This window comes from Diorhabda carinulata, chromosome 9, assembly GCF_026250575.1.
Source record: "Diorhabda carinulata isolate Delta chromosome 9, icDioCari1.1, whole genome shotgun sequence".
NCBI classification, from domain to species: Eukaryota; Metazoa; Arthropoda; class Insecta; order Coleoptera; family Chrysomelidae; genus Diorhabda; species Diorhabda carinulata.
In genome coordinates this window covers 13,678,881-13,750,969 of record NC_079468.1, presented here as the reverse complement: position 1 = coordinate 13,750,969, position 72,089 = coordinate 13,678,881, and positions in this window count along the sequence as shown.

Below are 72,089 nucleotides of genomic sequence, written 5' to 3'. Positions count from 1 at the left end.
GATCGTGATGATAAGTATTGGAGTCAGATTTGAAGATTCTATCTGGTTTTTCTTGGAAATACTACCTATGAAATATACATGATAAAAATATAGAATTGCTGTAAGTTGGTCACCGAAACCATGATATAGTCACTTACTTGTTTCCATAGTAGGTAGATTCCCTGGCTTCTAGCTCCAGTTGGTTTGGCTTCCAAACAAAGGGTTATTTTGAAATAAATATGTTATGTTGCTGTGTTAGGTTGCGATTGAATGATCATGTCGCGCGTGTAGAGTTGCCTCAATTATTTAAAAATCATTTGACCCGTTTAAGATTATCTAATTTCAGTTATTTTATCTGCGTATCGGTCAATGGTTATAATATAATCTTCTTTGTAACACGTGTGATGAATATTAATGGTACAATTCAACAAAACATTCAATTTCTCGAGAAATGATAAGTATGCAAATAATGAAAAATAGCGAAATATAAAAATCGTGAACAATGTTATATTTGTTGATATGTGGCAGTCGCAGTTATTATATTTATAACCCGATTTTCTTGCCATCAATGAACAGGAGTAGTAAAAATTATATTTCGAAAGGAGGTTTTTAAGTATCCGCAACTGTTGTATAGGAGTTCCACGCGTGAGTAAGTTACGTATATAGCACATAAAGACGTTGTCAAGCGACAATAAAGTTAGAAGAAATCATGAAGTTTCTTTTGACAATCGACTTAGACGGAAATTGTGTCCTGAAGCGTGAGAAGTTGGGAAGTAAAAGTTCCATTGAGATATACATATATATGAGCTATATACACACAAACCAATAATAATAATCTACTTGAAACCTTAATATTAAATCAATATGATTTTCAGTTAGATCCAAGACACGTTTATATTAGAAAAATGCCGTATTTTGAATTATGAGTTATGAGTGAAGAAACTTTTGTTAGTTCTAGAAATTCAATGAAAAGGTATTTCGTGTGTTAGATATTCTAATGTTCTTCATCTAATCCATTAATTTTTTTTTCAATGGTGCGGTAGTTTCATACACACACTGTATCCCACTTACTTAATTTATTTGTATACTCCCCACTAAGATTTATTAATAAACACTCGTTAAATTTTTAACATATCAATTTTTTTAAGTTCACCGTTTACTTATGAATTCCGATGTGTTCGGGATAACATCAAATTATTCAATAGCTTACTCGTATATGAAAAACGGATTTCTCAATAATTCGGTTCTAGAATGTAAGAAATCAAAACAGCCTCCCTAGAAATTGATTTTACAATGAACGGTCATAACATATTATAAATGAGGTTATAAAACAAAAGGTTTGCCGCTTTACTTCTTGGAAAATTGTACCCGGCGCGTCCAACAAATGTCAGATTTTATTGGAAGAATCGAACCTACTTCACGATCCATGTCGTGAACGTGATCGTAACAATAAGTATTGGTATTTGGTAAAAAAATGAAAAAAAAAGATTAAAGCGAAAGTTAGGCTTGATGAGGATCAATCGAACATTGCCTCATGAAAATGAACCGTCTAGAAGTGTTTTGATAAATTTAAACGAGGCGGAATTAACACCTACAACGTTGCACGTAGTGGAGGCCCTGAAGAAGCGGTCACCACAAAATTATTTCGGGTAACTGTGAATCTGCGAAATTGAAAGAACGTTTTGGACATATCGTGAATGAATTCTGGGTATATAAAATCTCTATTCGCGAGCTCACAAACCACCAATCACAACGATAAAATGATAATTCTGAACAGTTTTTGATAGTGTTCAATCTTGTTACACCCAAGTTTTTTTTGCGTTGATATGATACAGTGGATGAAACTTTACTGCTCTATCACTTCACAACGAAGTCCAATTGTCAGTTATCCGAGTAGAATACACGACAGATAGATGAACTGACTGAAAAATGATGAAAGACGGATAAGTCAGCTGGCTGGATGACATCACATTTCGGTATGCATATGGTATAAAATTCATCGTATAAATTGAAAAGAAGCAAAACATAAATAAATAATAAATATTATCTCTGTTATTTCTTACCGTTAGTAGCGTATTGGAGGACAAAATCAGGAAAAACTGTGTAGCATTTAAGTTGGATGAATTGTGCTGTGAAGTAAAGTTGTACGATACAAGAAAAATTTTATGACCGCTATAATTGTTGCATCGACCTCAAAAATCGCCATATTAAATAATAAAATCAAACAAGTTGACAGAATTCGAGAGCTAACTGATCATTGTTCCATTATATTATTGAATTATACTATTGAAATAATGCATTATTAATTAGAAAATAATTCATTTCTACATTTAGTAAACGACACTTCAGCATCTCAATAATTTTCGATATTTTCCATTCAAAGATGACAATTACATTATTCGTGAGTATAGGTTTTATAAGTAAGTATATCATAAGATATGGAATATTTATTTTAATAGGATAGTTCTTAAAACACTGCACCTATGTATTGAATTAAAACGTATTGCAGAATTTAAGTATTCTCCGAATTATTTCGAAGAAATCCAATTTAATCTGTGACTTAAACTGCAGTTTCCAATTTCCCAATCCGGTTAGTGTGACGGAAAAAGAGCTTATTGAATTTCGAAATACGTATCAGGTGTTGTGTATGCTAGCCTTTACACCGAGGAGAAATGTCTCTAAGGACATTACTTCATGCAATACATTACGCACCTAACTTCCTTGAACGTCTTGTATATAAAATGGAACTCACCTCTACTAGGGGGGCATGAAGGCATTTGATATTTCATTATCATTCAAAATTATATATATAGTGACCGTGGACACTATTACTTTTATCTCTATTTTGATTATTTCATTTTTTGTTCTCAGCTTCTCATTTCCTCTGTAAAATTCCAACGAGTAGGCAAATTCAGGCAACGAACTCAATCAAAAAATAAAGGGGTGATTCATTGCGTAGAGTAGAGACCACGGGATCGGATCACTTCTTAACAATGATTGAGTTACCAACCTATCTCAACCCCGCTCTTGATAATACCTTTTAAAGTGGGAGCCGAAAGATCTAGAATTTTACAAATTCCATAATGGTTCAACCTGTGAACTATAACAATAATGAATATCACTCATAATAATTGATAACGATTTCTATGGTAACTAGAATTTAGGCTTTATATTTCTATCGAGCTCGAATTTGAATATTGAATTCATAAATCTGATGTTCTCTAGAACACATTTCAGAATTTAACACACCGTAATAATTAACTAATTGATGTAAGTAATTTTTATTATTGTAATATTTCCATACATATTTTCATATTGTAATTGACCATAATTTCAGTCTGAAGTCTGCCAATCTCCAAAGGAGATGTCAAGATCCCTAATGGATCTCCATTGCAAAGAGAGAATTGTAACCACTGACTAGTTTCGACGTTCCTGGGTCTTATCAGAGCAGCAACCTGTCGTTGGTCGCTCTGTGCTACTTTTAGTAGCCAATCAATTAAAACATCTTTGAACAATTTCGTTCTTATTGGTTCCTGTTTGAGCTTTTTTATGATCACATCATTTCTTATCCTATCCCGTTGTTCCTGCTATTTTCCTTGGTTGTTTCATGCTGATAGTATTCTTCTAGGGGTCTTTTTTTCTCATTACTTAGGTTTCACTTCCATATATAAACCTCGGTACTGTTATCAAGTTTTATACTTCCTTTTTCCACTTCTATATTTTTTCTGAAAATCCTTTGTTAAAAGCATAGGATATCCGTCGGATATTTGGTTGGCTTTTCTCACTTTGCTTGCTATCTCTAGATATTACCGTGTTCTGAAACAATGACTCCCAATTATTCAAATGTCACTCTATCTATCCTTTGTCGTTATATTATGAAATCTGTCCCATCTGGTCTTTTCTGATTTACTGTCATCCTTTTCCATTTCTTGATATTCACTTCCATTCTCAGATTTTTTATTGTCATTATCCATATGTCTACTTTTCTCTCAATTTTCTTAAATATATCTACTACTAATATAGACTGATCCGTCTATTTTCACCGGTTTTATGTTTCTGTAGCCAATTATTGAATCCAGTTTATAGATGTTATATTCTATTGTTTTCATCATCCCATCTCTGACGAATATAAATAAAAGATGGCTAAGACCATCTTCCCCTTTACCTCCATCCCCATCATAAACTTTTTCGATCTTTTTCCCTCTCACGTTTCCATATAATCCTTTTGTTATCTATATTATTTTTTCCAAATATTTCTATTTTTCTTATATTATCTCATACCATGTTTCTATCTATTGAGTCGAATGTGGTCTGTGAATGAATGAATGTGATATGTAACTGCTAACTAACAAACGCTGCCCCAAACATGAATTAACATCAAAAAATCACCCCAGCCTGAGCCTTGCAGAGCATAATTTGTTCTATGTAACGACCATCTCTAACACAGAACCAAATCCCACCAAAAATTTTTGCTTGTTACCCATAAAATACCAATAATATAATTTATCTTGAATTGAAAGCTAGATACGAGTTCCAACTCAACAAAATAACAGATGTAATAGTATGTGGAAAAGGGTTGTTTGGAGAAATGGCTTAGTAGAGCGGATTTTATTATCAGGTTAAGGTTTTAAATGGACAACAATCTTCTACAATTATCGAATCTGGAGAATGGAAATCTGGAGATACGAAAACTCAATCAAATTGGAAAATTTGTGAGTAACAAATTTGAATATAATAATATGATTTATTAAAAAGTTGTCAATAAATTGTGATCTATCAGCATGAACCAGTTCCACCCTAAATAAAGTAAGCAAAATAATATGAAATTAGAAAAAATTATTTCAATGGCTGGAACTTGATACAAATGAGGATGATTCAACTTATTCGACTAATTCAACTAAACTCAAATTTAGAGATAGATGAATAAAAACAAATATTTATAATTGAATATGGTTTTATTGTATTTCAAAATATTCTCTATTGAGATCAATGCACTTTTATATGCGTTTGAACGGATTGTCGAGAATTTGCTCCATTTCGATTGAGGTACCTCCAAAACATGTGATTTGTACGAACAAATCAACCGCTTCTTTAGGTGTTGCAAAACGTTGACCTCGCAATTTATTTATGATCGGCGAAAACAAGAAGAAATCATTAAGCGCCAAAGAATACGGTGGATGACCTATCAAATCGATGTTTTGACTGTTCAAAAAGGTTTTTGATTGAACTGATTTGTGAGAGCTCGCATTGTCGTGGTGGAGAATGATCCGTCTTCTGCGATTGGATTTCTACTGGTGTACAAGAATTGATTAATCTACGTTGCAATAATAGAACGGTGGCCACCTTTTCCTTCAAAGTGCTTGGTGCGCGAACAACTTTTGTTGGATTTCGCATATATCCAAGATTCATCGGCTGTCACAATCTTGTAACAAAGTTTTAGCACCGAATTTCTCAGCATTTTTCTCCACCAGTCGACACGAGCTTTTTTTGAGCGATTATCAAATTTTGCGATATCCAACGACAACAAATATTTTTGACAGCATAATGTTTATGCAATATTGATTGTATGCAAGTAGAACTACTGCCAAGAATGAAACAAACTCGTGGTTTGAAACATGACGATCTTGCGATATCAGTTTAAGCACAGCATCGATGTTTTCTGTCATAACAGCCGATTTTAGACGAGCTTCAAATTAATCCTGTAGCGAAGTGAGATCACGATTGAATTCGGAAAACTAGCGAAACATGGTGGCTCGAGATGGTGCTTTATCACCCAAAGGCGAATCGGGTTGATCAGCACACTACTGTTGGGTTAATTCACGTTGAATGTCGAATAAGATATTCGCACAAAAATGTTCCATTTTTTGACAAAGAGGAATGTTTCGAGTATCAGTGAACAACTTATATGACTTCACGTTCTGAGTACATACATATATCATAACTTATTCACCAGCCCACGTAGCATATGACTCTTAACAAAAAGCTTAGTTGTTCCATATTCAAAGGGAATTCAAAATCACATTACTTAATGATATTTGCACATTGTGTCGTAAAACTTTTATTACCAATTGCAAAATTTTAATGACTAATTGACTAAACTCAAAACAAAATATATTCATACATTCTCTCCCCCGTGATACGGTTACAAACCTATATACATCAACCAATATTGGAAAAGTAACTAGACAATAAGAATAAATTGAAAAAAAAGTGTAGGAATGCATTGATCCGTGTTGGATACGAACTGGCAAGAAAACACGAAATAAGACAAATAATTTACAAGGACATGATCCCTAGAGACCTACTGGGCCATATACCGAGAAATTGATATGGTACACAATATATATATATATGGAACAATATAGGGTTGAAGTAAGAATCGGTATTCAAATTCCCTATATTATTGTACCATTGTATCCATTGTACTTGGACTTTTATTTATAGGAGATTATAACCAAGCAGATTTTTTCTAAATGATAATAGCAAGCTTCATGAAAGGATAGTTCACTATATGAGGAACTACTAATAGTGTAATGTTCTTATTTATTTAAATAGTTTTTAAACTGTGGGATGAATTTTTATACACAGTATATCTTACTTACGTGATTTATTTGTAGGGCAATTTATTCACTAAACTATTCTCTAACACTCATACTAGACTATCTACCAATACTTAACACACTCATTTAATTGAATACATCGTTTGGATTCTTTTTCATTATTCCGATGGGTTCACGGAAAAAAATAAAAAAGCTTTCTCAGAAATTTCTGACTGAATGTTTAAATGTGCAACTGGACGTATAACTGCACACTCCGGTCTTATGGAAATAATAGGCCACCGTCTTCATTAGGTACTGATAATGAGATGTGAAGCTACAAATTATTACGTGGACACTGGTATCCTGAAAGATCACCTTTACTATGTTCTTGATGAATCGCGAATCCAACTGCTTACTTGCTATTGTAGTCATAACCAGTTTCTTTACGTTGGATTTCAGTGCATTGTCTCGGTGGCTTCAATTACATATTTGAACAGGACTGGCTTCACAGTCTATATCAGTGGGTGAGTTCGATATTCTGTGTAACCGGGACTGGATGTTTAAATCGACAACTTCGCTCATTTCTCCACTTTCTGATCTTGAAAAAATAAGAGGGTGCCATCTTTATTGGGTGCAGATGACGTGGGGTATAGCTGAAATCCAATTAGTTGCTTCCTATTTTAGTTATAGTGAGTTTGTTCACGTTGGATTTCAGTACATGTTTCGGTAGCTTTGAAGCATATCCTTCACATCGCGGTAGATGGATTGATCTATATATTCCTAATTGTAAGAAGTTGGAAGACGTACTGCGAATTGTGCTTGGGTCTCAGCGTTTTGTCGGGGGTGGAATTAAAATTGAAGTTTTTTCAATTACCCAAATTTCTTTTGGCAGACGATTGCCAGTCCTTCTAAGTTTTTTATATTGGCAGATATATTGTGTGCCAGTCAATAATCTGCCAAAAGGATAAACAAATGTTGTTACTGCTCTGTAGTGACTTGCTATCTGGCTTTTAACCTGTAGAGTAGTGTGGGCATACTTTGTCCTCTTCTTCAAAACTGCTCTCATGACGTGCCTCTCAATTGAATCACATAATATTTTTCCTCTAGATCCTCTTCGGGTGGACACAGCCAAACTCTAGAATATTATTAATAGCAAATCGATAAGCCATTGAATATAGGAATAAATACTCGTCCATTCAAGTGGCTTGAAACTACTTTGGACAAGTATCTTTCAATGGTTCTGTTCATTCTCGTGACCATTCCATTCGATTGCGGATGTAATCTAGGTCTTCTCCATTTCCAAATTGTCACAGATTTCCTGGAACACAAGGTTTTAGAAATTTCTCCTTTGATCACTGTCGATGGCACACCTTATCGACAGATAAATACTTTTCAGCAGTTGTGGCCTCCTGATTCGGAATCGCAGTAATTTTAACCGACCACCGAATGAAATTATCAACTAAGACTGGAATGTATTTACCATCTGATGACAGAGTGGTCAGGAATTCAAACATTATACTGTTTCATGGACGATTTTCTCTTGCGATGTGGTCCATTACTGATACCACAAATCGTGTATTTTTTACTCTAGTCTTTCACCTCGTCGAAACGTGTCACCTAATAAAATCTCTCACGGATTCGCCGAACGGCTTTCTCCACCCCCAGATGACTGTCGTTTAACTTCTCCACTATTTGACCAGTCTTGTTCTCAGAATAAATAACTAATTTCTTTTTTAGGAATCATTATCGATGTTAAAGATATTTTTAACAGTCATTATTCCAGGGAGTCTCACTGAGTCAAATATTCCTGTGAGTGTGGGTGAAACTTTTCACATTTCTTGCCAAGTAAGTCGCAGATTTTCGTCCATCCTTTGCCGAATAATCTTTAGGTGACAATTATACTTCTGATCTTTTCTGATTTTGGAAGGTAACCATTCTTTGTAACTTCGTAAATTCCGTGCAATTGCTAGTATCAAATCACTGATTTTCTCGCTACATTCCTGTAATATAAAGTTGAAATTAGAAGCTGTTGCTTCAATTATTCTAAAATCATTCGTTTTTTTTCCGAGATTCGATTTTATAAATAAATATCTCTTAGATATGCATTGTGCACTCGAATTGTCTTCTCCTCCAACCACTGAATTTGGAGAAAGAAATGAAATGCCAAGAAACCATTACAATGTATACTCTTACTTATTTAATCATTCATTAAAAACAAGAAACTAGATCTGGTTAGGTTAGGTTAACATGTTAACGTAGGCTGTTATGTTATATTTTGTATTTTAACTTTCTGTTCACTCCTATTGAAGGAGTAAAATTTTGTGAGAAAACTTGATAATCTCCTGAACAAGGCTCCTGATGAGAAATATCTTGTAGTAAGTCTCAAAATAATTCAATGGATTTATCATTGAGTCTACTTTTTACTATCACCTTTCTCGCTGTTATTTTGTGTGGTCCAATATACCACTTTTTTTTTAAACTTCTCTCCGTATACTCATTTGTGTTAACCAATTAAAGTCCAGCGTTACCATAGAAACACCTAAGTATTTTCGCTGTATAGTCTCATTTTACGGTATATTTTCGAAATAGCGATCGTTTCCTATAGAAAGAATTAAGAGAAGCGAACAAAAGAAAACCATATAGTCTAGACCAGACATAAAGCTATTACGAGCATGGTCTACCTGAGAGTTTTTGTTAGTTCAAAGAAATTCCATAAAGCCAAACTCTGTGCAAGCATTTTATTTTGAAGATATTGTGACCGTTAGTCGTTAGGTTGAGAACATAGATATAAAAGATATTCGGTATGCTAGAGTTACAAAATATGTGGCGGCAGAGTCCGTTACTATTTGGTAACGCTAGGCACTTAGATTACCTATTTTTTTGATAATATACATAATCGCATAAAATCGCATTTTTTACAGTACTTCCAACCACATTGGAATAAGTTTTCAACGCTTTTATTCGAATCATGCTATTTAACATAAATTTTTCTCAATAAATTTGGAAAGTAAAAATTAGAAAAAAAAACGAAAAATATGTTGTTTTATGTTTTCAAGACATTTTTTTGAAGTAAACTATGAAATATTGTAAAAGTTATTATATATTATTTTAGGTTGAAGTTTAACTGCGAATAACTTTTAACCCAGTAGACTTAGCGAAAAATTATTTCAGACCTTTTTTGTGAGCCGTTTAATTTTATACATAATTATCTATTCCTTTTCACTATACAATAATTCGTTGAAATACAAAAGAAACTCCTATGTAATTTAAATTGGAAATCAAAAATCACGACAGTACCTCTCAATATTGATATTAAGGGCTCAAACTTAATTTTTTTCTCATCCTGAACGATATTTTTGTAGTAGTTGAAAAAAAAAGAGTTATTGTTTTCTCCTAATAAATAAATCTTCCTTTTAAGTGAATATGAGATAGCTACAGTGAGAGTCATGATATATAATGGAACCTCTTAATTCCCGCCCAGCAGACGATTGAAACAAGGAGATTCAATATCTCCGAAACTCTTCACAGCAATATTGGGAGAAATATTCCGTAAATTAGAATGGGACATCAAAGATCTGAGAATATATGGAGAATACCTTAACCGTCTAAAATTCGCTGATGAAATCGTCCTGATTACCAATAACTCCGAGAAGCTACACGAACAAATTGATGAATTCAACACAGTTAGAAAATGAGTAGGCCTAAAAATGAACACACCTAAAACCAAGGTAATGTACAATGAGTTAGTAGTTAAATAGAACAAACCAATAAATAATACTACACTGGCAATTATAGAACAATACATATACCTGTGTTAACTAATACACAGCTCCGGATCGCTACTACCAGAAATTAATCGAAAAATAAAATTGAAAAAGAGTGTATATGGGAGAAAAACAATCAATGTTCAAATCTAGGATGCCACTTTATCTAAAGAAGAGAGTATTTGACCAATGTATATGGTATGACATACGGAGGCTAGACTTAGACACTCAAAACAGAAATTACCAAGAAACTACAAGTTCCTCAAATATCAATGGAACGCAACATGCTAGGTATGAAAGAAATGGAAACTAGAAAATAGAACAGCTTGGGCCTGACAACGATAGATATTATTGAGCTAAAATTGAATACATTAACATGTAAGGGAGGCCGCTACGTGAAAAATTGTAGGAATGATAATATATATATGAACAACCGGATACAGGCATCCTAACCAACACATATTGAGAAGACGAAGATGGAGCTGGTTTTGTGGAAAACGTTTTAGGTGTTCAACTTCGAGCACCAGTTGAAATTTAAGTTTCGAAGAGCATTAGAATGGAAGAAATTGTTGTAAAAGATAAACCACAGATTCTGGTCCTATCATCACAAAAAAACTACTAATAAGTAAATATTCGCAGTCGAGTTAAATAATTTTCTATAAGATGCAAACGACCTTGAAACAAGTCACAGAACGTCTCTTTTAGGTGACAAGAAAATAATATGACTTCTCCTATGGAAATACTGCCATTTTCTGCCAGTTGAAGATGAAGTTTTATATATGCTAATTCAGTCATCGGAATATGCGTTATTTAAAAATTGTCTCTACCCAAAATTTCATAGACATACTTATTCTTAGTAGGTACTTTCAACGATATATCATAAATGAACTTGTTATCAACTTTCTGCGCAGGGATCGTTTACAAAAATGTCATCATTAAAAACCATATTTATCAAACTAAATTTAGAAATTGTGTCCACTATTGGACAAAATGAGAAATTTTTCAGTTCTCAATTTAGATCCAACCTGAATATTGGAAAACATAATGTATGAAACCAGTGCGCTTAGATTTTGAAATGTGTTGCAAAAACACAACTTCTGGATAATAATAAGCGTCGTCAAGTAGAACAATGTGTGAAAGGTATAAAGTTATTTTTTATACAAAACAAGATTTGTTAATTCACCTTACTGAAGTTATTTTAATTTTCTGCCCTAAAAGCAATAAACAAGATTTGAGAATTATTAATTCATTAAATCATTTTTTTTGAATATCAATAAGTGGGTGGTCAAAACGCTTAGCGTTAGCATATTTTAAGATCCTATATTTCGAAAAGTTGGAAATGTAAAACAAGCAAAAGTCGGAGTCCAAATTTCTTGCGGTGATTATTTTAAAAAGAGTATAAAACCAAACTTCCCTCAACCAAAAAAAAACTTGTAAAATGGAAAGTGAATGAATAATTAAATAAATTCCTTGCTGTTATAACCAGTATGATACAATGTACAAGTTGAGATAAAAAATTTTCTCTAATCTCACACAATTGTTATAAAACCTCAGGTACAAAAGCTGTAAGATGTTAATTCACTTCATCAAAAGCTTTCTAGCTATCATTGAATTTAAAGTTAGGATAGATAATTAAGTATGAGATAATGATCAGCAACAATAAATTCAGGATGAGGAGGAAAACTGACGAATTATTAATGGTTTTAATTAAAAGTAACATACATAAACCACCATATCATAAGGAATAAACGTGAGCAAACTGGAAACAGCATTTATATGAGTCATTAATCGATCAATGATAAAACGGTTTATTTTTGATACATCAAATATTCAGATCTCTTTTAAAAATGGTAGATATCGTTTGATAGGAAAAGAATTGGATATATGACATATTAAAAAAAGAGTTTTGATAGTCTTGCGATAAGGTGACTGTGTTTCAATAAAAACAGTCACTCGTGAGTAATATATATGTCAGATGTGAAAACAAATATTACATTAAGGAAATGTGAGTGCCCGAAGAATTAATTGGATATCGATTCATTGAACAGTATATTATTGAAGGTTAAAGGGGACTTCGTTCCATTTATTTTGATTGGAAATTTCCTGGAGTTTACATTTACTTGAAAATTTATAATTAGTGACAGCGTATAAAATAATTGATCATTAATGATTTTGAACTATACCAGAAGAAAAAAGCTTCGTATTTTAACAATGACTTAAACAAAATGGAAATGATTATTAGACATTACAACAGTCAAACAGAGAAAGAGATTTTATTTGTCCAGGGGAAATATTTCGTAAAAATGATACTTTAAGACAATGTGATGATGGAATAAATATGAAAAAACTAACTTTGTGATAGAGTGATTGTATAATACTAAACGAACAGAAAGAGACTAAGCTGATAATGATAAAATCACAACTAGAAAGCTGAGAAATATGAAAAACTTTATAAGCTTTATAGCTTTCCCTTAAGTTTATTAAGCTTCTATTTTCCTGGTTATTCTTTGTTTTCTATTCTCATTATATGCCTATATCTTTGCCCAATCATTTCCATCATGTGCTATTCACAGATCATGTCCTGTTTTTTCTTATCCATTTTTGAACATTTCATTACAACTGCTTCAATTTAAGTTTCATGCTTTCTCTGAATTCCCTAATTCTCCGTTGCATATGTCATTGTCGAATAGTTATCAGATTATGTATCCTTTTTTATATCAATGGAAATGTCATCTTTACAATCTATCCAAAAAAGGCTATAATAATTCTATTTCAAAACTTGAAGTTATAGTCTTATTGCCTCACTTCCATTATCTTCAACAATTATTGAAGACTGATGAGAATATGTGCTCTTTCATTTCTAACAAAATTATTTTTTACCTAACCTAACATAACCTAATTTAACGATGAATTATTCAACTGATCGGAATTTTGTTATTTTTCAGAAGCTTGCTATCAATCCTGATCTGACTTCAATAGACTTTGTTTTCATACAAACATGACTGTATTTGTTTTATGGATAGAAGCTTTACTACCAACATGTAAATTTGGCACCTTACTTAAGGGTAACCCTAAAAAGAGTCAAATATTTAAGTAGACATTCATCAAGCGAAGATTTTTGTTTGTTTTGGGGCTTGCGTTGGCAATTTCTTTCTCGAGGAAGATTCCAAGGAACAAGAAAAGTGTTTTTGTCCATATTATGCATGGAATGAGAAGGTACTTTTATAAAAATTTGTTTCTGAGCATTGTGATGTTGTTGGATCGAGGAGATTCTCCAAGTCATCCTTATAAGGAAAGTAATCTAGGACAAATATTAGAATTTTCTGAAGTTCGATTTTACTGTTTGAATGAAGATTTTATGGAGAATTTGAAACAGTTGTTACGGATTAAGAAATGGCCTTCTATTTTACAATACTGGAGAAGTGGTCCACACAAAATCAGGAGTATTTTAGTATTAGCGTAACTTCTTTTATTAGGAAATCACAATTTTGGTGTAATGTTTTGTGCGGCGTTTTTTTTTTCGGATACCGTTGTTGTCACAAAGGACTACAGAACAGAGATCACGTTCCATTTTCTAAGCTGTTCCATGTATAATGGGAGAGAGAAAAATGTTTTATTGTGAAAAATTGTTACAATTTGTAGAAAAAAGCTTGTAATAACTAAAAAACAAACATAAAATAAAGATACGAATAAAATAAAATTCCAATATACAGAAGAAAACCACAATAAGTGACAAAATTATAGGTAAAAGTAATAGGTAATAGTATGAAAATTGAACCAGTATGCAGCATGTCCGGAATTGAATATTATTATTAGAATAGAAGTTGTTTACAGAGTAAAAGGCACTTTCCAGTAAATATGCACTGAAATTATTAAATTATTAGGGAATTCGGAAGAAGATAATATCGATTTGATTTATATTGGCAAGTGATTGCATCTTTTTGCATTGTAAAATATTTATCCCGATCTTTCTGAATTTGTAGAAGCTTGCTTACGAATTAGGTAAACGGATTCAAAGATGAATAAGGAAGGAAGAATCAGAATTTTCAATCTGTTCCTGCCCGGCTGTTTAATCTGGGTTAATATTTATTAGCTCTTTTTTGTAGTTTGAAGAATCGGTCAAATTGAGTAGCATCACACGTACCCCAAAAGGGAAGGGCATATCGAAAATGCGACTCAATAAGGGCATGATAGACTGTTAACGAGCTGGATAAGTTCAGTTCTTTTGAAACTGATATCAGGGCAAAGCAGGATCTCAATTTTTTAGAGAAGGAAGCAATATGTAAATTCTATTTCAAAGAATTGTTCAGAAAAAGCATTAAGAATTTTACAGATTTAACGTCATCACTTGTGGTGTTATTAAAAAAAAAAGGCTGCAATGTATTTTTGTATGATGACACTTTGGTTTTAAAAAGTTGAGAGAGAGGATATTAGGATCGTACTATGATTTAAGGTTGATTAGGTCACTAGATATGGTTCTATGAAGTGCCGTGAGATTAGGGTTAATCCAAGAGAAACTTGTGTACTCTGCAACTATCAAATATTTTACCACTGATGTCTAGATAGGCGATGTCGTTTATCGTTTATGAACAGAAGAAACAAAATAGGGCCTAGTACTGAGCCTTGGGGCCCTCCACTTTCTATTTGATTGCAAGATGACATCGTTGTATCAACCCTTACAAGCTGACTTCTGTTGGTGTGGTATGACTTGAACCATGTTTCAATCAATTTGTTGTCAGGTGAAGTACTGATTATGCTCGATGAATAAGCCTTTTTTCTTAGATCATTCACAATGGACCATTTTTCTTTGGAAACAGTACGAGATTGACAAGTCTCCTTCTTCTTCTTCTTCTTCTTATTTTAAGACTATGTCTTGTGTTTTCAAAGAGGCAGCCTAAGTTGTGACTCCGAGGACCAGCTTTCATACCAGCGCTTTGGTGGTCTTCCAGGCAGTCTACTTGTATTGGGTCTCTCTTCCTTTGCAAGTCTCCTATTATAATAAATATCATTGGCAGCTTTTATTGTCGTATCAAATTTTTATTTAAGTAACTAGTATGAATTGCGGATTATTCTCTTTGATTTAAAGTATTGTTATTCCAAGTGTATACTTTTGATTTTCCATAAGATTTTTCATTATCTTTATTAGAGTTTTGATCATCACAATGTTTCCTATAGTTTTTTGTTGCATTGAAGTACAATACTCTTTTGAATATAGGTCTACATCTTTCCTATTTCACTTATCCTATCTTATAGCGTCTTTTATACCTTTTCTCTAAATAACAGAAAAGAGCAGTACGTTATATATTTGAATAAAATATTCTTGCTCCACTAATTTTTTATCAAAATTTTATTAGCTAATACACTTAGGATATGATGATATGCCCACCATTTGGTGGAATCATTTCTTTAGAATGAACTATTTATTCAGTTCTCATTTCCATGCTAATTCACTTTATTGAGTTTCTCAGCAATGGAAAATTATACCCGTTTTTTTAGATTGAATAAAGTATAAGAATTTCACAGTATTACAAGTGACTATTTGTAAATATTTCACATTAAATCTTATTCGATTAATATATTTTAGTTCGGTGTTTCTCGCTCATGAAATTTTGATTTTTTTTGAAAATAAATCATATTCCTTCTCTCTATCTCCATTTCTCTATCTATGTTTACTTGTTTATGACTAAACATTGTTTTATTGATTGTGTTATATAATATCATTAATTTTTTAGCCATGCTTATTTATTTTGCTTTTCTCAGTTGATTTATAGATATAATGCCTGCCCTTGATAGATTTTCCTCAACAACCTTCTTCTGAGAACATGTCTATTATCGCTTATTCGTCTGCCCAGGCGAAAATTACTTGACTTCAATCTAATACTTCGCATATTCGATCAAACACTTCGATCTGTAATTATCAAAGTCATTTATTGCTTCACTATCGTCTGTGGGTTATATTATTCTTTCTCACTGGTCAAGAATAGAATAGAATATCTTTTTTTCCTACTAATCACACACAATCATGCATAACTGATACCTTTCTTCCTACTGATCCTATCAAAATGGAAATATTGGTAGTAGCTGTTGACTGATATGAAAATATGATTTTCAATTTGGAACTGAAGAAGTCAGAACAAAAATTGTAGATTAACCTGCAAGGTCGATAAATTGATTCAAAATAAGGGGACCATCTCACCTATGAAACAAACGAGGGAATGTCTGAAAACATAACAACTCAAATACCTTTCCTTTTCCCAGCCTTATATCGTCAAAGATAAATAGGCCTCTACCACAAAGTGGCTAAGTGAAACGATACAGCAAAGAAAATATATTCTCTATAAAAGACGTTTATAAAATTTCGATTGAGAAAATTAACTAAAGGAAAAAGGATGGATGGAACATAAATATTGGAAGAAGCCAACGCACCCGAAATTGGAATACGAAAAACATTGTTGAATAATGTATACTAGAACAATCATGCAGTTTATCGGTCTACTGTATTCTCCCCTAATATTATTATTTTTGCATTTATATTTTCAATCAACATTTTGTGTTGCCTTGTTGCTTTGGGTTAATTAGTACTGTTTTTTTTTTTCATTCATTTTGTATTTTGCATCGCTCTAAAAATTACTTCCAATTACTTCCGCATATTCCATTTTCTCTTAAATTGAGTACTCATTTTTCTGTTTGTTCATTTTCTTGAGTACCCATCTCTGTTACGTGTGTTTCTTATATTCTTCCTGGGCTCATTAATCTTCCATTTTAGTTGTTTCTCCTCATTCCCTCTTCAACTTTTTCGTTCCATCAATGTGTTTTGAAATTCTTGGATCGTATTTTTTTCCTACGGCATGGCTTTTTTGCTGAACTAAATTCTGAGTCTTGATGTTTCTACTGTCTCGTGTTCGTTAATACAGATTTTATGAAAACAAATTACTAGTATTTATATTGATATCATTATTAATGAATATGAAACTTGTGGACGTAGCATGTTAATTATTTTCAAAATAAACTCCAATAACTACTATTCTCTTCTGAGCGGTTTAGTCAAATTCGACAGCGAAATAGAGTGATGATGTACCTGAAATATCTTTTCACAAAATGAATATAAAATGTTGAGAACATAGATAATTGATTGGTCATAAGCCAAAAGCAAAATGTATAGAGTCCTTGCGATTTGAATTTTTCTAGTGGATAATTGAGTGATATGCAGCGGGAAATATTTTAGGATAGAAGAAAAATATCAAAAAAAATCCGTCGATTCTCAATAGTCAAGTTCTTCCAATCTTATATAATCTAAAAACCGTGAAGTGGCTGAAAGCTACAGCTCTAGCTTTTCCAACAGGAGCCCACATTTACGCAAAAGCTTGAATTGTCTAAAAATCCAGTCGAAATAATCATACTGTCTGGCGATTTTGGCTAAAGTAATGGTATAAATTCATAGAAATATTTCATTGTTTTGTTATTATTCTTAAAAAAGTATCCAAATTCTGAATTTGTATAATCAATTGAAGCATTTGAAGAAATTGAGTCCATAAATTGCATTGCATGCTATACAATATTTCTCATGCTAAATTATTCGGTCTTCAATAAGTGTACAAAATTTGATCCCCTTGGAAAAATACATATACAAGCATTTACAGCTTGCTAATGGAAAGTATCTTTCTTAAAATCAAATTCAACTTATTCCAAGTTTATATAGTTATAACCTTCACGAATATTATAGTCGTAAATGTGTTTTGCAATGACTACTTAAAGAAATAATACCTTCATCATGCGGTGAAAATGGACTTATAATGATTAAACCAGAGGTGACAAACTCAATTTTGCAGAGGGCCATATATTAAATTTTGACTTCGTTGATGGGCCAGATTGAGAATAAAGAAAGTTAACTGAATTATCATTTTATCTATTAAATTATATAAGTATATAATATACGGTTCTAATACAATAATAAAATTGACTTTTAGGGCATCTTAGCTCTCTGTATTAGCTTTAGTTAACATCGATTGTTGACTTGAAGTTTAGATTTTCAGGATGACAATGTGTCGATTCACATTTTTTCAGTGTAACAATCGAATTTTGACTTATGATTCGTGTCATATTGTCTCTTCGAATTAAACTCCATACAAACAGCAACGATTACAAATCCAACCCAGTGGTTTACCTTTCCATTCTATGAAAAAATATGCAATTTTTCATTTAGACTGAAAAACTCTGCACTCACTATCAACTTCACGTTTTTGTGACATTATACCAAAATCGTAACAATTATGGAACTCGCCACAACAATTATGGATATCGCTTGCGCACTACACAAACAAATGCACATACCTTCACAATTACTACTTCGTACTACAATTAAATCCTTCTTCGACTATATAGTTTTGATTACTCGACTCAATTGACTATCGTCGTGCGGAAGCACTCGTTTTATATGTTTGAGAAAGGTTCTAGTCTAGACTTGAAGCGCGTGGAATTTTCTATACATATTATTCAAAAACTAATATCGATGTGGAATCCGAGCCACACGCTTAGATTTAATGATCTAATTTTTTCCATTATCTATCTACAGGATGATTCGAGACTTGATGCTCAAAATTCGGGAGTTCGAAGAAGATATAAAAATAGAAATTCTCCCATACAACACCTCGTTTCAGAATTGTAAGCCTTTGAAGTTGCGAAATCAGAACTTACATTTAAGTCTATTTTCTGAATTATTTATTGGAACATTATGAATTTCTAATGGATGCTTCATGTATGTTCATTGTAATTTATTTGAAGGAATAAATCATTCTACACTACTATCTGAAGGCCAGAGGCAGCTCATGCCCAATGGTTAACAATCCGTGAGTTTTACAGGAACAACCTGTACAAAATAGCAAAAATGAATTTTTCAATTCAATTTATGGTTTGGAAAATATGTTAATTTTTAGATAGTTGTATATGCCAAAGAAACCGTTCACTATAAAGAGACATTCTTAAAAAAGCAATCCCAAATTGCAATTTTTATTAGAAATAATTATAGAAGGTATTAAAACACAATCAAACATTTCTAATTGAACTGCATAGTGTCGAACATCGTATTACTTACATGAGGAAAATATTTAAATGTAGGCAAATCTACTTAGTTATCAAATAAAAACAAAAAAAAACTATAATAAATGTTCGAAGTGGACATCTTGCACTTCTACACACTTCATATGTTGCATGTGGTTTCAAGATTAACAACGAATTGATGATATATTTTTCACTTACGAAGCTGGTTCCACACGTTTTTATTCCTTCCTATAATTTACATTTATGGACAAATGAAAATCCTCACGGTACAATTCAAACAAAGAATCAACATTGATTTTGTGTTAATATGTGGGTAGGAATGGTGGGTAATAAATTGGGGTGTGTATATTTCAATAATAATCTAAATGGTCAACGATAATTAGAATTTCACCAAAATTTCCCAAAATTTCCCACTCATGTTATGAGATATTCCTCTATATAATCGCAGAGTTATGTGTCATGCACATGACACAACTTATTAACATTTTTTCTAATAGGTGAGTTGATAGAGGAGGTCCATTTGCATGGCCACCACATTCCCTGAATTAAGTATTGTTAAGAACTCATCTCCTCCCTGAAGCCGGTCCTGCTTGGATATAGTAGAATTCTAAAATTCGGCAAATGCACATTCTTTGATGAATTACCCGGAATTCGTTTTATTTTTGTTTTTATATCAGTTTTATGGCAAGTGATTCACTTTATTTCTTTGTAATAATTTCTAGGAATGACTATTTAATTGATAGTTTTGTTCCTTTATTCTCCTGGAACTTTTGAAGTATATATTAGAAGTTTTTGTAGTGCATTATAGTTGCATACAGTTCATAACAAATATTCGTAGTGAACAGACCGAAATAGAAGTACCCGAGGAAATTGAATGAATTATTTAGTTAGTTTGATGATAATGATAAGTTTATTAGTTAAGTGTAAAGTGTGAATAAATCAAGAAGGTACGAGACAGTGTTTATAAATTTAATCAACAAATGGGAATCGTATAAATAAATAACGAATATCCTAAAAGCTTGGTATATGCATCCATTATAACTTTTTTCTGTTTTTATTTGATAAGTTGTTGACTAACCCACTAAATTTTCCTACATTTCAATTTTTCATTATGTTCGGCGGTGTGCATCAATTAGAAATGTTTGATTGTATTTTGATATTTTGTATTCAATATATAATCATTTTCAATGAAGGATTACAATTTATGTTGATTTTCTTCAGAATGTCTCTTTATAGTAAACGGTTTTCTTAGCATGTACGTATAATTATCTGAAAATCCACATATCTTCTTAGCTATAAACAGAGTACCTTTTTGTCAAAAATCTAAGTATTTCCTAAATCATAAATTGAGCTAAAAAAATCATGTTTGCTATCTTTAGATTGTACGGGTTGTCTCTGAAGAGGTTACGGATTATTATGAGCTGCCCCTGGCCTTAAGAAAGTAGTGTGGAATAATATATTTTGTCGTAATCACCCATTAAAAATTCATAGTTCGAGTGTATAATTTAGAAATATACTTCAATATAAGTTCTGATTCCGCCTATAACGAGGGGTCGTATGAGAGAATCTTTTTATGTCACAGCATTATTTTTATCAAGCAAGTCCTGGAACACCTTGTCCATAAAAAGCAAATAGAATATTTCAGTTGTTACGAAGAAACTTCGAGAAATGTCCTTCCCCCAACAATTTTTCTATACATATTTAATTTTAATTAATATGCGGTTTTAGCAAGAATGATGTAATTGCTTGTTAAATGTCAGTTTATAATAAATAACTTTTCAATAAGTTTCATGAATTCCTTTCAGGGTCTTTAAAAAGTTTTCGATTTTAGAGAGAATATGAACAGAAATAACTTCCATCAAATTACTTCAACGATCACTGGATTCAAAAAGAATCCATTCAATTTAACTGGAATTCAATTCCTGAAAAGTTCTGTAATGTATACGCCACTTTAAAAGTTGAAAGCAAGTATTATTTCCATATAACAATGCTCACCTCTGTCCATTTTCATCCCATACAGATGACCTCCATTTTCTCTCCTCTTTCCAGATTACTTTCCTGGAGAAGTTTCGGAATGAGAAGTCGTTGACTAAATTGAGAATCTCGTTGGATGTCAACACTGTGTATCCCATTCCATTTTCGATTTCAAGTGCCGGTGATATAACATCAAATATTAATAGAAACATGTTCGATAGTTCTTATATCCATTACATGAATTTATTGATAATGAGAGAACTCTCATTGGGACAAGAAAGTTGATTATTCTTTATTCTGATAATTTTTGGGAATATCGTTTTCAAGGATAATATGCATGAATAATGAAATATTTTCTTCGAGATATTGTTGCCCCCAACACGTGATATTTTCTGTATCGCTGTCGCTCCAGGATTGTTTGATATCATTTTTATGTACTTAATATATTTTCCGCCATTTATATTAGAATGAACTCAAGGTTGTTCGAAATAATAGTATCGGTATTCTTAGATATACATTATCAACTTAAGCTACCTGAACCGACGTTCTTTCACTGTTGTCATTGTTAATCTTAAACGGTAAACAGGAGCGAATTTACTCAGTTCTTCCAGAGACTTTTCCAATTCCTTTGGAGAGATTTTGCTGCAAAAAATCTGTACTTTATCGTCTTATTACTTCGTAGCCCCTACCTAGGATTTCTTTTACAGTAACACCTCGGACAGCCAGGACCAGAAATCTTCATCATTTTTCAAGTAATTAACAGCGAGGAACTTTTTTGCTTACCACGATTTGTTAATATAACATCCAGTTCAATATCTCGCACAACGTGATTTGTTATTCAACTGTAACCGTCCCAGTTAATAGACATTTCTACTATTTCAACCGATCAACCCTGTTGTTCATTATTGTACTAAGGGCCTAGATCAAAAATTCAAGTGTTTCAAGTTTTTTTATGATTTTCAAAAGTGCAACAGTGCGTTTACTATAATTTATATAGTCGAACTCGAAGGTAGTGTGAAAAAGGAGAAAAATATCAACCGAACCTCACAAAACATCGAAAGCTTATAAGAATTAAAATGAGTGAATGACATAACTGTGCCAAAGCATTGTGGAAATATACTTCAACTATTTAACTCCTATGTTCGGGATAAGAATCTAATCAACTCTCAGCATTATCCAATCCATTAATCTAATTTCGTAGACTAGAGACAGAATTCTTTAAGTAAACTGAATAAAATCTTACTTGCACCAGCAACAAATTTCAGAACTTTACAAATTAGTAGCAGATAATTCAAAATTTTTGATATATTATTATGACCTTAAAAAGTTAGAAACATCAACGGCGCCGTATCTTGCGAATTCGAGCTTTGGAACTTGTTATACTGGAAATTTGCTTCTTTGTAGGAAACTCTCCAAAGAAAATTATTTTTCTTCGAAACAGTGGCATTACCCAACACGATCTATTTCAAATTTAAAATATCTAATACCCAAAAAATATACAGGTTTAGTGCTGGAACATTCGGCGAATAAATTAGTCGTCAATAAAAAGTGATTTGATAAAAGCGACGCGATATATACTATATGGAAATGAAGAAATATCAATGAATGATGATGATGATGATGATGATGATGATCAATGAATGATGATGATTGATTTTGACAAACGTATTCTCATTATTCCGCAAAATTAACAGCGAGGAACTTTTTTGCTTACCACGATTTGTTAATATAACATCCAGTTCAATATCTCGCACATCGTGATTTGTTATTCAACTGTAACCGTCCCAGTTAATAGACATTTCTACTATTTCAACCGATCAACCCTGTTGTTCATTATTGTGTACTAAGGGCCTAGATCAAAAATTCAAGTGTTTCAAGTTTTTTTATGATTTTCAAAAGTGCAACAGTGCGTTTACTATAATTTATATAGTCGAACTCGAAGGTAGTGAACAGAGAATCTCATACTGGTTATTTCCATAATAACACATTGAATACAACATTAATCCACCAATGGTCAAGTTTTCCATAGTATTTTTGTCCGTCAATACGTTTTTCTCATTCATTTATTATCGTTAATGCAAACTACTTCCAAACAGTACGCTTATTGTGAGCTGGGCAAAAAATAAGTAACAATCACAACAGGTAACTTTTCAACCTTACTTCCCACCGCACCAAAATGTGTATACAACAACTCATCTGAGACAACTGAACAAACCAAATATGTATGCATATAATGCTCAATACCAACAATCATATCTCAACAACCCTTCTTCCAAATGATCTTTCCCCCTGAACAACCCCGCATTACCTATGCACAAGAACACCAAACACAAAACTTCATACCAATTCAACTAATGCTGGTAGACCAAAACCGTCAATCATAGATATATTCTTATACAGAACAGAAAAGGTGGGAAACAAACAGGAACATCACGCCCAAAGGACAAAAATGCCACCAGTTTAAGTACGAAACAAGTTGAAAGGATGAAAAAAAAGAGAAAATATCATCCTTTATCTTACACTTGGGAAAAATAACGTCAAGGCTATTACTATGAGTTACTAAAAGGCAATAGAGTAAAACTACAAATAAACTACTTTATGATAATAAAATCATTACACACACGTATACACAAGAAGAAAACAAAGAGTATCGAGTAGAGCTTCGAAATTTGCACTTCTCTACGGAACATCAATAACTAAGAACAGCACTACAAAGTCTAGATCACACAGTCATAAACATAAGTAGCGGATACATTACAAACAATCAAGGGATACCTTAAAACCTTTGCATCATTGATCTCAAAAAAGACGATAATACAGATATATTAAAAATAAAATTATCATTGAATGCAGTCGTAAAGTTTGAAGAGTCCAAAAAGAAAACAAACGTTCAAGGTCTAAGATGCTGCTGTTATGGACATACAGAAAGTAATTTTACCTGCCCACTACTATTCTACAAATGTGCAGGAAAGCATGACTAAAAACAAAAAAAAAGATGTTGGCCAAGACCAAAAATGTACACTATGCAGTAGAACAAAACCAGAAACTTAGAAAATCTGCACAGTATATAGTGAATAGAAGCTCCCCATTCGAAAACAACAAGTAGAACAAAAAAGCCAACAACAAAGTCAACTCACTATTGTATAAGAAATACCTAGCACATCGAAGCAACATAGTCACATTAATACACAATATAACACTTACTTAAAACCATACCCAAAGTACGCACAAGTAACAAATGGCAACAATATTATTGGATTTCTACAAAATACAATCACAAATCCACAGCGAACTATGAACCAAATGGCAGCTGAAATCAAAAGTCTAAGGGAACAAATCACACGACTAACTAATCCAAAAGTTAAAAATTGCCCGCTGTATAAAATAGCACTCTGGAATACTGAACATAAGCAAGAAGTCGAAACATGTTTTTAAAACCAAAACACAAACTAAATCTTGCAAGTCTGGATAACTTATTAGTTAGAGCTGCCTTCCTAGATGCCTCTCCAAGTGCAGAAACAAACAATATCGATCGTTTCTTGATTCTAATTGTATGGGGGTAATCCAATTGTTTTTGATAAAAAGAAGTAATTATGTTTTACCTTATATTTGCGTTGTATGGGCGGTCATTATAGAAATGGTAACCTCATCAGCCTTTTGTTTTGAATTTTACGGCGCAATTTATGTGATGTCTCATGAAAAGCTGTTGTATTATCTTGTTTTTGGCAGTTACACACTTTTGTCCCAATATACAGTGCACATTTTTAAATCACCGGTAATGACTAAAGGTAGTCACTTCGTTCCTTATCGTGACGTTTGTACGGTCATCTTTTTTTGGCGATTTATATTAGCTGCTATGAGGACTTCAGTCGTGAGAAACGTATAATAGCGTGGGATACACGATTGGTGAAATAACATCTGAAAAGAATAGCAAATGCCCCCTTTTTTTAGAATTTCAACACAAATATGGTATACCATTTTGAAGAAAGGTAGAAACTTGGTTTTTGATGAGACTTCGGTGGATTTCTTTTGAGTCTATCCGCATTTTTCTTTAGAGCAAGTTTTCTGTTTCTTTGTTTTTTTTTTTATTTTATTTCTGCACGTTTCGCTGCTAGCATTTCCTCATATTTGCATACGGCAGCCGCTCAGTTTCTCTTCTTCTTCACATGTAGGAGACCTCTGGCCAGGCAAGGAATTGATTCATTGGGATAAATTTGTTCATAACATTTGGAACCCCATTCAGAACTGTCCTTATAGTTGGCTTGTCAGTAAACATAATGATTTCTGTTTCGGCAGCTATTATCTTATCATTATTTGGGACAAATTTGTTAACAGCAGCATATGAATCCACATTTTACAACTGTACTTGTAGGTGGCTGGTCAGTAGTCATAATTATTTCTGTATCCGAAATTGTTTATAGTCACTAAATAAGTTATTATTAGCTAAGGTGGTTAACTTATTTAGTGACAAGTCTTCGTTAGAAGCTTTATTAATTTCTTTTTCAAAATATTGCCATACTGAATACATTATTCACACTGTCACTACACTAACACTAACAATTACACTGTCTGACGCGCGTTTCGATAACCAAGTTATAGTCATTAGAGACTGAAGGTGAACAGTTTACTTCCAAACAAAGAAACTTGTAAAAAAGTAGAAATACCGATATTTATATATGGAATGGATATATGGATAATACTATATTGTAACCTGATAAAAAATTATAATGAATAACTTGAGAAGGAATGCAACATAGATATAATTGAAGGTTAGGATTTGGAATAAGATCATCTACATATAAAAATGGCTGGAAACAGTTAGGGAGAAGAACTTGAGATGAGAATATATAAAGAGAACGATCAAGAAAAAAATGTGTGAGAAAGGAGAAAAATATCAACCGAACGTCACAAAACATCGAAAGCTTATAAGAATTAAAATGAGTGAATGACATAACTGTGCCAAAGCATTGTGGAAATATACTTCAACTATTTAACTCCTATGTTCGGGATAAGAATCTAATCAACTCTCAGCATTATCCAATCCATTAATCTCATTTCGTAGACTAGAGACAGAATTCTTTAAGTAAACTGAATAAAATCTTACTTGCACCAGCAACAAATTTCAGAACTTTACAAATTAGTAGCAGATAATTCAAAATTTTTGATATATTATTATGACCTTAAAAAGTTAGAAACATCAACGGCGCCGTATCTTGCGAATTCGAGCTTTGGAACTTGTTATACTGGAAATTTGCTTCTTTGTAGGAAACTCTCCAAAGAAAATTATTTTTCTTCGAAACAGTGGCATTACCCAACACGATCTATTTCAAATTTAAAATATCTAATACCCAAAAAATATACAGGTTTAGTGCTGGAACATTCGGCGAATAAATTAGTCGTCAATAAAAAGTGATTTGATAAAAGCGACGCGATATATACTATATGGAAATGAAGAAATATCAATGAATGATGATGATGATGATGATGATGATGATGATGATGATGATGATGATGATGATGATGATGATCAATGAATGATGATGATTGATGTTGACAAACGTATTCTCATTATTCCGCAGCACTGCGAAAGTATTGATTTGAATCTGAAGCAATTATGAAATAACTATTTCCTGGACTATGACATTAAAAAAGTAGAATGCTAGGAAAATTCCGATTACTTGAATTTGTTCAACCCCATACAATTCTTCTATGTACTCTAGCACTATAAAGAAAAAAATTATTATCGAGTGAAAAGTAATTTTATCGTTTTAACTGATTCCAAATGTATTCAGATGATAAAGATGATAATCTGAAACTTCCAGAAAATGCGAAATTTTAAACCCTACAGGAGTCTCACACTTCGCATGGGAAATGAAAAAAATTTAGGTAGTACAAACGAAGAAATAATAGTTTATTTTTCAATTACTTTATAACAAAAGTATATTTGAGTATTTAGTAATAGAAAACTTCACAAATAAGTTTAAAATATTAACATTTTTAACTTAGTATTTTGAATATTATACGTATAACCATCTATTTTAATAGGAGCAAAAAAGAAATAATTCCACCAGGCACTTCCATGGCACTCGTTACATATAATGGTTGAATTTTCTAAACACAGAAAAATATTACATTTGATACAATATAATCTAATTGATTGGTTTCTTTTCTCTCGCACTTGGCATCGGTTCTGCATAATCAAGACCTTGAATTCTCAAAATTTACTGAAAACGAACTTTTATGGTATTCTGAATGTTGCTTATCAAAATACAAGCTCTCTAGTGACTAGTAAAAAAAGTTGTTTTTTATGAATTCTCTTCTGGGTTTTTCATTTTGGAATTCATTGCAATTCAAATTATTACATGAGTTTATACCATCTACATTCAGCATCGAGTAAAAAATGGGGGCCATCTTCGTGTATTCCACACATAGTTATAAACAGAGTGAAGTTTGTCTACCATGTCCACTTCACCTTTTGTTGTGTTATACATCATAATTATTTTGGTGCATTTGTTACTTTATCCAAATCATCATCATTTTCAATACTTAACGGACGTTTTGTTTGGTTACTGAATTGAAGAGGAAACTTTGTTTATGTTTCCTGATTGTTTCCAATATAGTAAGCTTAAAGATTGTTTTTATATTCTTAATATATAATATAATCATATAATGTATATGGTTTTAAACCAATTTTCAATGCTAATATAATATCAGTTCCCCTAATAAGTCCTGACATCGTTTCTACTACTTTGCCAGGAGAGCTATCAATTTTAAATGGGCCCGGTGGTTGTTACTCAACATAAACTTCTATTTTCTAATTTCATGTATAATAAATTTTGAAGTCACAAAGGGCCAATATTTTTATATCGTATTTATTGGGTTTGTTTGAGATATATTGCCGAAATCCAAAACGTTCCCTGAACGCTTCCAGTTTCTCGTCCACTGTAATATACTCAGACGGCGTATATGCATCTATTAATTAACAAAAGTATAAAAAATCTGTCGAATGAGTGCAAGCTTTACAACTGATTCTCGTTCTTCAGGAGTTTCAGCGTCCTCCAATCTGACATGTTTTTGCGAAAGCTGAATTTTGAGATTGAAAATTGAGAATATTGAAAACACCAGTTCTATTCGTTTTCCATAGCCTTTACAAATTCGTGCGAGAACATTTTCAACTCAAACAATATGAATTAATTTAATTAGTGCTTTCAGTTCTACAATATTGACGCATAGGCTATCGCAATCACGTCAGAAACTGCCCCTAACGAAATCAATTCCTTTGTTGGTATTTTCAACAACAACATCCAACATGTGATCAGAAGAGAAACAGCTTCACATAACAATTTAATTTATAAAATTTCTTGTGATATTTTGGTGTGGTACTTGTTTCGTACTCGTCATCAGGAATTTTTTGCTCCGTATCTGTATCCAAATCTTCTTCAGTTTCTTTATCATCTTCATTCTCATCTGGCTCATCATTAAAACAACAGGTTCATCATTTCGGTCAGATTCTAAACACTCTTCAATTAACCACCGAATGCAAACCAGCTCTTTCTCATAATCTGCCATTGAAACTGAAAATTTTAAGAATTATTTAGTTATTATTATTTAGTATGTTGAAATTTCGGAATAAACTTACTGTAAATTTTCTATGCATATATTCAAATCAACTTTGAAATAAGACTAGATTACAAACGTCCTGGACGCTGCGGACTCTCACTCAATTAACTCACGTGATTAATAATCAATCATATATATGTGCATTTACCATCTTGATAATTGGCATTGACAATAAAATACTGGTTCTAAGGAACCGCAGTAGATTTGTTTGTTTGGATTGAAGTAGATCTTTTGCGAAACAACTCTTAAGTACGCCTACTAATACAAGTAATTCTAAAGCTAGTTGAACAGAATATATGTTTTTTATATAAGTTTAACGTGACTCGATAGTGCTGGTCATTCACACAAAAATAATCATGTGATACATGAGTTAAAAGAGAACTGTTACAAAATCTATTACAATATATAAATTATTTATATTTTCTCCTACAGATTGGTGACTATAAGAAACTCTAGGATTTTCTTCATCTCTATTGGGCAGTTTTCATATCAAACTACTGGTATGCGGTAGAGTTTTCTCTGCAGTCAGTCAGGATGTGCTAACAGGCACAGGACAACTTTGGCCGATAAAACAATGTTCTGAGGACATCAAATAGCCTTGAGTGAGTTTTGTGTGGTTGATGAGGAGTCACAGACTCTCTTCTACTCAAAAAGTTTACGGACAGTGAGAAGTGGATGGGTGGAAGTTATGCAATGCTATATTACTCTTGCTATATTGGTCGCGCCAACATTCTTCAATGAGGTTTTTAAACTTAGTCTTCAGATCATTGGCAAGCTGAACTAGGATTCCGGGAGGATTCTTTGCAGCTTCTTTGGCATGGCGATCTGCAGAATAGTTTCTAGCGGTTCCAGTGTGCTATAGAAGAGAGTTTGGTAGATGTCGTGAATAGTTTGAACTATTGGAATAGAGGATTCATGTTAATTGTAAACAGTTAGTGATGTATCTTCTATTTTTGGTCCAAGAGGGAAAAGAACGCAAGGATGTGGGTGGGTCAAAGGCACTTAAGGGATAGAATCCACAATTGTCCGTGAGTTAGTAGGTAGGGACATGGTGGTAAGTAGCGAATGAACAGAATTAAAAGGACTGGAAAATACTTTAGCAGCATATGACAGGTGAAAAGATTGTAGTATTAAAGATAGTGGTGGCTCATAAGCTTCAACATTGACACTAGCAGTGTACAAAGTTCAATAAGTTATTTTTAGACTTGAAAGCGTACATATAAATAAAATAATCATAGTCAAGCTTTGAGCATATGAAAGCTCTTCAAACCCCTAGCAATATAGTTTAGTTGGAGCCCTATTGAAGGTGGTTGAAGGCTTTAATTATTTTCAGACCGTTTAGGCAAAGCTCATACCAAGGATTTTGCACTGATTCTCAATAAGTAGAGGGAAGTCATCAAGACAAAATTGAGGTGAGTAAATAGATGTTCTTTGAAAGACTTTTATCACTATGGATTTGATTCAGGATGATACTCCTAGGTAAGGGGATCTTTCTTGTAGTAGATTCATTGCATTTTGGAGCAGTTGGCATGTAGAAGGGCATGTTTACCATTGCAGTAAAGGATTGAGTCATCAGCGTATTGCACATATTTTACGGGAAGGGAAGGTTGTTGCAAAGCTCATTTATTGAGAGGATAGATGAAGCCTTGAAGGATGTTTGTATTTTGTGGATAGGAAGGGAGAGCTTAACAATTGCGGACACCCTGAATATTCTATTAATTAGGAAATTATGGAAGAATGATAATATGGTACATGTTCAATGTCGAAAATAGTTGCAATGGCGTCTTGATGATTGAATACATATATATTTATTTCACACACTTTTATCACCAATTGAGAACCAGAAAACCGACATAATAAAAAAAATTAAACTGTCCAGTTCGAAAACTAAATAATAAAAGCTAAAAATTCTTCCTTCTATTGAGTGTGTTAAGGTTTTACTTTCATATTAATTCCAGCAACCAAATGGTGTGCAAGCAATAAAGTTTACGATTATATGAAACGGTGGAAAACGAAATCTTGAATATTGTTTCTTAATAGTGGGAAATTTGCCTTTTTTTTCTATAACACAAATATTTATTTTATTTTAACATTGAATCTAGTAGTGTCCAAGAACCTTTGATTATGGAAAATAACTCAAGTTAATTATCAATTGTCTGGAAGCTAGTCATATGTTGTCAAACATTACCCCAAGAAGTATAGTGTTCTATTGTTGAATAGCAGACAGCCCAGTTAACAGAACTTGGTTTCCAAAAATGCGCTCACCTCGTTTTTTTACGGGAGTAGTGCGATTATACTATGAACATGTCATCAAAAACTCAGAAACCAGGCTGAGAAGACCCTCGTAATTGATAATTCGTCTATTACATGCAATTAAACTATCTTTGAAGCACCTATTTCAATATCTTGAAAGGGATACTACGGTCTTTCTGGTGTAATTCCAAACTTGTATTGAAATTATTGGGAAGACTCAAGTGCTGACCATAAGTACTTATTTGAAATTTTTCAAGCAGTATCAACCCAAAAAAAAATTGCTTATTTTCTTTGGTTGATGACGTGTGGTGATGAATCCATTATTTATCAATAAATCGATTCATTTTTTCCTAACCAGTTAGTGAGATAATTTACCAACCATTGCGTTCATTACGAATTCAGACTACATAGCAATAAATGAAATCGATATTTATTACTGGTACTTTCTTCCATATTTCAGTGTGATCATATAATTTTAGTTTTTCTCATACTAGAGGCGGATAGCGTATCAATTGTTAGGGTATCTCCCACGAAATGATACAATATTTTCCTTTCAGATATAAAACCCACCAATCCCTACTGCACTGCCTAAAAACTATTCTAACAAGAAATAATGTTTGTTCGTTCTTTCTTGCATTGTGCAGACGAAGAAGGGCGCCAAATAGGTTTTCTTTTAATATACGATGTTTGTCTTCAGTTTTCAACACAAATGGCGATATGTTTGAAAAGATGGATCTTTTTATCCTCGACAACTAGGTATCTACATTTGTTTACGTTACAAAAACGTTATTGGTTACACAGAAAATTGGAAGGGTGTCTTAGGATATTATAGGACAAAGTCAATTTTGTAGCTGTCGAGTAAATATTTTCTATATATTACGACCATTAAAAATTGTATCCATCAATTTTAACACAGTAGGCTATTGTTAAAATGAAAAATATGTTGAAGTTGTTCAATAATCGCCAAATTTCTGAGATAAAATAAATGACGGTTTCTCTCTGCTGATAACTTATATTATTTAATATACATTTTACCGATTTAAAAACACGGTTTTCACATATTCGTATGATTACTTGCATACAGTATGCAGATGATATCATATATACTCGATCCAGGATACTTATGTTGATTCTCAAAAGGTCTTGGAAATATGATACAAACTGTAGCTAAATGGACTGAAGAAACTGCTAGGACCTTCTCAATTGAAAAATGCTGTTTATTATATATACAGCGTGGGCGAACATTATCGGTACCAAACGATTATAAATACTTGGATTTTATACTTGATAGTGAATTATTGTTGACCAAACTTTTTGTATATATTATAAACAAATGTAGAAAAGGCCATAATATGCTAAAAGGTGCTATAAACAGCCAATTGAGCGCAATTATCATGTTTTATAGGGCTTATGTCACAACAGTTATAGACTATGGATCGAGTAATTCAAACTTACTGCAAATAGATCGTATCCAATATGAGTTCCCTAGAATTTATATCGATGTGATGAATTCGACACCAGTGTAAGCATTATTTACAGAATGTAACGAAACACCTTTATTTTTACATATACAAAAAAAGACTCTTCTGGGAAACTAAAACTAATGAAGATCTGTTCAATGTATCAACCTAAGTAAAAACAATCTACGAATATCATCATGAGTTCTGTCGCCTCAACAAACATCTGAAAACGGTAGACCATGCAGATAATGCGGCGTGCAAGTTTTGCTACACAGACGACGAAACCTCTATCTATATTTTCTCGAAGTTTGAAACACTAAGGAACTCCAAAGCACTACACTTGGTAGCGTATGAAATAAAAGTCGAATATCTGTGGTAATTAAAGCCATCCCACATTCTATACTTTTTAGTGGTGGGTCAGCTGTAAACACAGGCTTCTCCGGTATGACTGCAGGAAAAGGGGACACAATAGATCTTTTGGTTCGCAGTATATACGAGATCCCACATTCATAGACACCTACATACAAACATATGTAGAACAGGAAGGATATCATGAGACTACTGAAAAGAGTCCTCTTCTTTATAAATTTACATAGCGATTTGTGAAATTGACCATAAATTTCAATTGGCTATAGTATTCATACAGCTCATATAGATTTCTCGTTTTTTTGTATGATGCAGTACATTATTATCAAGCATTAGACTGATTAACTAAACTTGAAAATTCTAGGACCGGATTTGTTGAAATCAAGGTGATTTCAAAACTACATGAATAACAATTGAAAACCACATATGCGATAATGTCATAAATTTACAGTATTTTAACTGAAATGAGTACTCACAACATAATCTATGTATGTATAAATTCAACCACATCCTCACTGTTACTTAGTATTATTTAAAGGCAGTATCAATGCGGTAAAAATCGCATTAGGTCATCGTTTTGGATAGATAATGGATCAAATTTATTGAAAAATTAAACCTCACGTATAAGTTAATCTATGTATAATTTTGAATAAATAAAAATTTATGTCAGAAAATGATATATTATATTAACTGTACCAGATAAAAATTACGAGAAAATCCAAAAAGTTTTTGAATCGATATTGAGAGTTGGTCGATTCACGTTTCTTGATTCACCTATTGTCATTATAATCATTATAAATCGTTATTTATGTGTTCAAGAATACATATTTTTTCTATGTGTATCAACGATACGTACTCCAGTGTTAGCTTTGGTAGAGCTTTTGTTGCAAATGCCATATCAGTTTTTGACCACAGGATATGTCGAGATAATTTTCATTTCTTGTAATGATAATGGTGAAGCTACTGATAAAGAATATCAAAGGAGTTTTCCTGATCGCCGAACTCCAAGTCTTGCAACATTTGGGTCAGTTTTCAATGATTCCCGATAAACTGGCACTTTTCTTAGTGGAACATCAGAACAACAATAAACACTAGACAAGTTAATCGAAAACTTTGAGAAAATAAGGAATGTTATTGATTCAAACGTAAGTAGAGACTAAGAAAGTCCCATATCGAATTCAAATAGTTTAGCGACTATATCATGGAGATGAAATCCATAGGCTGGAAATTTATGGATGGATTAATAAACATAACAACGGGATAAAGACTTAGAATATATGACAAGAAAGCTAGTAGAGGAATACAGGAAATGGGGTCTAGAAGTAAATTTTAGTAAAACGGAATATATGTGTATTGGAGGAGAACAACAAAATTTAATACTTGAAGAAACACAACAAAAAATAAGTCATTGTACAAAATACAAATACCTAGGCATGATCATCACTAATGATGGAAGATTAGATGAAGCAATAACACAAAGAAATAACCAAGGAAGACAAGCAATAAGACAACTAAATAGTGTATTGTAGGACAAACAAATATCCAAGAAAAACAAACATCGAATATACAACAGCATAATAAAAAGTATAACAACATATAGTAGCGAAATCTGGCCTCTAAAAGAAAAAACAGTCAAAATGCTTGAAGCCACAGAAATGGATTATTGGAGACGCGCGGCAGGAATATCAAGACTGGAAAAAATAAGAAACGACAGAATCAGGGAGATCATGAAAGTGCAACATACGATTACGGAAGACATTAGGGTGAATCAGTTAAGATGGTACGGACATGTCCAAAGAATGCCTGAAGACCGCATACCCAAACAAATTTTAAATTGGGCACCACAAGGAAGAAGAAAAAGAGGAAGACCAAGATTAAGCTGGAGAGAAGGTATCAAGAAGGATATTCGAGAGAGAGGATTGGAAGAAGATCTTTGGGAAGATCGAGAAAAATGGAAACTGGGAATCGGAAGACGGCGAAGAACGTTTTAACCCGATTAATATATATATACAACGGGATAAATAATTCCCGGTATTCACATGTGTGGGCAGAAGAAAATCCCTATATTTTTCGAAAATGTTTTTGGTTAACCTGTGGAATGGTATCATGAACGACCAATTAGTAGGTTCCCACTTATTTGATAACCCTGAAAGAGGACAGGTCTATCTACAAAATATTGCTACTACGTTGCTATACGAGTGATGTATTTTCAGCACTTTGTACTGGTAGTGAGACAACACTTGATTATTGTTTATGGCAACAGATGGATGGGACGTGACAGTCCTATTCCATAGCCTTTAAGATTCCCTGATTTTCAACCCCTTAATTACCATATTTGAAGCAACTAGTTTATACAGAGAATATTGACAACCGATTATAATAAATTGATAAAGTTGTACGTTTTCTTCTGATATCATAAGAAGCTACTGAGGTCAATTTCAAAAATCTTTTTCAAATTATTTGTATTATGTAACAAAAATTATATTTCTTTCTGTTCTTTTCTTGCATCTTAACAACATAATTTCAGTTATTGTCTCAAATTTGTTTTCAGTTACTGTTATTAGTTACAGTTTTGTGTTGTTTGGTTTTTGTTGTTATTGTAATTCAATACAGTTTATCATTTTAGTTGAAATACTGCAATTTTATTACATTTGCTTATATCAACACCTTATTTTGTGATAAGTCATTATTGTTTTTCTATGTTTGATAAGATTTAATCGTTCGATAAAAATTGAATAAAAACAATTATTATATTAAAGAAAATATTATACAGAATGCAATATTAAATACGAATCCCTTAATTGATTTTACAAAAGCCTGTCGAATGCTTGAAAGTAGTGTGAAAAATAGAAAATTTAAACAATCAAATGAGCTGTTTAATTAATGTAACCAATTAGAATTTATGGTCAATTTCACAAATCACCTTGTAAATTAATAAAGAAGAGGAATTGAGGAGTAGTATCCATATGATATCCTCCCTGTAAGACTTAAATATGGTAGAAGTATGTAAGGTTCCTCATGACTATTAATACAGCCATTCAGAATATAAATCAAAATATTGCAAATAAGGAGAGTGAATTTTGTAGAGCTGGAGATACTACTAAAGGCCGCTTGACATGATACAATACAATGTGCAATATTTCTTGATAAAAGTCATGCGCAGTTGGAGTTATACTGATTGTTTCTGGCAAGATATCGCAACATTTTTATTGCATGCAAGCTGCAATTCTAGGGAGAAATCTATTTACTTTTAGCTTACCAACCAACCTGTCCTTCAGGCTCCAAAAGTAAAACAGCAGCAGATATAATTGTTGACAACGATCCACTGACCACTTTTTCGCTTCGTTACATACTTAATTTTGTTATCCTCATTTTCAACCCACCCACAAAATATTGAACAAAAATTAAGGTTAGAAATTCGTTTCTTTTTACCAATGGAATTTTTGATAGTATCAGTCACAATGCAATAGAAAGAGAGTTGCATAATATCAAGCGACGCGCCGTACAATATTCATCTATACAATATTTTGACCCTGCATGAAATTGCATGCAATTTCTTACACGTTGTCTTACACCATGTCAAGCAGTCTCAAGAGCGACGCTAGGTACGTGATGGCATTAGAAATTTGACAGAATCGCACTATATTCATGTTAACTGAAATAAATCATTTTGTTTGTGTCAGTTATTGTGAAACATCAATAAAATGTTACCGAACAGAAGTTTGTTAAGCTTATAGAAGTGTCGATACTATGATTTGATATCATTTAACAAATTTTCTGGATAATAATTTTCAATAATACGTAGGTACTACTTTTGATCATAATTCAAATTTTTTAGAATAACTGGAATACATCTGAAAAAATTTGATATTCCATTGCTGTATTTCAGATTTCACACCATACAAAACTCTACATAAAGAAGATTTTCTTTTGTGAATTAGTAGCAAAAATTTTCCCATACGCTGCAACGCAATTGGACACACTTTATATCCATTTGAAATATTTCCAGTGATTAGCTTGGTTTCAAATTGAAAATATGATGGGTTTTGATATGTAAAATTTCAATTTAATCATATCTACTATATCATCCATTTATCATTTGCATATATCTGTAAGTAAAGTCTGGTTTATTTGTTCAAATATCGTTTAACATTTTGTGGCTTGGAAAATATGATTCATTTTCGTTGAATAGGTATTTCAATATCGTTCATAATGTGGAATAAATCTTGCTTTTATATTACATTTTGCTAAAAGCTTTGTATACTCAGCAATTATTCCATCACTTTATGGCAGTGGCAATTACCTAATCATCGAGCACGAATGAAAATTTAAACTTTCAACCAAACATCCTGAATTTTCAGGAGCAATGTTAAAAGGAACGTAATCGCGTGATGAGAGACTTCAGCCATGATTGTTTCGTTTCTTAACGACAGACAGAAAATGTAATCAGTAACTAATTATAAAGTACTTTGTTGAAAATTGTACACGCAATTCAAAACCAGACAGGGAAGAACTTCGGAGAAAACAAAAAAAAAACGAGATTTATTGTAGGATCATCAATATGTTCATGAAATTTGTAAAAGAATATTTTTGATTGTTGTTAGTCACGTTTGTTGATTCGATGTTTTTTAACAGTAAATAAGTAAATAAATTGTAATCAGTTCTATGAGTACATTATTTATAAGTATTTTTGTCGGATATGAAATACACGCTGTTATAATCAAAACTTATCAGCAAATATTATATTGATTCCTCCTGAAGATGAAGTTTATCATTCAACTGAGAAAACGGCACGTCTGTCCCATGTTGTCTTCCTTAAATAACAAATAATACTAATATAAATAATAATTTATTTATGAAACTGTGAAACAAAATTTATCAAAGAACTAAAATCAAGTAGTAGGCCTAGTATAACTTACAGACACGGTATTTTCATTTTTGCATCTCACATATTCTGAATTTGCGGTAAAATAATTGTTTCTATGAATATTAAACATACAATTTTGAGCAGTGGTCATTTGAATATCACTAGAAGTAGGAGCCAACGCAATTTTCGTGATATTTTCATCAACAACATCATTATTCAGCTGGTATCACCCGGAAGTACTCGTACTCGGCTAATTAAAATCGAGTCCAGTGACTCCCACAATTTAGTTCAAAATTCTTACCTCCTTTGCAAGAGATTGCTGCACGTATCCTTCAGCGATGTACAGGGTCCTTCACGCCGAGCTGAAACGATATGAATATGGGAAAGTACTGCGACTAGTGTTCTGACAATTAGCTTGCATGGGTTTTCCGAAACACTCGTTTCAGCTGAAATAATTTCAGTTTTCTGAAATTTCCGGTCATACCAGAAGCTTTTTTGTTTTGAACGGAGTACTATGGTTTCTATTAAATTATTGGAATCTACGCAAAATTTCAATATCTTCAACTTCACAAAAGGCATAGTATGCCTGAAGTATACAAATTCTCAATTATTCCAGATTTTCGAAATTTTTGGATACATGAACCCTTCCACTGAAAAAATTATATTTCTAAGTTCACAGCTTTCAAAATCTGTGAATATTTTGACAAAAATTTATATAGGGTGTTCAGAAAATGATGCCTAATTTCGCTATCTAAAAACTAAATTTTTTCAAATAGCAGCCCCCAATGTTCTCTTTACCATTGGATTCTACGCTTTAAAATAAGGAGACTTCGTTAGTAAATTCATATATCTCAAATTAAAGGTTTTTGTAGGAACTTGAAAAAACTGAAATTGTTTATGCTTTTAATTGTCGGTTGTCTGGAGCGACAAAAAAAACCCTAACATATCAACAAACAAACAAACAAACAATGAAAACAGCTTGACGTTTAAGCGTTGCAAAATTGTTCATCATGTCCCGTTTTGGATTTATTAATGAAGATTATTTCAATTTGCTGGTAATATACGGGGAATGTTATAGGGTTATCCTTAAGGTCACTTCTGCCTTCTCTCCTCTAGACAGGAAAAGTACGACTTTGCTCTACAATGTGGCCAGTAAATATATTATTTGGGTAGAGGTAGGCGGAAGAACATTTACCATAGTTAATAATTTTGAGTCAAGATAATATTTCTCAATAATTTTTTTTTGAAAGGAGAAAATTGACAGGTACTATTATCAAATTTATAATAGAAAGAAATAGGATATTTTTTCAAACTACGATGAAAACTCTATTTAAACATAAATTTTTCAAATATTTTATCCAGGTACATAAGAATTTACCATGAAAATTGATTCCTAAAATACATTCACTATAATTTACGGTTTTGAGTCTCATATGTATTCTCCAATATACTAATTTTTCTATCACTTATCGGTACATCTCAGTTTTATTGATTGATTTCCCACAGCTGCAATTTTCCTTATGGAAATCGCAGAAGTTAAGGTAATCGTGAAATCATGTGTGATTTGCTCTCCTTTAGTTGAAAAATCATTATTGATCTTCCATTGATTGTTACTCCTCCGCAGAAATAAAAAAAGGCGTGATTTATAGTTAATTATTATTATTATATACTGGTTTCGAATTCTCACAATATGCAGATCATAGATAGTTTTTTCTTTATAATTTGTGTTCGTATTTCATCCGTTGTTTTTTCTGCTACAATTTCCTATAAAATCATTGCTTCTTCTGTTTCCTTCCAATTGATTTCCTAAGTAATTTTTTATGTGAATAATATGATTCAATCTAATCAAATTTTTATCTGTTTTCCAATAATTATATATAAAAAAAGCCAATTTTGAAACAAAAAAAGACCTAAAATGAAGACGAATAGAAAAGATTTCTCCTCCGTCTGGTTTATAGTAAAGAGCTGTCTGTAAGTTCTCACTGCCCTGTTAAAATCGCGGAACTCAACTTTAGGGACCGTTTGAGGCTTTGAAAATTGCTGGAAATTGTTAATTCAAATGAGTCGAGTGATAAGCAAATTACAAAATCTATAACAGAAATATTTCATGCTGTTCACCGAAAGTTAAGATAAAGAAAAGCCAAGGACTACATTTGTAATTAAGTGAAAAAGTTATATTTGCATAATACACAATTGATTTAACATTCATAAATAATGCTTATAAAGTATAAATCAACTACTTAATCTAAGCCTCTTCACACTTACTGATGTAGGGTGTGTGTCTGCCTTTCATTCCTTTTTTGCTGTTCTTGCTTCACATACACTTCTAACTGTTTCGTCTCCTCGTTTTTGTTTCGACAGGTCTAGATCATCTCGGCTACTTTTATTTCATGTTCATGCTCAAAGACTTTTTCTGCGTATATAATATATAGCCCTGACCAATCTCGTCTACTACCTTCCTGATTTCTTACGGAAAGTGATTACTCTTTTAGAAATTTGTGTTCATATTTATATCGGTCTCTCTTTCTGCTACCCTTGTTCTGTTTTTCATTGCATCCTCAATCTCTCCTTCCCTCATTATTTTCAATCAAAGGTATTCAAAGCTACTCAACTGCTCCAATTTTTTCCCTTTAGATCGATTCATGTATTTTATTGTCGTTTCAATGTTTTTCATCTTTGAACTGAAACTCATTTTATTGCACGTATTTATTCACACTTATTGACAAATTATTTTGTCATCTTGTAAGAACTTGTGCAGGCTTCTCGAATTCTTGACCCTTCCACAATAGTATATCTTCACTTTGGAATATTAGTCATTGTCATAACAACATAGTACACGTTACAATTATACATATACAGTAACTTGAAAGTTTTAAATCAGAAATTGTGTCAAAAAGATCTAATCCCAGTGGTTATTTGCCTTCTTCACAGCTGTCCTCGATGTACAACTCGGCACTTGCTTATGAAGTGCAAAATTACGGTGTCAGGAAGTGTCCTCCTAGGATCTAACATAACTTATTGATACTCTTGTCCTTGTTTTACTTCACCTGTTGGGCAATGAGTGTTGCTATGAGTGTCTGCATGTTCTGCAGCACAATAAAAAGCTCGGGTGTTCCTTGTCCTGCTAACGCTGGTGTTTTCTTAGCAGCTGGTACGTAGCTGCCTCCTGCTTTAGTGGTATTCGTGACTGATTAATTTGTTTCTGTCTTCTTTGGGTGTTGTCGGCGCTTTTTTGTCTACAACTCGTCAGTTGCATACACTCTTTCGATTTTGGTTCATTTTCAGTCAGCTCTATTTCAATATAACATAATCGCCAATCCTATTACAACTAGCTTTCTCCCTTTCCGTTCGTTGAGTAGGTACGTTCACCACTCAATCTCTTTGTACTCACTCAGGAGTATCTTTATTTTGTTGAACTCCTCTTTTATTGCTGACGTTATTTTCCCTGTGTGGATTTTACACTGAGCATCGATTTTCCTTGGCACTAGTTTCTTCCGTATTGCTCTCCACATGAGTGGGGACTTTTATTGTTGGTAATATTATTGGAGATGGCATTCTTTCCTGTTATACCTGTTTTTTCTGTTCCTCTTTCTTTATTGTTTTTTAATTATCTTTGATTTTGTCTATCGGCTCTTTTCACTTCTTCTCCTCCGCTTTTTTTTTTCTTGTTGTTTACTTTGGTGTAAATTCCTTCCATGTAGCAGTCTTGATTTTCTTCTCTATTTACTTATTCATCCAAATTCAATTAAAATAATCTTACATTATAATTTTTACCCCAAAAAAGTCGTTATATGGACGAATGTGATGCTTATTCTCATTAAGATACATCTAGAATATCCTATTCATCTTCTATAGAAAAATAGGAATATTTCATATTCTCAAATAGGTTATTGTTACAATTTGAACATTCGATATTTATCGGTTTGATTCTAAAGTAACTATATAAGCTTAGCATAACAGAAATAATCTGGAGAGTATATTGAAACCGGGACCAAAAATTTAATGATGTTGTAATCTAAGGGTTTCACTTCAAAATGTTATTTTCGTTCTCCTCTTCTCCACCCATTTCAAATAATCATCCTAGAATATACCCTGGAACTTTTTCAATAATTTATGTAAATTTTTTTTAGATCATTATATACATATACATTCAGTTCCTTTTATTATGAGTCATGACTTATTTTTTGTCGATTCATTCGATTATGTTTTCAAATTATAAAATTGTTTTCCATGGACTGCACTCTGAAGAGGTTTCCAAAAGAATCATCGATAAATTATATTATAATACTTAGTCGTTGATCAATAGATTGTTATAATACTATAATACAAACAAATCAAGTTGAAATAAATCAATAACTCTATAATATTATAACACAATGCATGGTGAATCGGATGAGTTACTGATCAACCAGATCTGTGCCAAAAATCAATATTTAATCAGAGCACACAAAAATGATTTTAATGAAAATTCTTGTTAGAATTTTCCCCACTGATCAATTTTGTTAAATTCTCACAATGACTTCAAATATATTTTATTGTCAATAATATGTTCACAATTAGAATTGTTCTCTCTGGTAATCTTTGTTCACTAAACAGTATTTAGGAACTATTAAATGCAATTAATACACAATTATGACCCCTCTTTGCCGTTCACAGATTGTTTGTTGAATATCAAGAGGAAACGTCCCTCAAGAAGTTTGTATTTCCAGCCGAAAGTAGCAGGCACTTAATCAAAGGGTCAAGCACGTCCTGAGAAGCAGTTCTAATACCCTTTCCACTAACCCTTACTCATATCTCCGTAGTGCCCTCCTGGCCTCTCATAATTCTTTCTGTAGTTCATTGCCAGACTAACGTTCCATGTTTCTGAAATGGTTTATAGCCACTTAGAACTTTTATAGTATTGGGTCTGCCCTGTCGCTGTTACTGTCGCCAGAATATTGTACGGAGAACATACTTTGAAAAGTGAAACCGCTATACCATACATGTGGAAAGTATTTAATTCAATATAGATTTTAAATATGTAATTTCTATCAAATTATAAAATTGTGTTCAAAGTATTTCAATCTCCTTAATATCATAGACTAACTGATTACATATTCTATACTTCTACTGATAGCAAGAAGGATAACACTGCGTGGAATATCCTGTTGGATTTTATTACATGGAATTATGAAAGAGAATTAATACCTATCACGAAATAAAGCTTTATTCAAATTGTATTTCTTGCTAGGACAACGAAAACCATTTATGTTTGCTTGTCTTTGACAGAGAACTCCATTCAAAACTTTAAATAGATTCACGAAGCAATATTCATGGAGGAGAATACATCTGATTTGCAAAACAACGCCCATTCTTATTTCCTTGAGACTCTCTGCAACTATTTTTCTATTCATAAATACCTAAGTAAATGAATATTTTCATCCCTGGACATTTTTTTCTATGTTACACTCCAATTAGACTTATAGAATAATCATAGTCATAATACAATCAAACATTTTGGAATTATTACTAGCAAATGCAATACAAACAAATATAACCTTTCTCCAAATTTGATTCAGGCTGAGTTATTTTAGAAAATTTGCTTTCAAAAATATTCTTCTACTGAGAATTGTTTGAGAACTGGTTTGAGTATTGGGACATTGAATTTCGCTTTTAAATACACAATTGAACAATCCCTGAAAAAGATTAAACGATTTGTTTGGGTGGACAATGCATTTGGTTACATTTGAGCGGTAACAAATTATGTGTGGCATTTTGAGTTTCATATTTGACAGAGAGCTCATGATTTCACTGGTTTCACTACCAACAGACATATTCGTGGGTAACGTTCATAAATGTTCAGATATGATAATATTTTGATGGTGGAGTAGCATCATCATCAACGAAAGAGGTGAGTCATACCTGCTACTAATTGCATATACTCACCTCTATGAAAAGTGTTCGGAAAACGATAAAAAATCTTTAATTTTACCATGATATTTGGAAATAGAGAACTGAACAAGATCCCCCGAAAAGATTTCTTCTCTATATACAAGAGAGTACTACATAGAATTAATAGGGAATCTGCAGTAGGATGTCCTTTTAGGACGGCAAATATAACAGACATCAAAACATTACGGAGAAAATTAGGAAGCTAAACGAGTAGAAGGAGCAAAATTTAGCTTCCAAGAAGGTATCTCCTGAAGAAAAGCTTGGAACGTAAATGAACTAAGAAAAATTCTCAGGATTGCTTCTCAAGGCTCTTCTTATTTCAGCGAAATACAGGTTAAGGCCAAGTCTTGGAATAATTCAGGTCTAAAACAGCTTGAGAAAAGAACAAAAAGCTCCACAACAAAGGCAAATTTGAAAATTTGTAGATAATTGAGGCGGATTATATAATTAGATACAAATTCGAAAACAGAATTTGTGAATATAAATAAAAATCGCTAAATAAAACCTCGTCATGTAGAGGAAATTGCATATGACATATTAGTTCAAGCAACGAAACGGTAAAAAGAACGCAAAAATAACTATTCGATACTAATTTTCCGGATTGCCTGGAGAATATCGCTAGAAAAAAAGAAGTTTCCTCGAGTTTATAAGCAAATAATAGAATTGGACAAAAAAATAACTGTAACTAAAAGAGAGATTCCACTATTTTATGCTAGATCCTAGTATTCTTATCCAGAGAAGAAAACCTAGAATTGTTAGACTTCAGTAGCCAATCCATTAACAAGCTAACTTGGTCTATCCATCGAGTAGGACAATATTTAATTTAATATCGTATTCTCAATAGCCGGGCTCAATCAATCAGTATTAAGTTGTTTGAAAAGTCTCACTGAGCTGAGAAACAATAATTTTTTTACTCAGTGTTCCACAATAAACATAGATATTTCACAGAAATACTAGCCTAAAGAATTTATGACCCAATGTATTATCGACTATCCAATAGCGGTGGTTTTGGCGTAGTGAAATGACTATAGAATTGTGGGTGAACACATTCTTATAGAAAATTTCTCTCATATGAATACTCCTCTTGAGCGCATAAACAATAATCCAAACGTCCTGGGTATAACGCAATATGTGTGAAAATTTTGGCTTAGAAGGATTAATTTTGTGTTTTCAAGACATCGGCGAATAGGTTCTGAATGATCAATCAAATCAACAACTGATATTTTCAAAATTAGTATTAGGATCATATTTGAAACAGAAATTTTTTACTTTCATAACATTGATGTTTGGAAGGTTTTCTGATACTGTTTCAATTCCATTAAATGTTTTCGTACTATATCATATCTATTTCTAGGACGGTATCTACTTAATGCCCTGCAAATATCTCCGAAGATTGAATTATAGTCTCCTAGAAAATTTGCCCATAGTTTTCCCTCTCATGCATTCTTTCAGCCATAATAAAGAACAAAATAACATCTGTACGTGAATATTGTTACCAATAACATGGATGAGGATCAACATGTCAATACAATCTATCGTGTCTCTCAACTAGTAACATGATCTCTATTTGAACCAATATTCTTCATATATCTTATTATTAAGTCATTCCCATTTAGATTTGAATGTAATTGAGATCTTTTGTTGATCTTCTTCTTCTTCTATCTTTTCTATAGGCAATTCTAACTGTTTCTTTCTTTTGTTGTGCGTTTAGGTTATATTACTGCTTCATCTTTTCCGGGGTCGACTGACACATCTCCTCCCGGCCGGCGATGTGTCTCATGCGATCTTTACCACCCTATCATCTGTCATCCTACTTATATGGTTGTTCCATCCTTTTTTTGTTCAATAACCTCTCGTTAATCTTCTCCACATTACATATTGTTCTAATGTAGTCGCTACTTACTCGATCTCTCAGTGTGTTCCCCGTGATTCTTCTCAGTTTTCTCTTCTCAGCTGTTTGTATTGTATTGTATTATTGGGGCATCCTGCTGTTCTGCTGGCTTTCTGTATTTGTTTTGTTACTTCTGCATCTCCATAGCTTGATAGTGCGATGCCTAAGTAGTTAGTTTCCTTAATCTGTTCAATATTGGTACCGTCAATTTCTATCTTACATCTAATCGGTTCTTTGCTAATGACCAGAGTTTTTGTTTTTTGGGATGAAATTACCATGTTTAGATTCTTTGCTACTATATTAAACTTGTGGACCAATCGTTGTAGGGCGTCTTCACTTTATGCTATGAGGATAGCATCATCTGCATAGCAGAGAATTTTTATTTCTCTATTTCCCATCTTATAATCTTTCCTCCTTTTCACTGCCTTTATTATTTCATCCATTATGATATTGGAGAGTAAGGGCTTAAAGAATCTCCCTGTCTTATACCCGTGCCTATGTTTATTTCCTCTGTAAGTTGTCCGTCTATTCTGGCCTGTATTTTGTTGTCCTTATATATGTCTTCACTTGTTTTGATCATGTCTAACGGTATATGTCTCTTGTATAAAAGGTGGACCACGTCTTTTAATCTAACTCTGTCAAAGCTTTTGTCAAGTCTTCCACTTCTAAAACCCTGTTGTTTGTCCTCAAAAGATATTCTTTGATTTATTATTATCTTCTGTTGATGTTTCTTGAAATTTTCTATTTCTCTTAGTTGGTGGGAGTTAATCATAAAAAATAAGTGAAATGAAACAGTAATGAAACATTTTCACCTATCAATTCTATGTGTTATTTCGTGAATTGTTAGACGAGGAAGTTTTCGAACATGGAAAATGGAAATTTCAACTAACAAAGAAAATATGAAATCGGTAGGAACGTCAACCTTATAAGATAAACAACAATTGTTGGCGAGTATAAAGTAAAAGAATTCTAATTTAAAAACAAAACTCAGAAATACGAGAAATGTTTCGCTTAGGCTAAGGGAATCCTCATTTACTTAATATAACGAAAACAAAAACCAGAAATCCGAGAAATGTTTCGCAAAGATTGGAAGAATCCTCATTTATTCGAAATAAGAAAATCACAACTTTGAAAACTTAAAGAAACTTAAAAATACGTAAAAATACCTATTAAATAAGACAATGTGGGCTAGCCTAACAACTAGTGAATAGTAGAACAGAAATTCCAGTGATTGCTCCAACCTTAATTTCCTACAATTTGTCCATAATAATTGACAGAAAATATAACTTGGTTTATTTGTAATATTCAACATATAAACTGTGAGTCCAAGTCCAATCCTCAGTAGTATTTTCTCATTTTTATGATTAGTTCTAATCTCCGCACATAACAATTAATGAATATACTTAATTCCATATTTCTGAGACCTTTTAAATGTTTATTTTTCTAAATACTCTCAATTTCTTGAAAGACAGATAAATATTTCAATATTTAAATAAAAATAGATTGGAAAACAAACAACAGAGCAATATCAAACCTCAAAATATAACTAAAACCTAAGAATTCATCAATCAAAATTTCAAAATTTTTGAAGCAGGTAAATGTGATAAAACTGTTATTATGAAATAAGAAAAAATATAATGAAAAAATTATGAAATTATTAAACCATAAGAGAACTTATTAAGAATTCAGACAACGACATACTTCAAATATGAAAATAAAATATACAAACAAATTTATGGGTGTGCTATGGGAGCTTCCATTTCAAGTGTCGTAGCACATTTAGTAATGGAAGATTTCGAGGAAACTGTCCTAAGCAAACAATATAAATATTCCATTCTTTCTCCGTTATATAGATGACTGAATTACTATCTCAAATAATCAAATTGAAAACATAAATAAAAAAATTCAATTCTTATCATAAAAAGCTTCAATTCACCATCGAAATCGTACAAAATAATATATTAGTATGAGTTGTAAAGGCCATAATACATTATTCAAATATTCAACTAGATGGAAATCTAAAACATCAAAAAACAAAAAAAGTAATTTTATATATCAAATGCCTTATACTAATCGTGACACTGTCTACATAGGGCAGACATATCAGTATTTAGAAAAAAAGTCATCGATACGAGGAAAAAGTTAACGAAGCATGAAATAACAAAAAAACATGAATTCAACTATAAAGATCTAATACACGAAAAAGAGAATTTTTAGAAATAGTCCAGATTCATAAGAACAAAAAAGCTATAAATGATAAAAAAAGACCTGCAAATTAAGGTAAGTATTTATAGCTCTATTTTGTAAATACTAATAAAACTACAAATAATTTAATTGAATACTGCTACATATTTGAGATGTTAAGACCAAAGGAAAATACATTTTTCTTATAAGACCAAATTTCTATTTTGATTTTTTTTTATGTTCATGATGTGAGTGATCTATGCCATTATCATATTTTGATAAAGACTTGAATAAGTCGAAATATCAATTGTTATGTCTTCCAGAAATTATTAAAAAAAAAATAAATTTGAAGCAGAAGAGACCTTAAATCAAGAATATTCAGAAAAATAGATACCAAATAATATGGATATTTTTTAAACATCTAGCCATGGAACATGGCACCTCCTAGCACATGTGCTAGTACCCTTACCGGGCTCCTCAAATTCGCAAAGAGACCACCTCCAGTATCGCAATTAGAATACGTATATGAACCCATCCCATCACCTGCGAATACGCCTTTCATCACTTCACACTGAAAGCAATAGCTGTTCACTTTCGAGATGCACTAAATTAAGCGTGATGCGATCCACTAAACAGACAAGGGTGAATGATCCACGAAGATCCTATGAAGATCGGTCGTGCTTGCTTCCAATTTTTAGCGGCCTAAGCTATAATGAGGAAAATTCTGGGAAAAGTAGTTGGCAGCGTCAACATTGGTAATGCATTTGTCGAAAAACTCTTGCCTTCCTCTTTTCCGGGGCCCTTCCACCTGAGTATCAGCAATCAATGCCGGCCCCGTCTCACCCAACATTTGTTCGATCACAGCACTGCTTCGGTCAGCATAGCTGTCTCGTCTCGAACGCCGTCATATCTTCTCTCAACAATTTCACTACCTATTTTTTCAGTTGAGAGCATAAAGCAGATCCTCATCCCACGCAACTCTAAGGGGGGTCAAGGGCGTGTGGCAGTACCCCAGTGCCAGAGCATCCCAGAATTAACCTGGTGGAAGGTACGTACCATCATCTTTTGAGTATACCTTACCACTGCGATGCTGAATTCTCAAGGACTCTTTGAAGGATTCGCTATTAATATGGCTGCAATGTGGCTGCAACGCCTCTTTCCAATGGCAGTCTTCTTTTGTCTTTTATCCTGTAGACCTGCTTTCACGTGATCTCAGTGTTCAATATAGTCAAGAGTTTCTCCAACTGAAGTGCAAGAACCGAGCTCTGAGAAGCTCACCGAGAAGTCCTAAAAGGAGTTGTTATGTCTAACCCTCCTATTTAGGCTTGTAATTTCATCAGGAAGAACTCCTCCTCATTTGTATCCAATGTCAATGACAGTATGTTTTCCAATGACTTCTTTTAAGGGTGTGTAAATTTCGTTATCAGCTTCCACCAGTACATAATTTGCTGTCTGAGAGCTTTTATTCGCTGCAAGGTAGAATTTATTCACATAGTCAATCCATGTTCAGATTCAGATTACTTCGATTACTTCATAATTAGTTTTTTCATGATTATGATACATATAATGTAACAATTAATCCTGTTTTGGAGTATTAGAATAATAAATAATTTTCCCTGACAATGTGATCTCTATGATACATCTGAAATAAAATTTCACTCAATAGAGGAATGTAGAATAACTCCTTTTTTCCTTCTTTGTCCTCATTCTTCACTTAAGATCGAATTTAGAGAACTTTTAACGATTTATTCTATTTTAATAATTTCTTTGAACCTACATTTATCTAAACAAATAATTTAACACAAAAAAGGTGCGTGATCAATGTTAGTTTATAAGGAGATATACTCATTAAATAAAAGTAGAAAAGCATTTGAAATTCGTAACTTCTGGGAAAAAGTTGGTATTATTATTTGAAATTAATAGGTCAATCCACCCCGTCGTTTTTTTGACAGAAACCGAACAAAACTGATTGGATGCATTGTGCACATCTTATTTCAACATATAATTTGGAAGGTTATTAGAAAATTATTAAACAGACGTTTTAGTTCAAATATAGTATTTGAATCTTAAATATTGAAAATTGTCATGTCCACAACAGTTTAGCTATCGCAGATTACTACAGTAGATAACACATAATCTGAATTCAAAATAGGGTCAAACCAGATCAGATTATCATGTAATTATACAAGCATGCACTTACGTTTAATGGATGGTTGAAAAAAGTAATAAGGTGCTAAAAGCTTCCTGCATCATTTAGATTAGCTATCTTTATTTTGAAAGGCTTACATATTGTTGGTTTTAAGCGGCATGAAGTACATTTGCTCTTAAATGACAATGAGTTCACTGTTAACTTAGATGATAATTAATGTCCGACCCAAAATTAAAACGACGACAAGCTTGACAAAAATTTTATCGCTCGAAAGCTTTTGCATCCATTCTTTGAAAAGTGACCCTTTTGAGCGGAGTGTGATATAATTAAAGGTTCTATTATGGATTACTCTAGCATGCTCTAATATTTTTAGATGAAATTTGAAATTCTTATTAATTTTGGCTCACTCGGTGGAAGAGAAGTATTTGATTTTAGAATTTCAAAGTTTTTACTGATCCACCTGTTATATGCTGTCTAGGTGTGGAAGGATGAGAAATTTGCTTTTTGGAAATATAGTTTTACAAAATCAAGAAAATGTTATGTTGAAGATGTCATATGAAACCGCACACGCAATTTACAACAAGATAATTTACGAATAAATGATGTGTCATATTTTTGACTATATGAGTCTAACTGATTAGTTAGACGTTTCATATCGTTATTGCTTTTAATATATATATTTTTTTATTGTGATAAGATAATTGGTACTTGTCAAAGTTGTGCAACTATGTTATTTGGGTTTGAAATATTTCAATTAATGAATGTTTTTATCACCGTTACTTTGAATATCGAATTTAGAATCATATGAATTTGAAATTTATACAAAAATCTATACAACTCAAAACCACCTCAAATCTGAACGATGAATACATAAGTACTCGACAGCTCGCAAAATATATTGGTGTTACATTGAATTGTACAGAAGTCTTTGCCAGCTATATTATGAATGGTTTTTATTGGGAACATGGCAAGGAAACACCAAAGTGGACAAACTTATGTTTTCCGAGCTTTCGAATACTTATGTATGATAATGATATGATAATGGTATGAAAATGATAATAATAAAATAAAATCACTGAAAATCTTAATTAATTATTGTTAGTATAATTTTATTATTGTTATACTTTCATTAATATTTTTTATACTGTATCTGACCATAATTTCTCAGACAATAAATCCATAAGTATTCGAAAGCTCGGAAAACATATTAAAGTTTGTCCACTTTGGTGTTTTCTTGCCACGTTCCCAATAAAAAACCGTTCTTTTACATATATATATATATATATATATATATATATATATATATATATATATATATATATATTTAAATTATGTTTCTAAATGTTCTTGATATGTCTCTTCTGTCTGTTTGTTTTTAATGATTTTTGAAAGATTGATAAAAAATTGACGTTTCGACTCAACTTCAGTCTTTATCAAAATATGAATATTATATTTTTCATCAAATGTTTCCTATACATAAATGCCATGATGAAATAAGTTATAGCTATAGAAATTAGTTTCCTAACCGAAATCCCCAAACAGTCAGTGAAGTAGGAAAAAAGTTGAGTTAACGAAACTGATTCGATAAGAGGCCACTTTTTGTAGTCATGAAATATATTTTCAATAACACTCAAGAATACTTCATTATTATATATTTTTCAAAAATAACAATATCCCAAACGACAATATTTGGCAACAAGATGGTGCCCCACCTCACTATGCGTGTGTGGTGAGGCAATATCCAAATAATGTGTTTCCCAGAAGATTAATTGGAAGGCGTGGTTTTATCGAATGTCTCCCGCGATCACCCGACATGAATCCTTTAGAATATTTCTTGTGGGGTCACTTCAAAAACATCGTTGATAAAAAAAAACCTGCCAATAATCAGGAATTAAAAGATTACCACAGAGGTAAGAAGAATTCAGAAGTTCAAAAATCGCATAGTATGTTGTATGGAAGTAGATGGACAACATTTTGAGTATATCATGTAATCGTCTTTACTGAATATTTTCTAAAATTTATCTACATCACAAATGTGGATCTACTTCTATCAAGACACGCACATTTAAAGATTTGTCTTGAGTTGTTATAGGTTTTCTGCGCCACGATTTCGATAAATATTTTACTTCACCAGTTTTGTTAAACTGACACTAGACCTTGTTACGCACATAAAATATTAAAGAAGATTAATTTATTCTTATTTTGGTGGAGATTCTATAAATGTAGCCATAACTTCGAAATTATGGCATTTAGGTAAAGAGAATATCACATGAAAAATAATCAGTATTTCTTAAGGATTTCTGAAAACACAAAATATATGGAGTGATCGATTCGAAATAACAAAGTTCATTATTTATCAGGAAAAGGAAAGATCTGACAACAATGTAGATACCACTATAGTATTGGCCGTATCTCAAGACCCTTGCGCATAAAAATTCATAGAAATCGTACAAGCCGTTTTCGAGATAATTGAAGTGTTCCATACATGAAACTCACTCTGTATAATAACGGAAAAAAATAATAAATATAGAAAAACTCCAAACAGCTGGAACTATAGACAATTGGATTGGATATTGACGTAACCGTCGGTAGTACAGTGCAACTACTATTCAGTACTCTGGGTTGGAGCTCCATTACTTGAATGATAGATAACGTAGAAGAAGCAAAATTTTGAAATTTTTTGACAGATGATTCGGAAAAACTATTTTTCCTCATCAAAAGTATCATGTGTTACTCCTAATCCTCCAAGAATATGTGTACAAAGTTTCATGATGATCGGTTTAGTAGTTTTAGGATTTTAATAAATTATTTTATGTTTCTCTTATTCATGAAATGCGAAAAGTTCACATACTGTCCTCTCTACCTATGGTTTGTTTTTTTGTTATCTTCATATATCCTACTTTTTTCGCAGTACTTTTCGCAACTTCCTTCATATCATCAGATATCGAGTACTCTCCATTCTTGCTATGTGTTTCATATTCAAGAGATTCATCACAATCTACATAGCAATTGTGACACAGAAAAGCATGATTATCATCTTTATGAGGAATATGCTGTCTTTAATTTTGGTATTTACGAGGTAATTGAACCAAACGATTCTTTATATGCTGGATTTTTCATTTTAGATAATTCTAGGATATAGGTATTTAGGGACATAACGAATATTTTTGTCAGCTGTACATCTACATTAAGAACCATCTTTTTCAAATGTCTAAGGAAAAATAATTTGGTGCATATCGTATTGCCGCCGCTTAGACCTTTTGAAAATATATGGAATGATTAAATTTACGTCTCGATAGTATTGGACAGTGGAGAGTTGATTATTAGACGGGAGTCGATTGAATGAGGAACAGTTTTGGCTGCTTCCAAGTATTATTGAATCTTCCACTCATTGGACAAAGCGTCCTATAACAGAGATAACAAGAAAATATTGTATAGTCATAGTACACCCCCATTTTATTTGTTTTCTGGTTTATGAACGTAGAAACAGGAAATGTATTATAATGCTGGTATATTTAATCACAAACCTACCTAATTATTTGTTCAACATTAAACACCTTATCGCACTTCGCAACACAGTTATTGAAACATTTTTCACCGAAAATATAAGACTTTACATGTCTGAAGCTTGAAAGCTTCGAGAATGCTACATGTCGTAGGTTTTTTCGTCAATAATTAGTTTTCGCTAACGACATTTGACAAATATTGAAATATGCGTTTCTAAAGAATCGACAGTTGAATATGCGAAGAAAACTGTTATATTACTATATCAGAATAACATTTTTCATACAGTTACTGTCGCTGTCCAGGAATTGTCATATCTGGATTCTATTTACCGTGTATCCCATTGTTAACCAAAACACATCTCGCATGGTTTAAGTCATATCTTACCAACAGAAGTCAGCTTGTAAGGGTTAATACAACGATATCTTCTTTCAAGCCAATAGAATGTGGAGAGCCCCAAGGCTCAGTGCTTTGTTTCTACTGTTTATAAACGACATCGCCTCTCTAGATATCAGTGGTAAAATTTGTCTATTTGCAGACGATATTAGTTTCTCTTAGAGCAACCCTGATCTCAGGGCACTTCATAGGACCATATCTAGTGACATAATCACCCTTAAATCATAGTGCGATTCTAATTCTCTTTATCTCAACGTTTCTAAAACTAAAGTTTCATCATATGAACATACATTGCTGTAATTTTCGTTAAATAACACCACCATTGACGTCGCTGAATCTGTGAAATCCTTAGGGCTTGTTGAGGATAATTCTTTGAATTAGATCAGTTTTTGAAGAACACTTCATTTTACCCTTATCTCCGATATGCCCTTCCCGTCTGGGGTACATGTGGTACGACTCAATTTATGCGAATCTTCAAACTACAAAAGAGAGCTGTCAGCTGTTCACTGTTACTAAACAGCCGGGAGTGCTGGGACTTCCTTAAAATATTCTGACACTTCCTTCCTTATTCATCTTTAGATCCATTTGCCTTATTCGTAACCACGATTCTCCAATTTCAAAAAGGTCGTTGCAGCGCTAGACGCTTAGGAATGTTACCTGCCTACTCCACGTTCAGAATTAGTTGAGGGCTCAATATTTTACCTTGCAAAAAAATTCACAATCACTCGCCAATTGAAATCAAATCAATATCATGTTCTCCCGCACTCCCCAATAATTTGAGGGCATTTTGTTACTCATTTTTGTATCTTGAAATTTTATTTTATTTTTATCTTCATTTAGTTATTTTTATGTCCTTTTTTTCAGTTTTTATAAGCTTCTTGACACTAAAGCATATATCTCTCTCTATTTCTCTATCAATTATCACGTTTTAACAAAAATAAAGTTGAAAAAATATTTGAACTGATATGAAACGCGTTGTGAATGAAATTAACTTGAAAATATGATTTGACAAAATGGCACGTATTTTGAAAGAGCTCACAAGAAGATTTCCAGGAATTTTCAAACATGGAAGGTCCATTGTAGGGAGTGATAAGTGGTATGTATTTATAGTGATTATAAGTCAAAATACTTGAATGAAAAATTGAATATTTTATACCATTAGTTTCATTATTCAATATCCACAGCATGCATATTTAAAAATTGAGTAACGTTATAGCTAGTTCTGAAATTATGGAGTGAGCCATCATAAGTACTTTGGTTGGTTTCATTTGTCTCATTGTTTCTCTCAAAACACATGAGACTGAATAAACTTAGTTACTGATGTCGAGGACAAAGACATTTTTTTTTTTCTAGTCATATATGTTCTCTATTTCCAAGAAGAAACAAATGTCTAAAATTCACATTTCTTTGGAATTAGTTGTTGCGATGTAGGTCCGATTGAGGAACACCGCAATGTTAAAAAAATCTGTTCAGTGCTCACAGTGGAAAATCATATAATATAAGGGAAAACTCCGATTTCAATTCCAGAAGGTCGCTTCCACATTGAAATGGTTTTTCATCTGTGAAATCAACGCCTCAATGAATTTTCAAAAACTCACTGGCTAAGCTGATATAATTCAAAAAAGATATATTCCGATTGTAATTCCACGAACTGGAAATGTTTTCCAGGAACAAGTGAAAGTTTCACATTTCTTTTAGTATTTGAAAAAAATGATTTTTTTTTCGGGGACCAATTAAATGGTCTCCTACCTTGACAGAATTGGTTCAAATGAATTTTGAAATATGATGTACAATAAAAGATTTGTGTTTTTTAAGATTTGACTACTGGATTATTACCTTTCCACGGTGATGACCCTTTTGAGTCTTTTTTAAAAAAATGTGGCAGAAATGCCAAATTTTTAAAAACCGTCTTCCGCTTTGTAACTACAGAGAGCTGAATAATTATACTGATATTAGTTATTTCATGGTTGATTTAACTGAACTATTTGGTTTCATTCATTAAATACGAGGGTGCTTCGACGAAAAAATAATTCTAATGTCAACAAAACAATCTTCTCTTAACTCCCAATTATTTCAAACCATTCAAAAACTAACATTTCGGAAATTCCACATAATCCTCGATTGTTTCATTTAACTGAAATCGCTTTCTACGGAACTATTTTCTTCAGTTTTTTAATGAGAATTAATTCTAGATAATCAATAAAAATAACATCCTCGGACACCTGAAACACTGACTTCAAACTTGTTAGCCGAAAAACGGCTATCTTAGGAAAACTTTGAATGTAATTCATTGTTTAAAGTGTATTTTCATTTCTATGTGTGTACTCAGATTTCATTTACTGTGACATACCGACCAAAAAATTCATTTGGATTTCGTTTGTACCTATTCACATATTCGTTATAACTTCGAATGCGAGCAAGAAGCATCAAGACGGTACCACCCTTCTTATGTAATCTTTCTTGCAAAATATTGCATACCCGTTCGGTTCAAATATATATATTGATATGCCAACGTTTTGAAGTAGAGAAATACTGATAATTCATTACAGGGGACAAAACACGGTATAATATTTACGTTAATTTTGTGCTTCCACGTGAAAAATAATGTGAAATTAACAATTGAGCTTATCCTTAATTCAATCCAACCAATGAAGCAGTTTCCACATGAGTATTGGTACTAATGCACGTATCAGATTCACGTAGAATGATGGAATAAGTAACATGGCTGAAATTAATAATATATTCAACATAGTGAAAGTGTCGTCAACCTCTGAAAAGTACTCCTTCTGTCCAAACACCCTCCTTTGTGATACCCATTTGAATAAAAAATTGATAATTTGTCAGGAAATGGTATATCTCTTTATTTGCTTTCATACAAATGATGAGTTTTGGTGATATTACTGTCTAACATATATAGTCAAGAGCTATATTCATATCGAATGATTTTATATTTGGCTGAAGTAATTTCCTATAAATATCTCATTGTCAGATTCTGAATGAACCTTTTCAGACCCAAGATCGAAACTTATATAAGTATAATAGATAGACTTGACCAAGCTATTATGTGATATATATGAAATTCAGGCCTTTTTTGGTATACGGCATTCAAATCTATGCGAACCATATTAAAGCAGAAAACATGGAGATTCATTGGCGTTCTTTAATAATATCACGATAAAACTTATTGTTTGTTATAATTTTGAAACTAAACAATATATCATAGAACAATTTCAATACCCTCAAATAACTATTGATTATGTGAGAATAACCTTCCAGAACATTAAGAATGAAGTCTCAAGTACACATGGGATTTTCATATGAAAAATATCTCATCAACATGAAATCGTTTATTTGTAGAATTTCATCAAAACTGTAGAAATATGGATTAGCGCAGCCGATATACACTTTAGAAAGATTGAAATTTCACAGTGTTTTTTAAAAAGTTATTTAAAATAAAACAGCTTCCATATCGATATCCTAATATGTATGAGCACAGAAAAAGATATTATGACTCAGAGTAGATAGACAAACCATTCAAGCTAATTAAACAAATGGTCGAAGGAAGATTATTTATATTATGCTATTTCATTAGAAAAATAAAGTAACTGTACATCTTTAGAGTAAGATTCGATAATCTTTTACTATCCCTGCTAGAAATAGGTCAGCAAGTTATTTCAGAATAACGGTGCACTCATTATAGTTATATTTGACTTATAAAGACCCAAATATTGTTCGAGCATTCTTCTTCTACGCTCTTTTCTTGGGAACACAACAAAAATTAGTTAACTACCGAGGTTTAATTTCTTTGCCGCGTCCCTGACTGACTTACAATGAAATAATTTCCATTCAGTCTTTGTAAACGTGGAGTGTATCAAAATAATAACTTTTCTTTAAGTCTTGGAAACAGCTTATAATCACTGTGGATCAAATATGAAGCGTTTGATTCATATTCACATGATATTTGTATCTTATCACCTTGGGTCATTTTGGAACTGAAATCATAGGTACCTTCACCTTTGGTTTCTTTTGACAGGTTATCCTTTAGGCATTCCAGAATATATTTAGGTCTCAAACTTTCTTGAACGCGAGTGTACTATAACCTTATGTTGCTCATCAAGATCCATTTTGATACTGCAATGTGAAGCTCAAATTCATACTTCTACTGGAGGTACGCTTCAATACCATCAGACTTGTCTGATTGTTTCTAGTGTGAAGTTTTGTGAAGTATTGTGTGAATCTAGCAATGTGACTAAATTCAACATCAAAGTGTACTTACTTTAATATAATACGAGTATTCGAATACTTATGTATTCATCGTCTGGGAAATAATTTCTTGTAAAAACATTCGTGGATTTCAAAATTCCATATTCAAATTGACTCTGGATAGATTGAAATATTGATTCAATATTTGACGATGAATTCACAAGTAATTGAAAGCTCGGAATATATTGAAGTTAGTACACTTTGGTGTTTAATTTGCCATATCTAGCTGGCAAAGATTGCGTTCGAACATATACATATATATATATATATATATATATATATATATATATATATATATATATATATATATATATATATATATATATATATATGTGATTATATAAATTTGTTCAATTTCTTATTTCTTAGACCTTTTATATATGTTTATTCCTCTAAATATTCTTGATTCTAGGTTTTTTTTGTAATAATTAAAAAAAAGATGAAAATTGACGTTTCGACCTATTTCAGTCTTTTTCAAAATATTATACTGACACTGACAATTTGTATATTCATATTAATCAATAGATGATGAAGATGATCAAGAATATCAAAATAAGAATGAGATCAAAATAGAAATTCATTTTAATAAGAAAAATGGATTATTCCTTAGTTCTAACATCTCAAATATATAGCAGTAATAAATTAAATAATTTGTATAGTATTGGAATTTATAATATAGAGCTATGAATTTCACTCAAATTATTGAGATCTTTTTAAGCATTTATAGCTTTTTCGTTCCTAGGAATGTGAATCATTTCTAAAAATTCTTTTTTCCATGTATAAGATTCCGTTCCAATCTTTATAATTGAATTCATGTGTTTTTGATATTTCATAGTTCGTTGAGGCATTTCTATTTTTTTTATCTTGACCTTTTAGTATATTTTCCAAATACTGAGTTGTCTGCCCTATGTGACGTTCTCTACAAGGCCTCAATCTGTCTGCTCCTTGGAATTTTACCAAGGAAAGGAAAAGCTGAAACAAAAAATATAAAATGATTGAGTTGGAAAACAAAAATAATATGTTCACCATCAAGAACACTGTTGCCACTAACATACTCACACACTCAGGACCAGTAAAATTCCAAGGATTAGGCCGATTGAGGCCTTGGAATCAACTAGGAAAAAAATCCACCCTTCTCTTGTTAATGGCTCCAAAGTGGGAGCCGAAACGTAGAGAATTTTTGAAGATCGTATGAATATATAACGTTTAAAATGAAAGGAAATGTTCCAATGAATATCTGAAATTTTTGTTTGGTCAAGTCTAAAAGTAATTGTTCATATCCTGTTCTTCTTAATGTTACTTTATTCAAGCCTTTCTTGTAGGTCTGTTGGCCTACAGCTCCTTAATCCTCTCGACTCGGAACCATCCATTAGTTGTTTGATGAGTACATTAGGATGTACTTTGACACCTTGCACTTTCACTATATTTCTGATTCTGATTCTCCATCAGGAATGTTCAGGTCTTTCCCAGTTACATCGTTTGGAACATACCACTGGGTGTTCACGATCATTCGAAGCACTCCATTTCGTTATATTTCCAAAACGGCTAGATTCAAGTTGCTCACAGTACCCCACATGTTGATACCGTATGTTCAGACGGGCTTAAGCATCACCTTGTATAATAACAATTTGTTGGATAAAGATAAATCTGATCTTCTGCCAATTATCCAGTATAATTTATGTAACTGTAGAGTTGTTTTCTCTTTGCAAATATATGTTTTTCCCAATTTAATCTACGATTTAAATGTTTGCCAAGATATTCAACTGTATTTGCATGATTTAATTATTCATTGTTGAATTTAACAAGAGTTCAATTTTCTGTTCTATTTGTTGAAAGTTATATGTTTCTGTTTGCTTTCATTCTCCATATTTTCTGCCAATTTTGTATCCTGTCCAGTACAGTCTGTGAGTTATAAGAGTTGCTTGTGATGGATCTACGTGTGATGAAAATTGGTGGTATTATCGATTACTATCATTAAGCGTGTAGTAGGCATATCAGCTACATATAAGAATTGAAATGTAGGTCCGAGCACTTTTCTTTGAAGGACGCTTGCTTGAATTAGTTGTATTTCTGTGCATACATCTTGGTATTCGATATGTACTTCGAATATATCAGAGGTAGAGATATGTTTAAGAATGCTGCCGAGCAGAGTACTCTGTGAACCTGTTCAATAGTTCAATAGAATACCAACAGATAATCCTGAATCATGTAGTTTCTTTATGAAAAATTTCTCAACAACTTTTGAGAGCACTGTTAGGAAGCTAATAGGACGATACGGCGTGACTTCTTTTGTGGGTTTATCCGGTTTCGGGTTCATGTTTATTTGAGCTATTTTCCATTCATAAGAGAAGTATCCAGTTGTGATTACTGCATTAAATATTTGTGTTATAGCTCTATTGACTATCAATGGCAATTTTTTAGCACTGTGTTCGTTATTATGTGGAATCATGGTGCTTTGTTAGGATTGATCTCGTGTTTTATCACGTTTTTCAATCCTTTGATTCTTCATCTTCTTCAATTCTTTATCCGATATTCAGCATCTTTTCGATTTCTTTCATCATTTCTTGAATGCTTCATTGGTGATAGATTTAATTACACTTTTTAAGTGGTGCATAAAGACTATTGCTTCATCCTTATTAGGTTTATATATAAAAATAGGAAAAGCAAAGCTTAGAGTATCTTTGAATCTATCATCCATTATTCTAGCTAGAACATAGTAAATAACGTTAGAGTGTAGGCTATTGATGGATTAAACTAGGTATTAACAGTATCACGTAATAAGTGTCAGGTAAATAGTAATGTGTAATGAATTATTGCTTCGCTCTATAATTATGTTCGTGACACTTTTGCATAATTATGTTAAAATAAGTTGAAATATCAAAAGTTGTTGGAATATTGTATTACCGCATAAAAATTATTAAAATAATATCTCACTCCAATATGCTGGTTTCACCTTACATCACGAGAAATAACGTTTCACATAGCAAAAATAATGGATGCTATTATACAGAAATCAGAAATGTAGAACGATCAAGTTTATGTGAATGTTTTTCTGACACATTGTTCTCGTATATTTTGGCCAAATTTCAAAAAAATGTCTCTTAAACCTAGTTAAAGTTAAATTGATACCTGAGCACATTACCTAATGCGCTCAGAGCGCTCAAGTCTCAGGTTTGCTCTAGCTATACCTTCCAATGAGAATGATAATAAAAACGAAACTATTATTCAGACAGAATATCTTTTATTCGAAAAACAATAGATTTTAATGTGAAAACTGATTTGAAGGATAAATCTGTTGCTATTCGATAAATTTGTTGACACTTTGTTGACATTAGTTCTTTTTTCAGCAGAGGTGATATTACTATGTTGATATCTGGAAACGGATCCAACACCCAGGTCGGTATTTCAATGCTCAAAATGTTCTGGTATCGTTCGGATTAATCAATGTGGAGGTTTTACAAATGATAGCAGTAGACAAACATTGAGAAACTCACATCTTCTCATATTTGTTTTCGTGTTGGAGCGTCTAGCTGCGAAAGCAGCAACAACATTTATTATTTTAATTGGATTTAGTTTGCAGTTAAAGATTCATGTCGTTGAACAATTTATACAGGTCTGTCATATAAGCCAATTCATTCTTTAATGTAATAGGCTAGCTACGCCGTTCGGTAATTTTGGTTTTGAAGAACTCTATCACAGAGTTAAGGAAGTTGTAAAATCGAGTCAGACAATTGCCTCTTGATAGTCAACGAACTTTAGTATAAAACAGCAAACGTTTAAAATCTTCGTCATAAGTAACATAAAGCTGATGAAATAATCTATCATTTAAAAAGCTGTTACGGATTTTATTGACTGCCTCAAAGACAGGTTGAGGTGGTTAATTTTTGCAACAAAAAATGAATATTGTCGATGCCTAACGTAATGTAAGGCCAAGGATATCGGAATCTTTATTTTTTAAGATAGCTATGATGGCTTTAAGGCAACCTATCGTAGCCGGAGCGCCATCCATAGCAGCTGATGTAATATTCGTGAAGGAAATTAAAAACCTTTACCAATGTATTGATTATGGTTTTGCCTTTTGTATTGGGTTTCTTATTTTTAACAAACAATAGTTCTAAACGTATTCTCCCACATTTAATAAACCTGACGTGAGACACTAAAAATGAGCTTAAGTACTGATTATCTTTCACGCAAAATTGAAAATAAAATGAATAATAGGTTCTCTTATATGGGATTGCAAATGCAGAACACAGCAACAGAAATCAAACAAACATGTATAAGGTTGTTTATCTCATTTGTCACTCAATTGTACTGAACAAGTGTGAACAAGTGAACCAGCCGATTGCCTACAGAATTGCACAAATCGCATTTTTGAGCAAAACTTGTTAAAACATTATTGCGAAAGCTGTTTGTTACCTTTTTATTTGTTTATTTGTGTTTACTTTCATTTCAAAGCAGAGCGACCGATTGACATGATTTTTGAAAATGAAATAGATGGACCGAAGAGTGATAGACTACTTTTATTCCGAAAAACAACTCATTTCCAAGTGATATATACCTAACTTAATACAATTTATGTTGTGCAGTTTAATTTTGAAAAAGTATGAGTACCTTTCTGCCTACGTACAAGAAATTATAAATCGCCCCCTAAACCTGTACACGGCACCAATTTGTTTCCTGGGTCTCTTAATGCCCCCTTTAGGCCATCAGCACTCACAAGAGCGCGTAATCACCAACTTTGGGAAAGACTGATTAAGACCATAGTTATGAGATATGAGAATTATCGAATATTGGAATTTATTCAGACTTTAAGAAATAACGGAACTATTCCAGATCAATCAGAAGTAAGAGCGGTACGATGGATATAAATTAATGATGATGATGAGAACCGGTAACTCAATTCTAAAATGCATAGTCGTATACAGAAGTGATGATGTCAATAATAACTTATGAGGATCCTCATGGTAGCTGAAGATTTGTGACTAGAAATTTATTAATTAATAACACAACAAATTCAAAATAATCATACCAGGAATAGAAAAATTGTAGGGTGCTTTCGGACTTTCATGAATAAGTACCTATCAGCTATGATGAAGAGAAATCAAAAAGAAGAACATATATTTTCTATTGCTATTTTCAAATTGGTCAAATTTGGTGGAGTACAATTGATGAGAATGATAGAGGAGATTCGGTATCTGAGTTAATCAACTTTAGAAGTGGAATACAGTTACAGAACTCAACCTAACCCAACCTTACCTAACCTAACCTAATAATGGAAGAGCACAATAAATCTGGAATTATTAAGACACAAGTCTCCCCCGTAAAATCTATTTATCTACACTAAGGCTGAATTCTTCTCTAACTAACAAAGTTTATTCATCTATCTCGGTTTCCTTTAAACGTAAATTAAAAGCATTATACGAACTGTTGATATTGAACTATTCCAAGTAAGTATATAAAATATAAAACAGACCACCTGAAATGAGAGATGAAATATATGTAAATACATAGTTGCACATCTAATTATAACATTTCTTATTTTTATAGATAGATAGGAGGTGAGTATACTAAACTTTACTGTGGACCCAGTTCATAATAGAAGAATGGTGTCGTCTCCGGTGTATCCATTTAGTTTCGCACGGCTTCGTTTCTACTATCAACAAAAAGTTCGGAACTATAAATGTGAAATATGACAACAGGGGATCCATAACTTTTGATTTGATATATCTAGCTTGTAAGATATTTTCTTTTGTTGGTAGTAGGTGTTGGTTATTTGTATCGAGTTTTTTCCATCAAATTCAACAATAGATTTTCATAATAAACGGAAACATGACACGGATTTGTGTATGATATTTGACCTAAAGGAATTACAAAGAATTGAAAATAAGACATTTTTCAATTGAATTAAATTACAGCAATTCAACTGTGTTGGCCATAGAATTTGTTTTCATCGGAAAGTTATTAGCGAAGTGGCGAGAATTATTTCTGCGTAACAATTAAGTTAACAAGAGTTTGTAAGATTTCTTATTAGGAAAATTGGTGTAAAATTGATACTTCGATCATTTCAAATCAGTGAGGGATAACTGATTACTTCCATCCAACTTCATTGTGAGAAATATAACTATAAACATAATTTCCATTACGAGGACTGCTGCTTATATCCGTGGCCTAATACTAAAAAATGAGTATTTACAACCTAAGCAAAGTTAAATTGTTAAAAAGAATATTCTCTATTGAAATTAATACACTTAACTTACCACTTAAACCAATTTTCGAAGCATTTTTTCCCCTCGTTCCATAAAATTGAATTAAAAATATATAAACTTGGCAAGTAGGATGAAATTATATATTTTCAGAAATTATATTCCAAAAATTTAGTTTCAGTTCACAAATAATTTGTAGCTATATTATAGAACTAAAAGTAATTCTAGAAATAGGGAGAAATGCTTAATTGTCAAAAAAAAACAAACATGAAAATAACTAAATAAAGATACAAATAAAATAAAATTTAAATATACAGTGGAAAACAACAAAGAGTTACAAAATTATAGTAATAGGTGATAATTAGTATATAAATCCATAGCAAAATCAAACCAGTATGCAGCATGCCCGGAATTAAATATAATTATTAGATTAGAAGTCGTTCACAGAATAGAAAGCATATCGATTTGATTTCAATTGGCAAGTGATTGTGCAATTTTTTGTATTGTGAAATATTGAGCCCTTAACTAATTCTGAACTTGAAGTAGGTAGGTAAAAGTCGTGCTCCGCGTTTCAGAGTGGATAACCGTGAAACGTTACTCATTAGGTTGTTTCGAAATTATAACTCTCACATTGGTAGAAAGGAGCTCTCTTCAAAAATACTAAGTTTGCATAGAACTGGACTTATAGGCGTATTTTCATAATAAAGTTCCCGCTTCCCCCCACCTCTTATTTGATGAGACTAAAGTTTTTAAAATCAAATATACGCTGAATTTCTTGAAGAATACGATAAATGCATCTTAATTGGGCAAAATTTGTGAATTATTCATTTTATAATTTTTGGTATTTAATTACGCCCTCTAGGGGTGGACCTACAACTCTCTAAATAATTTCCATGTTTTTCTTGAGATCACTTTTGTTATAAATCTTGTTTTCCGAAGCTGTACTATAAACGGTTCCAGAAATATGGGCGATAGCCATTCTTATTGGGACACCCGGTACTTTTATATGATGAAACTTCAGTTTTAGAAAAGTTGAGACAGAAAATTAGATTGAGTCACTAGATATGGTCCTATGAAGTGCCATGAGACCAGAGTTGCTTCAAGTCGTTTGCGAATAGATATATTTTATTACTGATATTTAGATAGGCGATGTCGTTTATGAACAAAAAACAAAATAAGGCTTAGTACTGAGCTTTAAGGCACTTCACATTCTCTTGGCTTCCAAGCAGGAGAAAAAGAAGAAAACTCTTTTTTGAACAATCTTTCTTAGATAATGTGGGAAGGAGTGGCCTTTTATATCTAGCAGTGTTTTCAAATCCAAAAACAATCAATTAGTTGTAACCACTGTGCTGATTGTGATATTTTGCAAGCTACTGTTTTCTACTGTTAACGTTATGTTGCGTGAAATGCTGGGAAATCAATTTTATCACAACAAAAAATAATTGGGCATCAAACTAGGTCCTACCTCGATACATACGTTACAATTCTCAGCCATAATATTTAAGAGATCCATAGAACTCCTGACTAAGGTACCAAAAGGATAAAGAAATTATAATTTTGAAGAAATAAATACAAAATATAGATCTCTCATTGATGCTATATTAATCGTGAAACAAATCAAAGGAAATGATATGAACTGTCATTATCTGTCCTATTGACTTAAACATAGCATTTGAAAAACTGAACATTTTGGATAAACTAACCATAATAAAAACAAAGAATTGCCGCTCATTCCATGAGTATTAGGTATTTGGAAGCTAAGACAAAATATTTCAGCGCTAGGACAAAAATGAAAAGCAATTGGCTTTGGTACTCTTCTTTTTAGAGAAAGTCGCATCGAATTTGAATAGTATTATAAGTATGTGAGTGATAATGTCAATATCGCTGAAGCTTTGTAGAGAACTTCACTTAAGCTTCTTTATAGAAAAATTGAACAAATCTCACAATTTACATACCTGATGTCAGATCTTTATGACTATTCCTAGGTAGTAATCTGAGAAATCATACATACAAAGCTGTAGTCATATTGGGATATTTGGGACAAATACTTATTCTGCTACCAAATTTGTGCAGACAACAGAATCAAAATTTCCAAAAGATGTATAAGACAAGAGAGCGAAACACTAATTAGTAAAATAGGTTATACAATGAAAGATTGTATGCATACGTACTGAATCGGTAGAAAAAACAACACTACCCACAGGATGGAAAGACAATTCCCTTCTATCTAAATGAAGGAACCAAAAAATTAACGGATATACAAAGAGATTAGAATTTTCTCCGTAAAATACCTCAACCAGAGGAAGAGATGATCCATCAGAATAGAACAACCAAAAATATTGTATTGAAATTTGCTATTTTTCGTCTTTGTTTCATCACTAAAAGTTCATTCTGTATAACTTTGAAGTTGATAAAATTCAAATATAATTGAGTATTAATAACTTGCCTTTTCTTCAAATTCTTCCTTTTGTAAACCTTTGATATTAACTGTATATTAATAATGATTGATCTTTTATAATATCACAACATTATAACGACACAAAAACTAATATCTGCTATTGTTAAATCCCCTTTTTTGTAGTCAATTGTAACTTTGATATTTAATGGATATCAATGAAGATAATTATCCACAATATCAGATTATCATGACAATGACAAAAACTTATATTTGCTATCATTTATCCCCTTTTAAAAGGTATCTTCAAAATGATTATACGCTGTAGAACAGTCAAATGAAATTACTTCGTTAATAAATAAATGTCGGCGCGGTGTATTGAGAAAAATACTTGAAAACGTTGATTTGTATTTCTGTGACAAAAAAATTGTACAGGGTATTTCAATACCCACTTCATTTCATATACAACTGCATGTGAATTATTTTTTTTTGTTTCTTTCAGAAAACCTTAGACATAATTCATGAATATAATATAATAAATCATGTTTCATTTGTTGAAATAGATTATTATTGATTATTTCTTTATAATTTGAAAAAACAAACAGATTTCGATGTCAATGAAGAATATGTTCAAAATGATCGAGGGGCACACGTAAATCTGGTTTAGAAACGTATTCTAACATCAAGTCTCACTATTAGGAGATTAGATTAGAGAGATTAGGAGATCGTGCTTGCTGTTCTATCGATCCCCGTCTTCTTATCCACAGATTTGGGAAAATTTGGATCAGGTACTGCCGGACATGGATTTGGTAGTCTCGGTGCTCTATTTTGCTAAAACCACATGGAACTTGTGAATTTGGTAAATTCACAAATAAGCATATCAAAGTTGGCATGGCATTATATTGCAACAGTCGAAAAAATTTTCTACATTCACGTTGCCATCAACGGAAAAGAAATCTTCGATATGATTCTTTACAATGCTTGCCCAAACATCATTTATTTCAGGATTGCTGCTCTCTTTTCCACGAAGGACTCTCATTATATCAATAGCGGAAATTTTTAAGATTAACATGACCGCGAAATGTGAATGTGATGTCATCTTTCAATTGCATCAAATTGTCATCCACCATTGCCAGAATTTGTTCTCATAAACACGTTATCCTATCGATATTGTCTACCAAGAGCTCCTGAATTGATATTATTTCATGAACAAAAAATTGATGTGTGAGTTTTCTTGAAACTCAAGCAAAATATCCATTTTCGTATTACCTCATGTTACTTTTTTATCTCTTCTACATCACCATGATACTGCTTTTCTTTTTTGCTTATTGTTCCTTAAAATGTTTTGTGGAATAAGCAAGCAAGTTGTGTCTGTGTGCTATCTCCATAACCAATCATTTGTAGAATGCTTATTTTGTACATTTCCGTTGAATAAACCATTTTATTATTATTTAAAGTTAACCAAATTCAAACGACAATAGCACTGATACTGATCACTACTCTCATGTAGGCAACAAGCCATGAGTTGAATCAAAATAAACAAAACTTTTTTCAGATTTTTTCAATCCATATCAGTGAAGAGAAACGTTGGAATGGCTTTTGCTCACACTATCAATGGAAAATAAGTATTGAGTATAATGTGGGAAAGTTTTGAAATTGAAAAACTCTTTTTTAATTCTAGTTTCTAGAATACATCATCGGAACTTAATATTTCTGGGTATGAATAGGTACATGGAGTCTGCATTTGATATAAGAAAGTTGATATTGACTACCGTCACATGACACTCCCTATATAATTTGTTTTGACAAAAATGCGCATTTGAAAATACAAATCAACGTGACCCGAATCGCCTCCATTTATTTATTAACAAATTTATGCTGTTTCGCTCTCCAACTTCGAATTTCATTACTTAGACGAATATGATCAATCAATCACATTATGTGGTCATACTTATAATGCACATAAATCGATAACATTCCGATGACGCAGAACTTTTTTGATATGGTTATATTAATTAGGATAACACATAATACCGATATTGTGTGGTATATTCGATTTTATTAGTAAAACCACAATATACTTTGTTCATATGTATATGATCATTCCTGCTCTAAATTAAAACCACTACCTATCTATTCATAACAACTTTTTTCGAAATAATTTAGTGTTATATGGAAGATTTTTTACCATAATTCAGCGCTTGTCGGTAATATATTAATTTGAGCTATTGTTTCTACTAATACCTTTACTCTTGTTGATAAACCTACTGACACTTATAATTCTGAATATAAAAATAGTGTGTTGTCCATACAGTTCATCTCCTATTAACAAATACCTATGAGAATTTGATATATAGTTATCAAAATTAATACTGCATATTTTGTGAAGATTCATGTCTGGTTATACATATTATATGAAATGACTTCGTTCCTGCTATATTATAGTCGACATTGATGAATTTTCAAATAAAAAAAATTGGCATGATCAATTTTTTATATTGTTGTTGAACCTCGATCGGTCGCATGCCTATTAAAATGATACAAGATCACCAATTTTCAATTTTATTAAAGAACCCTAAAGTGGGGAGATTCCTCCTTCATAGTACCTTTCTATACCGCATTAGTCTATCGCTCAGTCGTATTCGCAACGTTATACTGATTGAGTGTGTTTAGCTACGAACCTATTGTGTCATATTTATACATTGTGACATAACGTGTATTGTTTTACTTTGACTGTAGTTAGCTATTTTTGGCCTCATTATTATAGCTTAGGGTTATTTTATATTTTAATTTTCAGTATAATCGATGCAAAGCAAATGTACAACCTTAATAATCCAAATGATATAAAATTTATGCTAGAAAATGATGAATATGAAGATCTTTCTAAGCAAATGGAAGACTTCGAGGATGAACCAGACACAGATGCAAACGATCAGCCAGCGGAAGAAAGGAACTCTGATACTAAGGAGAGTGGGGCATAGGAAGAACCTGAAATACACGAAACTTTATTCTACCTCAGAAAAGACAACACCACAAGACGGATTAAACTACCACGCGCAAAGAAGCGACGCACTGAGCCGTATAATATTGTAACACGTTTCCAAGGTGTAATACATGAAGCACGACTAGCTAAGTCACCTATAGAATGTTGGAATCGTATGTTTTCTGATGAAATGCTACAAAGAATAGTCAAGTTTACAAATCAGAACATTCAACTTGAAGTGAGGCATCGCTTTGGCCGACAACGTGATGCAAATGATACGAACTCATAGCTTTCATAGGTCTTTTATATCTAGCAGGAACTTCACACGCCAATAAAATCATATTGGAAGATCTCTGAGTTACAAATGGACACGAAGTGAGAATATTTCGTCTTGTTATTAGTCTCAAAAGGCTTAAGTTTCTTATGAGATGCCTGCGTTTCAATGACCTCATCACAAGACCTGAAAGAGACGCTTCTGACAACATTGCGCAAATTCGTGATCTCTTTGGAAATTTTATTAAGAATTGTGAACACAGCTATTCACTAGGACAGTATGTTACCACTGACGAAGAACTGGAGGCTTTTCGAGGTCGTTACAGGTTCAAACAGTATATCTCTTCAAAAGCATCAAAACACGGAGTGAAAATTTTTACTATGTGTGATGCAATTACTTTTTATACTTATTGCCTGGAAATATATTCTGGAAGGCACCCCAGGAACCCTATGAACAGAGTAATAAACCATCTGATGTCGTCAGATGACTGCCACAATCTATTTATGAAACAGGGCGGAACATAATGGCGGATAATTTGTTTATAGATGTGCAACTTGTTACTGAATTAAAAACTTATGGAGTGTCATATATTGGCACACTAAAAAAAATAAAAAAGAACTGTCAGTAGAACTGCTGATTGTCAAGAGAGCAATCAACTCTTGTTTCCTACGTACCATAAAAGAGTCGAAATGTTCTTGTTATATCTTCTCAACATTACGATGATTCCATAGATCGGGAGTCAGGACAAGCTGCGGAACCAGAAATGGTCACATATTATAATAAAACCCACTCTGGTGTCGACGTTGTAAATAAGCTCTGCGCTTCATACAACGTTGCTAGAAACACACGTCGTTAGCCCATGGTTGTATTTTTTTCTATGTTGAATGTTGCAGGCATAAATGCACGAATGATCTCAATCGGAAACCCGATGAAGAAGCTACAGAAGTTACAGTAGCTCCAACAAAGCGTCGTCGCTGTGCTTCATGTTACACATTGCGAACAACCAGATTAACCAAAACCATTTGTAAGAATTATGAGCAATATATTTGTGGCGAGCATACTACTCCAGTGTGCATCATGTTATTCAAGGTTGCAAGAAAAAGAAGACTGAAGTGAAGACTAAATAAAAGATCGCCTCTCTAAGTTTTTTTTATTCGAAATGTTTCGAAGAATATATATTTTTTGTTTGTGTACTGACATAGGAATGCCAGATTTTATTTGGGTTATCAATCTACATGTAACAAATAAAATCATTTTTTATAAGTACCAGCCTACTTAGGTTATATTTCTGTGTAAGTTACCATTTTTTCATACATAAATATTCCAAATCATACTCAAAAAATTAATTATAAAAATAAATATAAAAGACACAACCCCGCAAATCACGTCTCCGGCGATTGACATAAGTAATTTTTTTGTTATCACAACATACTTAAACAAACAAATAAAACGATGAGGAAAATGAATTATTGGATTTAACCGACAAGTAAGCTTAATACAAGAACTATTGCTCTTAATGTAATTCAAAGCTAAAGTTAGATGTATCAATTTGATACATTGCGATGATACCTTTTCAATAGAATAAGGTTGCGACCGACTGAGGCTTGTTCAATGGTTAATAAAAACACGTATTTTTGTGTTCCCAAGTTTGAAACGCGATTCGATATTCCCCTTCTTTTTATTCAAACTTCAATAGGCAAACATCATTTCTGAGATTTTCTTCGTTTCTATTCCTCTCTAAACTAGTCCTTCAATTTTCTGATATTCATTCATTATTTCATATTATATGATTTTTCTTAAAATATCCTCATTTTTTCCTGACATATATTTGTTGATGAATGATTCCACCAAGTCCAAGTCTTTTCCATTTCCCTTTATGAATGGCAATTTGTGTAGTTTCCTTTTTTGCCGGAAGGATCTTCCTCCTGTTAATCTTCACGTTTTTCATCTATTAACCTCAAATATATATGCACCTCTCCACACTTCTATTTTCATTTTCAAAATTTGTAGCTCAATTTCCTCTTTATTGACTTTGCT